The sequence below is a fragment of the Hyaena hyaena genome, unplaced genomic scaffold, assembly GCF_003009895.1.
Source record: "Hyaena hyaena isolate Hyena2069 unplaced genomic scaffold, ASM300989v1 scaffold_30, whole genome shotgun sequence".
In the NCBI taxonomy this organism is placed as follows: Eukaryota; Metazoa; Chordata; class Mammalia; order Carnivora; family Hyaenidae; genus Hyaena; species Hyaena hyaena.
The window spans coordinates 2,722,633-2,794,056 of NW_024080662.1; the positions used below are offsets into that span (position 1 = coordinate 2,722,633).

The 71,424-nt window shown below is 44.5% G+C and overlaps 2 protein-coding genes across 3 annotated transcripts in view; both read left to right on the plus strand.

Moving 5' to 3' along the window:
• The first annotated feature begins 39,792 nt into the window (after positions 1-39,792).
• ELP6 (elongator acetyltransferase complex subunit 6) lies at positions 39,793-53,980 on the plus strand. Of its 2 annotated transcripts, XM_039228023.1 has the most exons (7): positions 39,793-39,905; positions 41,900-41,978; positions 42,949-43,019; positions 46,776-46,894; positions 48,326-48,527; positions 50,316-50,462; positions 52,274-53,980. In XM_039228023.1, the coding sequence occupies exons 1-7, from the start codon at positions 39,852-39,854 to the stop codon at positions 52,400-52,402; spliced, it is 801 nt and encodes a 266-aa protein (XP_039083954.1). In that variant the 5' UTR covers positions 39,793-39,851; the 3' UTR covers positions 52,403-53,980. The 2 variants fall into 2 exon arrangements, with proteins under 2 accessions (XP_039083954.1, XP_039083955.1); XM_039228024.1 differs by lacking the exons at positions 39,793-39,905; positions 41,900-41,978 and having other exon boundaries at positions 42,995-43,065.
• A 9,390-nt stretch (positions 53,981-63,370) lies between these two features.
• Positions 63,371-71,424, plus strand: part of LOC120229312 (SREBF chaperone) — a 70,395-nt gene continuing 62,341 nt past the window's right edge. Inside the window, exon 1 of the mRNA XM_039228239.1 lies at positions 63,371-63,420. The gene's annotated coding sequence lies outside the window, so the exon portion shown is untranslated. The remainder of the gene's footprint in view (positions 63,421-71,424) is intronic.

Sequence of the window (71,424 nt, forward strand, 5' to 3'; positions counted from 1 at the left end):
AACTCTAGCTCCTTTCACGAGGAGGCCCAATCAAGAGGGATTGTATGAGAAAGTACTTTGTAAGTTCTAAATCACATCCAGACATGAGGGTTTGTTAGTATCCTGTTTTGTTTTTTCCACAAGAGTATTACGGGATGCAGATCCTTGCCCTTGGCTCTGTCCCACTTCACAGTATACACAGGAGGGTTAGGAAAACCCAGATCGGAAAGGGAGCAGGAGACAAAGCAGGCCTAATGAATAGAGTTACCAGATGTCACTAAGAGTCTTTGACCCTATGAAGAGGCTGCCATGTTGCAATAGGATATACTGATGTCTATCTGTGCTGGCCCTCTTTCCTGCCAGGGTGTTTGTGCCTCTGAATGATTGTGCTCCAGGAGGCCAGCCAGCATCCTCTCTGGGGACCTCAGCCCTGCTGTCGGCTCCCTCATGCGGCCCTCTGAGATTATCTAGTGCTTGAGACATCCCAGTTGGGCACCCTCGGGCTGTCATGTGATGTTCCCTAGATCCCTCCTATCTGTTTCTTCAGCCCCATTCCATAGCCTGTTTTGTGTCCTCCTGTGTAAAGAAAGGACAAACCGAAAATGTGGGAAACTTAGACATCAGGGAAGAACGTTCATTTGTCTGGGTGCCTTTCAGCACTGATGGATCACTTCACTTGGGAGGAGTGCGCACGCAGCGCTGGGCCATCTGTCTCTACCAGGCGCATCCTCCCCACATACACCGCGCCTGTGTCTGCCTCCTGGGGCTGCCATAACAAATGAGGACAAACGGAACAGCTATCACAATAGAAATGTATCCTCTCTCAGTGAAGCCCAGAGTTCTAAGATCAACGTGTTAGTGGGGCCGTGCTCCCTCTGACTGCTGCAGAGAAGAATCCTTCCTCATCCCTTCCTAGCTTCTGGTGATTGGCCAATAAATCCCAGCATTCTTTGGCTTGTAATCACATCACTCCAGTTTCTGCCTCTGTCTTCACATGGCCATCTTCCCTTTGCATTTAACTGTGTCTCTGTGTCTTTACTAGGCCTTTTTGTAAGGACACCAGTCATTGGATTTAAGGTCCCCCCTAATCCATTATAACCTCCTCTCAACTTGATTACAGCTGCAAAGACCTTATTTCCAAATAAGATCATACTCACAGGTAATGGGAGTTAAGGCTTCAATATATCTTTTTGGCGAGATACAGTTCAACCCCCAAGCACACCTTACTATTTAAAAAAAAATTTTTTTTAATGTTTATTTAGTTTTGAGAGAGAGAGAGAGGCAAAGTGCGAGCAGGGCAGAAGCAGAAAGAGAAGGAGACACGGAATCCAAAGCAGACTCCAGGCTCTGAGCTGTCAGCAAAAAGTCTGACATGGGGGCTTGAACTCATGAGCCATGAGATCATGACCTGAGCCAAAGTCAGATGCTTAACCAACTGAGCCCCCCAGGCACCCCTCACCTTACTATTTACAATACACTTCATACCCATGATCTTCTCACATCCTCACTGGAGCCTAGAGTTGGGATCTTAGGACCGGAAAGCATCGGTGACAATATTAGAACCCAGGCTTTAAGCTTCTATTTCTATGTCCTTTCTTCTGTGTGACATCACACCACAGACACAGTTCTTTTTCCTTTCTCATATAATTTATAGAAATGAAAGGTTAGCTTGTGCTACAAAAAACAGCACTAACACCAGATTCAGAGCTAGAAGGCTCCTAGGTGGAGTCAGATGACCTCTCTGAACCTAATGTTCTTCATCTGTAAAGTCTTCACCTCTTCACAGGACTACCTAGACATCGGGGATTACAGCAAAGAACAAAATGGATCAAAAGCCCTGCCCGATGGAGCTGACTTCCCAAGGTCATGATGTTCATACAAGGTAAGGTATATGAATGGATTCTGAGAAGTAAAGGGGGCTGTCCAAACCCACCCTCCAAGCCCAAGAGAAAGAGGCATAAAGGCATCTTTATTGGTCAGGCAAGCAGGGAGGTGTGTGGGCACCACCATCACTGAGAATGGTAGCAAAGGCTCCTCCGTCAGCCCTGGAGTTCCTCACAGGTAAATGAGAAGCTTCAGGGAAGGGAAGGTCTCCACTCAAGCAAACATGGAAGTGGTGTCTCCTGGGCATGTAACCGTGAGATTATACAAAGTGACAAGTGAGAGTGAGAGTGACGAAGAAATGCACAGTTACCCTGGGGGATCTGGTGGCCAGCCAGACCAAGCAGTACCCTGGCCAGAGGTTCATCAAAGCCAAAAGAAGAACGTGTCGATCACAAGGGTTGGCTTCAGGGTGTGCTCTGCATGCAATTCTGAGGTATATGTGTAGGAGGAGAACAGCTAGGACCGACCTTTACCTTGACGAGAACATGTGAAAAGTGGCTGTATCTATAAGCAGCCCCCACCGGCAGTGGGTAAGAGTTTCCTTTGGTGCACACCCTCCTCAGCACTTGGCATTCTCACCTTTTTAAATTTTAGCCATTCTTTAGGCATGTCATGGCGTGATTTTAATTTGCATTCTGTAATTATCAATGTATTGCATCCCTCTCCATACATTTAGTAGTCATCTATATTTCTGCTTTCTTTTATTTTTTTAAATATTTATTTATTGAGAGAGAGAGGGACAAAGCATGAGCAGAGAGGGGCAGAGAGAGAGGGGGAGACGCAGAATCTGAAGCAGGCTCCAGACTCTGAGCTGTCAGCACAGAGCCCGATATAGGGCTCGAACCCATGAACCATGAAATCATGACCTGAGCCAAAGTAGGACACTTAACCGACTGAGCCACCCAGGTGCCCCATTATTTTTTTTCTTTATACTGTTTATTTATTTTTTTGAGAGAGAGAGTGTGTGTGAGAGAATGAGCATGAGAGGGGCAGAGAGGAACGGGGACAGGCCCAGAGGATCTGTTTGCTGACAGCAGAAAGCCTCATGTGGGGCTCGAAATCACGAACAATGTGATCATGACCTGAGTTGACGTTGAACACTTAACCGACTGAGTCACACAGGCACCCCCATTTCTGCTTTTGTGAAGTATCTGCTTAATACTTTAGCCCATTTTTCTCTTAGACTATCTTATATCCCATTTATAAGCTGTTTTATTGGTCAATATGTATTACAAATATCTTCTCCCACTCTGTGGCTTGCAATTTCATACTCCTAATGTTTAATTAATATTAAACTTGATTTTTATGTAGTCGGACTTACCGATTTTCCTTTGCAGTTCCAAAGTCATTCCTGGAAACTTGCTTCCACCTAGGGTGTTCACGGGAGGACATCCCTCGCACCCTGACAGCAAGAGAAACGTCAGTCACAACTTCCTGGGCTCTTCAAAGAGCTCAGGTCACAAGGCAGCCAGATAAATTGAATTCCAGAGGGTGACGAGCCCCTTCAAAGAGAGACGAAACACATGGGTTTTGTCCCTGGCGGAACCCGGGAGGAAGGGGCAGCACCCTAAGAATGGGAAGGGAGACAGCCATGTGGTCATGAATTCATAATGGCAGAGTTCAGCTCGCCTGACAGTTCAGAACCTCTGGAGGCTCCGGACGCAATGCTGTCTACAGCCATTCACGCGCTCTTTGCCCTAAGCCTCAGTTGGGTGCTCACGAGACAAACCTGTGGCGGGGCGGGGTAGAGAAGCACAAGCCCTGAGAGCAACCAGTTAGTGGTGTGCAGGAACAAGACAACACCCACGTTCCAGACGCTTCTGTCAATCAAGGCAAAAGCCTTCCTTCCTGTTTCCACAACCAGAAAAAACGAACTGTCTCTGAAGGTAAGCACACAGCCACCTGTCTCTACAGGCCGGGCCGGAAGCCCCTCTCCCCACTACAAGCCTCATTTCCAATAACTGTGAGCGAAGACCAGAATCCTTCTGCCCTCGGTTCCAAGCAAAGGTATGATTTAGGGGTAAATGCAAACACACTGCCCCTGGGGAGTGGGGGAGGGAGGCCCAGACCCTGCACTGGTACAAAGGCGTGCAGTCTTTCGAAGGTAGGGGGAATCTAAAGACTGGCTCCCACCCTGCACTCCCCTCACATACAAGTCCCAGAGTTTGGCTGGCAGGGAAGGCAAGGGCAAGAACGGGAAGAAAGGTCTAGCCTAAGACTCAAGTGCGCAAGGTCTACCTAAGTATGAAGCTGAAACAGGAAAAATGACAAAAGCTGCCCCCATCATGGGTCTTGCCCTGGTTAACAAGCAACAACGGTTTACATCTAAGGGAAGGGGGAAAGCATGAAGAGACCCTCCTCTGAGATTCAGGCACATGGGCCTGCTGACGGTGGAATGCGGAAACACTGAGAAAAACACTGTAGCGTCTCAGGCCTCACATGAATCAAAAGGCGGCGGCGGCTTTACCTTGGAGAAGAAGTTCTAGCAACAGCAAAACCCAAATTCATCTCTACCATTGACTGGACTGACTCCATCCCTGTACCGAACAACCTAACAGAAAAGAGACATGCCCATCTTTGGGCGTCAAAACTATTTACCTAACGCTCTACCCTTCTTTTACACACAACATCTAGCATTTATTCCACACCCAGAAGTGAAAGAGAAAAGAAAAGCCACAGTCAAATGATAAACGAGTCAAAACAACCAGACCCAAGGATGATCCAGGCAACAGAACTATCAGGGACTAATCTGTTAAAGGAACCAGGGGGAGAGATGAACAACATTTACAAACAGATGGAGAATTTGAGCAGAAACACGGAAACTACAAAAAAGGAGTCACGAAAATGGTACAAATAAACAGCAAAAAGATCACCACAAAACCAGAAGTAAAGAATCCCTTCAACTATATTAACAACATGGAAAATAAAATTCAGATCAAGGAATTTTACAAGCATAAAGAGGGGCATTACATAATGAGACAGATAGTTTATCAGGAAGACAGGACAGGGGCACCTGGGTGGCTCAATTGGTTAAGCGTCCGACCTCAGCTCAGGTCATGATCTCACATTTCATGGGTTCGAGCTCCATGTTGGGCTCTGTGCTGACAGCTCAGAGCCTGGAGCCTGTTTCAGATTCTGTGTCTCCCTCTCTCCCTGCCCCTCCCCCACTGATGCTCTGTCTCTGTCTCTTAAAAATGAATAAACATTTAAAAATTTTAAAAAAGGGGGGATGGGCATGGAGGAGGACACTTGTGGGGATGAGCACTGAGTGTTATGTGGAAACTAATTTGACAATAAACTATTTGTAAAAAAAATAAATAAATAAAAAATTTTAAAAAAAAAGAACAGGACGGGGTGCCTGGGTGGCTTAGTCGGTTAAGCGTCCGACTTTCGCTTAGGTCATGATCTCGCGGTTCGTGGGTTCGGGCCCCGTGTCGGGCTCTGTGCTGGCTGCCAGCTCAGAGCCTGGAGCCTGTTTCAGTCTGTGACTCCCTCTCTCTCTGACCCTCCCCTGCTCACGCTGTCTCTCTCTCTCTCTCCTAGAAATAATAAAAAAAAAAATAAAGAAAAAAAAGAACAGGACAATTCTAAAAGTGTATAAACCTAATGACAGCTTCAAAGTATACAAAGCAAAACCTGATTGAAATCAAAGAAGAAATAGCTAAACTACACTTATAGTTGGAGTTTTCTCTCTTCTTTTTAAATATTTATTTACTAATTTTGGGAAAGAGAGCTTGTCAGTGGGGAAAGGGACAGAGAGAGAGGGAGACAGAGAACCCTCAGCAGGATCCATGCTGTCAACATCCCGGGCTCAATCACATGACCATGAGATCATGAACTGAGCCGAAATCAAGTGTCTGATGCTTAACTGACTGAGCCACCCAGGGTTCCCTATAGTTGGAATTTTTGATACTCCTTCCTCAGTATATGGAAACCAAAAAATCATTAAAGATACAAAACACATGAATAATGCTATCAACCAACTTGATCTAATTGGCCTTTCTAGAATACTCCTCCCTACACAGCAGAATACACAATATTTTCAAGTGTAATTGAACACATAGAACATTAGCCAAGATAGATGATATTCTGGGCCATTAGGGCACCTGGCTGGCTCACTCAGTAGAGCATATGATTATTGATCTTGGGATTGTAAGTTAGAGTCCTATATTGGGTATAGAGATTACTTAAAAAATTTAAAAATATTTTAAAAAAGTAAAAGCTTTTAAGATGATAGTCTGGACCATAAAATAAATCTCAAAATGTAAATATATTGAAATCATACAAAGTGTGTCCTGACTAAAATAGAATTAAACTAGTAATCAATAAGAAAGATATCTGGAAACTCCCACCTCCAAATATTTGGAAATTAAACCACACATGTCAACCCACAGTTCAAAGACTAAATCACAAGAGAAATAAAGTATTTTTTATTGAGTGAAAATGAAAACACAGCAGGCCAAAATTCGGAGAACAAAGCTAAAGCAGTTAAAGGGAGATTTAGCATTAAATGCTCTTATTTAAAAAGATTTCAGGGGATACTTGTGTGGCTCAGTTGGTTGATCATCTGGCTCTTGATCCTATCTCAGGTCATGATCCCACAACCCTGTATTGGGCTCCACTCTGAAAGGAAGCCTATTTAAGACTCTTTCTCTCTTCCTCTGCCCCCTCCCCTGCTCTCTGTCTCTAAAAAAAAAAAAAAAAAAAAAAAAAATGAGAGACTGGGTCACGCAGCATTATAAGTCCTACAGACATTGAAATAATAATGAAGAATTTTATGAATGATTTGATACCAATAATTTTGTTAGTCTTAATGAAAGGGACAAATTCCTTCAAAGACAACTAGTATTAAAGCTCAATCAGGAAGAAATAGCTAATTGTAAGAGCCCTATATTTATTAAAGTAATTGAGTTCATAGTTGTATTGATAAAATGTTTTATTTTGAAAAAATTGAGAATTTCTTTGAAAAACACTGTTGAGAACAGGAATAGATAAGACAGAGGGAGGAGAAAATATTTGTGAAACACATATCTGATCAAGTACTTGTATTCAGAATAAAGAACTATTACAATTCAATATATGAAGACAACCCAATATTTTATTTTTTAATGTTTTAATTTATTTTTGAGAGAGAAAGACAGAGCACGAGCAGGGGAGGGACAGAGAGAGGGAGACACAGAATCTGAAGCAGGCTCCAGGCTCTGAGCTGTCAGCACAGAGTCTCACAAACCGTGAGGTCATGACGTGAGCTGAGCTGGACACTTAACCAACTGAGTCACCCAGGCGCCCCAAGAGTGCTCAACTCTTGATCTTGAGGTCGTGAGTTCAGCCCCACATTGGGTATAGAAATTACTTAAAATATTTATTTCTGAGAGAGAGAGACAGTATGAGCCAGGGAGATGTAGAGAGAGAGAGAGAGAGACAAGGAGATACAGAATCTGAAGCAGGCTCCAGGCTCTGAGCTGTCAGCACAGAGCTTGACGTGGGGCTTGAATCCACAGACCACAAGATCATGACCTGAGCTGAAGTCAGATGCTCAACTGACTGAGCCACACAGGCACCTCTAGAAATTACTTTTTTAAAAAAAAAAAAAAGATATTTGGTAGCAACTAAGCATATGAGACAATACTCAACATCATTAGCATTCAAGGAAACGCAAATTAGAACTACAGTAAAGTAGCATTAGACAGCTGGCAGAATTGTTAAAATTAAAAAGACAGACAATACCAAGTGCTGGTGAGGATGCGGAGCCACTGGAACTCTCATCAAACATTGCTTCTGGAAAAGCACTCTGGAAAACAGTTTGGCTGTTTCTTATAAAGGTAAACACACACACACACACACACACACACACACACACACACACACCATTAATTGCATTCTAGATACTCAACAGAAGTAAAACATATGTCCATAAAAAGACCTATGTATGTGTGTGTATACAGCAGTTTTATTCATAATCACCCAAACAGAGAACAACCCGAATTTGCAACTGTGAACATATAAACTGTGGTACAGCCATACAATGAAAAACTATTTAGCAACAGAAAGAAATGGACCACTTATATGCACATGAACATGGATGAATCTCAAAAATAATAGGTTGAGTTAAAGGAGCCAGAACCAAGGGGCATTATACTGAGGTGTCTGGCTGGCTCAGTCAGTAGAGCATGTAACTCTTGATCTTGGGGTTATGAGTTCAAGCCCCACACTGGGTGTAGGGTTTACTTTAAAAAAAAAAAAAGGTTACATACTATACGATTTGTTTATTTTACATTTTGGAAAAGGCAACACTATAGAGACAGAAAATACATCAGTGGCTGCCAAGGGCTGAGAAAGAATTGCACAGATGCATAAGGAAAGTCTCACAAACGCATAAGAAAATGTTCTATAACTTCCTTGTGCTGGTAGCTACACGAGCCCATCAAACTGTATATTTTAAAAAGATAAATTCTGCACCTTGTGCCAGAAGTCCCCAAGATCATTCCCAAGTATAACAGTTCACCAGCAGGATTTATAAGAGTCAGCACATAGTCCTACTCACAGCTAAGATTTATTACAGTGAGAGCAATACAAAGCAAAATCAGCAAGGAGAAAAGGCACGAAGAAGCAAGTCCGGAGAGAACAAGGAGCAAGCTTCCAAGAATTCTCTCCCCCTGGAGTCAACACAGGACACACTTAATTCCTCTAGCAATGAATTATGCAAACAGATTTGAAATGTGGTCTATTGGGGAAGCTCAATGAGATTCAGTGCCCAGAGTTGTTAATGAGAGCTGGTTATATAGCCCTCCCAGCCACCGCTCAACAGGTACCAAAATTCTGGGGTCCCAGAAGGCAAGCAGGTGTTCAGTGTAAATAAAACACATTGTTTGGAGAAACAGTTAGGCACCGTGAGCCACTGGAAAGAGGGAATGCAAGAACCCTTCTGGTACCTGAGTTCGCAGACACCAGCCATGGACCAGCTTTGTAAGCAGTCCCTTCCCCAGGTCAGCTATGTTAACTCTTTTCTACACATATCTCAATGAACCTAACCCAAAAAAGAAAGAAAAAAAGTTCCCTATCTTGAGATGATGAAAGCACTTTCCTGGGGGTGCCTGTATGGCTCAGTTGGTAGAGGATGAGACTTTGGATCTCAGGGTTTGAGTTTGAGCCCTACCTTGAGTGTAGAGATAACTTAAATCTTAAAAAACAACTTTTAAAAATTGTACAATAATTCCATATTTTTTTGGTAAAAACTATGTTTTGCCTTTCGTATTCAGATGTACAATCAGGGTGAGCTAGAGCTGGCTTGTACTGGCTCAGAAGAAAGTTTGTTAAATTTTCATGCATTCTGTGAGCCATTTGTTAAAAACAGCAATCATTAAAAATTAACCTGTATAGGGGTGCCTGGGTCACTCAGTCACTTAAGCGTCCAACTTCGGCTCAGGTCATGATCTCACAGTTCGTGGGTTCGAGCCCTGCGTCAGGCTCTGTGCTGACTGCCAGCTCAGAGCCTGGAGCCTGTTTCAGATTCTATATCTCCCTCTCTCTCTCTGACCTTCCTCTGCTCACACTGTCTCTCTCTCTCTCTCTCTCAGAAATAAATAAAAAACATTAAAAAAATTAACCTGTATAAACTTACAATAGATTACATAAAGACAAAAGTAATTTTAAAAATAGCCCAAATTAATCACTTCCTACTCCTTTTACTATTTTCTCTGTTCTTGACATTATTTACGTCAGTTGAATCTATATGAAAATACCATCTATATACTGTTACCACGCATTTTTTTCTCCTACTTTTCCTTCAGTGACCTTACATTGGTTGCTAAGAATCAGCCACACTAGGAGTATTTACACCACAGAGCTCACTAAACATTAAAAGTCAGGGAGTGTTCCCCTTGGGGAGCAGCAGGCTGTTGAATATTCATTAGTACACTTCTGGGATTGATTTTTATAAATGACATTAGATAGGGATCCAGTTTAATTTGGAGAAATATCCAGTAGGCCCAACATCATTTACTGAAAAGGCTACGATTTCTCATTTTCCCATTGCTCTATCACTATTGCATTATTCAAAGGTATATGTATGAATGGGTCTGTCTCTGAGATCTTCACTGTTCCTTTGGTCTATTTGTCTGCCTCTGCGCCACTATCACGCTGTATTCCTAGATTCATAGTAAACCTTGATATCCAGTAGACCAAGCCCTCTTCCTTGGTTTCCCAAAAGTATCCTAGCAATTCTGAGTTCTTTATTTCCACATACACTTTAGTACCAGCTTGTTGGATTCCACCAAAAGAAAAGCATAAAAAAATCCTTGAGATTTTGATTGGAACTGGGTAGAATCTTAGTTCAATCTGGAGAGAATTATCTTTACAATATTGAGTTGTCCAATCAATGAACATAATATATCTCTCCATTTACTTGCATCTTCTAGAATTTCTCTAAATAATGTTCTATAGTTTTCTAAATGAAGTGTATTTGTTAGATTTCTTAACAGATATTTGATTTGTTTATAGTATTATAAGTGATATCTTCAGAGATTTTAGTTTTCTATTTTCTGTTGTATTTTCACAGAAACAATTATTTTTAACATTGATTTGATATTCAGCAACCTTGATAAGCATGCTTATAATAATTTACATGTAGATTGTTTTGGATTTTCTATGTATACAATTATATAATCTGTAAATAATGATAATTTTGTTTCTTCTTTAATAATCCTTTTTCATTTTTTAAAATTTAACCCTCTTTTTTAAAAAAATGTTTATGTATTTTGAGAGAGATGAGCAGGGGAGGGTCATAGAGAGAGGGAGAGAGAATTCCAAGCAGGCTCGGGACTATCAGTACAGAGCCTGATGTAGGGCTCAATCCCACGAACTGTGAGATCATGACCTGAGCTAAAATCAAGAGTCAGATGCTCAACAAGATGAGTCACTTGGGTGCCCCATATAATCCTTATACATTTTAATTCTCTTTCTTGGCTTATTGCATTATCCAGGACCTTTCAGTATGTTGTGAATAGATGTGGTAAGAGTAGACATCTGTGTCATTGCCAATCTCAGAGGGAAAGCCTACAACCTTTCACCATTAAAAATAATGTTTTCTGTAGGCTTTTTGCAGACATTGTTTATAAAATTAAAGACATTTCCTTCTATTCATAGTTTGCTAAGAGTTTTTACTTTGAACGATGTTAAATTTTATCAAAAGCTTTTCTGTATCTATTGAGATAGTCATGTAATTTTCATCTTTATCCTTTTAATACATAAAATTAGGTTGATTTTTCAAAGGCCAAACTAATTTTGCAATTTTGGAGTAACTATAACTTGGTTGGATGTATTAACCTTTCAATTTGTTGCTAGGCTATATGTTCTAACATATTTTTAGAAATTTCACATACACGTTCCTGAGTTAGATTGGCTTGTAACTTTCCTTTCCTGTACTGTCTTTGTTAGGTGTTTGGTATCGAGGTTATTTCAACCTTGTAAACTGTATTGGGTAGCCTTTTGGGGTTCCCAGACCCAACTCTAATGCAGGGATGTAGGGGGCCTCATGTAGAACATCAAGCAATTCTCAGACACCAGCAGGATGTCTGAGAATTCAACTCAATTCTGACAGTATCTACCCGAGAATAGCATCAGATCCAACAGGGTAAGGGTTTAGTCCTACAAGGCTGCCCCCGACCGTTCACTTCAGATGCCAGTCACAAGCCTCACGCTGTTACCTGTGCTTCAGGTGACTGACTATAGGTTGGAGGTTCCAATGACCTTCTTAGGTTTGTCTGGTTTGCTAGAGGGCTCACAGAACTCAGGCAAACACTTACATTTACCAGTTTATGAAAGGCTATGATAAGGGACATGAATCAATAGCTAGATGAGATACATTGGGCAAAGTCCCGCCCAAAGGAGTTTCTGTTCCCAAAGAGCTTGGAGCCCAGCTTGGTGGTATGTGGAAGTGTCCTTGTTCCCCAAGCCTGGAAGCTCTCCAAAAAAGTACCAAAAAGCAGTTCTCTTGGGTTTTTATGGAGACTTTATTACAAAGGCCTGATTGACTTAAGTCATTGACTATCGGCTGATTCAACCTCCAGCTCTTCTCCCCTGCTGCTGCTATAAACAAGTTTGTGCAGGGTTTTATGTGGACATAAGTTTTCAACTCCTTAGGGTAAATCTCCAGGAGTATTATTGCTGGATCATATGGGAAGAGTATGTTTAGTTTTGTGAGAAACTGTCATAAATTAAGAGAGAGAGAGAGAGAAGGAAACTGCCAAGCTGTCTTCAAAGTGACTATACCATTTTGCATTCTCATCAGCAACATGTAAAGATTTCCTGTTTTTACGTATCCTTGTCAATATTTGGTATTGTCACTGCTTTGGCTTTTGGCCATTCTAATAGGTGTGTACTGGTATCTCATTGTTTTAATTCACATTTCTCTGCTGGCACATGATAAAGACCATGTGCTTATTTGCCATCTGTACATCTTTAGTGAGGTGTCTTTTAAGGTTTTTGGTCCATTTAAAAATTTTTTTTTTTTTTTTTTTTTTTTACAAATAGTTTATTGTCAAATTAGTTTCCACATAACACTCAGTGCTCATCCCCACAAGTGCCCTCCTCCATGCCCATCCCCCCTCCCCCCTCCATTTTTTAAAATTTAACATTTTTTTAATTTATTTTCGAGAGACAGACAGAGCATGAGTGGACAGGGAGAAAAAGAATCTGAAGCAGGCTCCAGGCTCTGAGCTGTCAGCACAGAGCCAGACATGGGGCTTGAACCCACAAACCCTGAGATCATGACCTGAGCCGAAGTCAGAGGCCCAACTGACTGAGCCACCCCGGTGCCCCTTGGCCCATTTCTTAATCAGATTTTTAAAAAAATTTTTAATGATTTAATTTATTTTTATTATTATTATTTTTTAAATTTACATCCCATTTGGTTAGCATATAGTGCAATAATGATTTCAGGAGTAGAATCCAATGATTCCTCCCCTACATGTGACACCCAGTGTTCATCCCAGCAAGTGTCCTCTCTACTACCCTTCACCCATTTGGCCCATGCCCTCCCCAGAACCCCTCCAGCAACCCTCTGTCTTCTATATTTGAGTCCCTTATGTTTTGTCCCCCTCCCTGTTCTTATATTATTTTTGTTTCCCTTCCCTTATGTTCATCTGTTTTGTATCTTAAATTCCACATATGAGTGAAGTCATATGATATTTGTCTTTCTCTGAGTGACTAATTTCATGTAACAATACCCTCTACTTCCATCCACATTGTTGCAAATGGCAAGATTTCATTCTTTTTGATTGCCGAGTAATACTCCATTGTATATATATACACCATGTCTTCCTTATAAAGGATTTGTTTTTAAGTGGTCTCTACTCCCAAGGTGGGACTTAAACTCCAACCCTGAGATCAAGAGTCACACACTCCACTGACCACGCCAGCCAGGTGCCCAATTTAATCAGGTTTTTAAAAATTGTTGCTGAGTTGTTTTATTTTTAATTCCCCCAGCTCCCAACCCCTATTTTTGAGTTTTAAGAGTTCTTTATATATTGTGAGCAACAGCCTTTTATCTTACATGTATTTTTTAATGTTTATTTTTTGAGAGAGACAGAGAGAGAGCACAAGCAGGGGAGAGGCAGAGAGAGAGGGAGACACAGAATCTGAAGCAGGCTCCAGGCTCTGAGCTGTCAGCACAGAACCTGATGCGGGGCTCAAACCCACAAACTGTGAGATCATGACCTGAGCCAAAGTTGGACAGTTAACCAACTAAGCCACCCAGACACCCCTATCATATGTGTCTTTTGCAAATAATTTTTCCCAGTCTGTGGTTTGTCTTCTAATTCTCTTGAGCTTGTCTGTTGCAGACCACAGGTTTTTCATTTTAGTGAAGTTCAGCTTATCATTTATTTCTTTTAGAGATCATGTCTTTAGTGTGGGATCTAAAAAGGCATCACCATACAAGGTAATCAAGGTTTTCACTTGTTTTGTCTTCTTGGAGTTTTATAGTTTTGTTTTACATTTTAGTTTATGACTCATTTTGAGTTAATTTTTATGAAGCATATAAGATCTATGTCTGGATTCCTTATTTTTTCTGCATGTGGATGTCCAGTTTTTCCAGAACCATTTGTTGAAGAGATTATCTTTTCTCTCTTGCATTTGCTCCTTTGTCAAAGATCAGTTGATTATGTTTGTATAGGTCTGTTTCTGGGTTCTCTTTTCTGTTCCATTGGTCTATTTATCTATTATTTTGGCAATACCTCACTGTCTTATTACTGTAGCTTTACAGTAATTCTTGAAGTTGAGTAGTATCTATTCTTCAATTTTGTAACTCTCCAGCAAGATAGTGTCAACTATTCTGGGACTTTTGCCTATCCATATGAACTTTGTAATTATGAATGTTGATCCATAAAGTAACTTTATGGGATTACATTGATCTATAAGTCAAGTTGGGAAAAACTGACATCTTGACAATATTGAGTCTTACTATCCATGAGCATGGACTATCTCTACATTTATTTAGTTTTTCTTTGATTTTATTCATTAGAGTTTTATAGTTTTTCTTATATAGATATTGTATGTATTTTGTTAGATTTATATGCTTAAGTATTTCATTCTGGGGAGAGCTAATATAAATAGTATTATGGTTTTTCAGGGGTTTTTTGTTTTTTGTTTTTAATTTTCACTTACTTATTTTTGAGAGAGAATGCGTGTGAGTCAGGGAGAGGCAGAGAGAAAGAGGGAGAGAGAGAATCCCAAGCAGCCTCCACACCATCAGCACAGGGCCCAGTGCAGGGCTCAGTCTCCCAAACCATGAGATCATGACCTGAGCCAAAATCAAGTGGGACGCTTAGCCAACTGACAGCCCAGCCACCCTAATAGTATTATGTTTTTAATTTCAAATTCCACTTGTTCATTGTTAGTATATAGGAAAGCAATGGACTTTTGTACATTAACCTTTTATTCTGCAACTTTGCTAAAATAGTTTATTAGTTTAAAAAATTTTTGTTGATTCTTTCAGATTTTCTACATAGACAATCACATCACTTGCAAACAAAGCCAACTTTATATCTTCTTTCCCAATCTGTATACCTTTTGTTAACTTTTCTTGCCTTATTGCATTAGCAAGGACTTCCAGTATGATGTTGAAAAGGAGTGGTGAGAGGGAATGATAGCCTTGCCTTGTTCCTGATCTTAGTGGAAAAACTTCAGATGTCTAGATTTAAGTAAAAAGTTCACTGTAGGATTTTTGTAAATAACCTTTATCCAGTTGAAAATGTTCTCTGAGAAACTTTTATCCAGTTGAGAAAGTACTGAGAGTTTTTATCAAGAGTAGTAATTGGAGGGGTGCCTGGATGGCTCAGGCAGTTAAGCATCTGACTCTTGTTTTTGGCTCAGGTCATGATCTCACGTTTGTAAGATATAGCCTGGCGTTGGGCTCCGCACTGAGCGTTGAACCTGCTTGGGATTATCTCTCTCCCTTTCTCTCTGCCACTCTCCCTCTTGTGCTTTGCTATAAACAAACAAACAAACATTAAGTTAAAAATAAATAAATAAATAAGTTAAAAAACAGTCCTTGGAAAATAAGTCAGTCAGAGAAAGATAAACACCATTTGATTTCCCTCATGTGGAATTTAAGAAACAAGACAGATGAACATAGGAGAAAATTTTTAAAAATTAAAAAGAGAGAGAGAGAGGGGAGCAAACCGTATAAAGACTCTTAAATATAGAGAACAAACTGAGGATTGCCAGAGGAGAGGTGGACAGCGGAGTGGGTTAAATGGGTGATGGATATTAAGGAGGGCACTTGTGATGAGTACTGGGCATTATATGTAAGTGATGAGTCACTAAATTCTACTCCTAAAACTAGTATCACACTATATGTTAACTAACTGGAATTTAAATAAAGACTTGAAACAAACAAAAAAAATTGATACAAAGAGGCAAACTAGGCAGTAAGAAAGGGTGGTACAGGGATGCCTGGGCAGCTCAGTCAGTTAAGTGACTGAGTTGATTTCAGCTTAGGTCATGATCTCATGGTTCATGAGATTGAGCCTGGCATCTGGCTCTGCACTTACAGTGCAAAGCCTGCTTGGGATTCTCTCTCTCTCTGCCTCTACTCTGTGTACTCTCTCTCTCTCAAAATAAACTTTAAAAAAAAAAAGAGTGGTGCCTGGGTGACTCAGTTGTTTGAGTGTCTGACTTCTGTTCCAATCATGACCTCACAGTTCGTGGGTTCGAGCCCTATAAACAGGCTCTCTGCTGTCAGCTTAGAGCCCACTTCAGATCCTCATCTCCCTCTGTCTCTCTGCCCCTCCTCTGCTCATGCATGTGTGCTCTCTCTCAAAAATAAATATTTGGAAAAAAGAAAGAAAGCATGGTACAGAGAATTTTAGTTTTCTTTTATGAAGTCATAAAATGTTCAACTATATTTCTAAAATGTCAATGAAATAAAAAAAAGGAATAGTTGAAAATAGGAATAGTTATTGAATTTTGTCAAATACTTTTTCTATATCTATTGATATGATCATATGATTTTTCTTTCTGTTGATATGATGGATTACATTAACTGATTTTCAAATGTAGAACCAGCCTTGCATACCTGGAATAAATCCTACTTTGTCATGGTGCATATAATTTTTTTATACACTGTTGGATTTGACTTGCAAATTTTTGTTAAAGATATTTGCATCTATATTCTTGAGAGACCTTGGTCTGTAGTTTTCTTTTCTTATAATATCTGTATCTGGGGTTGGTATTGGGACAATGCTGGCCTCATTGAATGAGTTAAGGAAGTATTCTTTCTGTTTCTATCCTCTGAAAGAAATTGTGGAGAAGGGCGCCTGGGTGGCTTAGTTGGTTAAGCATCAGGTCATGATCTAGTGGTACATGGGATTGAGCCCCACATCAGGCTCTGCTCCAACAGGATAGAGAGAGCAGATTCTTTCTCCTCCCCCCCCCGCCCCATCCATCCTCTGCTCATGCTCTCAATCTCTAGAAATAAATAAAATTTAAAAAACTGTAAAGAGTTGGTATCATTTCTTTCTTAAATATTTGATAGTATTCATCAGTGATTGCATCTGGGCCTGGTGCTTTCTGTTTTGGAAGGTTATTAATTATTCACTCAATTTGTTTAATAGATATTGGCCAATTCAGGTCATCTGTTTCTTCTTGTGTGAGTTTTGGCAGATTGTGTCTTTCAAGGAATTGGTCCTTTTCATCTAGATTATCAGGTTTGTGAGCATAGAGTTTTGTTCATAGTAGTTCTTTATTATTCTTTTAATTTCCATGGCATCTACAGTGACGTCTTCTCTTTCATTTCTGATATCAGTAATCTGTGTCTTTTTTTTTTTTTCTTAGTTAATCTCACTAGAGGCTTGTGAATTTTAATGATATTCTAAAAGATCCAGCTTTGGGTTTAATTGATTTTTTTCTGTTGTTTTCCTGTTTTCCATTTCATTGATTTCTGCTCTAATTCTTATTTCTTTTCCTCTGTTTACTTTGAATTTAATTTGCTCTTCTTTTTTTAGTTTCCTAAGGTAGATATTTAGATGATTGATTTTAGATTTTTCTTCTCCTCTAATATATATGCATTTAATGGTATAAATTTCCCTGTAAGCATTACTTTCACTACATCTGTAAATTTTAATGTTATGTTTTAATTTTCATTTAGTTTAAAATATGTTTAAATTTGTGTTGAGATTTCTTCTTCAACCAATGTGTTATTTAGAAGTGTATTGTTTAGGGACGCCTGGTGGCTCAGTCACTTAAGTGTCCAACTCCTGATGTCAGCTCAGGTCATGATTTCATGGTCATGAGATTGAGCTCCATGTGGGGCTCTGCACTGGGCATGGAGCCTGCATTCTCTCCCCTGCTTGTGTGCATGTGCTCTCTCTCTCAAAAATAAAAAGATAAAGTAGATTTCTTATAGACAACCTACACTTGAGTCTTGTTTATTGGACCCATTCTGATTTTCTATTTTAATCGGTGTATTTTGGGCGTTGTCATTCAAAGTGACTACTGATAGACTTGGATTAATATTTACCACCTCGTTATTGTTTTATATTAGTTGTCTTTGTTTTTTGTTCCTATTTTTCTCTTCCCGCCTTTTCTTGCCTTTTGTTGAATTAAACATTTTATATTATTCCACTTCCGTCCCTTTCCTCCATTTTTTTGGTAACAGTTCACTGAGATATAATTCCTATGACGTACAACTTACTCATCCAGAGTGTACAAAGCAATGGTGTTTATTGTATTCAGAGTTGTGAATATCACCTCACTTGTAGAACATATCTCTTACCCCAAAAGACACACCATACCTATTTCCCTTTCTACAGCACCCCCCATCCCTAGTAACCATTCATTCATTTTCTGTCTATATGGATTTCTAGATATTTCATATCAATGGAATCATACAGTAACTGACTTCTTTCATTTAGCATAATGTTTCCAAGCTCCACCCACCTTGTATCATGTTTCAGTATTGCATTCTTTTTAGAACTACATAATATTCCATTGTATGGATATATCACATTTTATTTATCCATTAACCAGTTGACAGGCATTTGAGTTTTTTTCCACTTTTGGTCTATTATGAATGTGTAACTATGAACATTTGTGTCCAAGTATTTGTGTGGACATATCTTTTCACATCTCTTAAGTAAATACCAAGGAGTAAAATTGTTGAGTCATATGGTAACTCCCTCCTTAACCTTTTGAGGAACTGCCAGACTGTTTTCCAAAGTGGCTGCACCATTTTACATCCCATTAGCAGTTTTTATGGGTTCCAATTTCTTCACATGCTAAACAACACTTGCTATTATCTGTCTTGTGGAATATAGTCATTTTAGTAAATGTGAGATAGTATCCCATTGTTGCTCCACTAGTTTTGATATGTAGTATTTTTGTTACCCAGTTTCTTCCATTGACCCTTTCCTTATTAGAATTAAGTTCCCTTCTTTCTAAACCTCTAAGAATTGTGATTTTGTAGTTGTTACTGAGCTCTAACAAAACTGTGTTGTCATTAAAGAACATATTCTATATAATTTAAATCCTTTAAAATTTGCTGATATGTGGGGCGCCTGGGTGGCTCAGTCGGTTAAGCATCTGACTTTGGGGGCGCCTGGGTGGCTTAGTCGGTTAAGCGTCCGACTTTCGCTTAGGTCATGATCTCGCGGTTCGTGGGTTCGAGCCCCGCGTCGGGCTCTGTGCTGACTGCCAGCTCAGAGCCTGGAGCCTGTTTCAGTCTGTGACTCCCTCTCTCTCTGACCCTCCCCTGTTCACGCTGTCTCTCTCTCTCTCCTAGAAATAAATAAAAATATTAAAAAAAAAAAAAAGCATCTGACTTTGGCTCAGGTCATGATCTCACAGTTCGTGGGTTCGAGCCCCACGTCGGGCTCTGTGCTGACAGCTAGCTCAGAGCCTGGAGCCTGCTTCAGATTCTATGTCTCCCTCTCTCTCTGACCCTCCCCTGCTCATGCTGTCTCTCTCTCTCTCAGAAATAAATAAAACATTAAAAAAAATTTTAAATTAAAAAAATTTGCTGATATGTGCTTTATTGATCATATATGGTCATATTTTGTCATTCTCTGTATGCATGAAGAGTATTTGCAGTGTGGAGTTAAGTGTTGTAGGTATGACAATTAGGCTATAGTAATGTTACTTATATTTTCTATATCATAATGGTTTTTTGTCTGATTTTTCTATTGATTATGAGAAATGGGTTAAAAATTTCCTATCATGATCAAGGATTTATCTATTTCTCCTTATAGTTACATCAATGTTTGTTTTACAAAATACAGGACTGTGTTACAGAATGCACACCGATTTAAAATGATTATAGCCTGGTGAATTGATCCTTTATAGCATTATGGGGTGACCATCTGTATCTGTTGTAATGACGTTGGCCATTTTGTCTGATGGTTCCATAGTTACATCAATTTTCCTTTGGTCGGTGCTTACAAAGTATATATTTGCTTTTTTTTTTTTTTTTACTTTCAACATCCCTGTATGCTTTTCTAACTTTAAAAAAAAAACTATTTATTTACTTTGAGGGTGGGGAAGAGAGAGAGGGAGAGGAAGGAGAGGTAGAAAGATGGGGGGGGGCGGTTTGCAGAGAGAGAGAGAATCCCAAGCAGGCTCCACACTGTCAGTGAGGAGCCCAGTGTGGGTCTTGAAATCACAAACCATGGGATCATGACCTGACCAGAAGTCTGACAATTACCTGACTAAGCCACCCAGGTACTCCAATATCTTTCTGTTTTAGATATTTATCTTATAAACAACATATGGATGGTTTTACCAGTCTGAATTTTTTTTAACTGAAGAGTTTAGTCCATTTATATTACAATTACTAATAAACTTAGATTTAAGTCTCCCACCTTACTATGAACTTTATCTTTATTCTCTGTTCCTCTTGTCCTTTTTTTCATCTTTTAGATTTTCTTAATTTTTAATTCTTTGCATCAAAACACTCTACACTTTTATCTAATACTTGACAAAATATTTTTCTTTCTTTCTTTTTTAAATAAATTCTATGCCCAACAAGGGGCTCAAACTCACAACCTTGAGGTCGGGAGTCACACATGCCTCTGACTAAGCCAGACAAGTGCCCCTAGCAAGATCCTTTTAAACAATCGACTTTGAAAATGTATGTGTTGTGTTGGAGCTTCAACCTTTTCTTTATTACCATTTGCCTAGTTTACAGAATGAAATGATACTTTTTATCATTGCGTGTTTTGCCACTATCAGTTTGAAAGTTACTCTTTATCTTTTTAAATGTTTATTTATTTTTGAGAGACAGAGAGCACGCATGAGCTGGGAAGGGGCAGAGAGAAAGGGATCGGAAGCAGGCTCTGCACTGACAGCAGAGAGACCTATAATAGGCTTGAACTCACAAACTGTGAAATTGTGATCTGAGCCGAAGTTGGACACTTAACCATCTGAGCCACCCAGGCACCTCTATTAACTCTTTTTCTGTTTATTTAGTCATTTCTCGATAACAGTTTTGACCAATTTGCCATCCTGTGATAACTGGGAATGTTCTATATTTATGCTATCTAATGTAGTAGCCACTACTAGCTACTGGTGACTATTGAACATTTGAAATGTGGCTAATAAAACTGAGGAACTTAATTTGAAATTGTCTTTTAGTTTTACCTAATTTAATTTTAAACACCATACGTGGCTTGAGGCTACCATATTGGATAGCACAGTTCTCAAAATTGCAGCACATTACATTCTTTTCAAAGTCTGATACTGGTATTGTTATTACTCTTCTCCCACACAATGCAAAAACCTTAGAACGCTTACTCACTTGTTCCTCCCCCGTCATATATGCTACAGTCAATATTTTAAAATTCTCTCCATATATTTTTCATTTTCTAAAGACACTATTGTTATGATGTTACACTGTGTCCCTTTGTTCAGTCCATTCCTGAGTCACTCTGGTCTTTCTTTCCCTGAATTGTAAGCTCATTTTCACCTCAGAGTCTTTGTACTTGCTGTTCCATCTGCCTAGGCTACCTTCCCCTTACATAGATGTAAGGTTGGCTCTTCCTCATTATTCAGATCCCCACGCAGGTGGATATTCTTATTCTTTTTTCTTTTTAAAGTAGGCTTCACGCCCAGCATAGAGCCCAATGCAGGGCTTGAACTCATGACCCTGAGAACAAGACCTGAGCCGAAACCAAGAGTCAGATGGTCAACAACCGGGCCAACTGGTGCCCCTTGGGTGGATATTCTTAATGAGGCCTTGCCTACACTCTATTGTATAATTTGTTGACTGTCTATCCATATGGTATCACATTCCTAACAGCCTTCATCATTATGCTTCTTCTGAGAGACCCCATATTTCAGCGTAGGTCCTGACTGACAAGCCAATTAGGGTGATCTCTGTCACCTTGCCAATGACTGGTTTAAAGCTTGAGCCTGAGATGTTGCTCTGGTAAATGAGGGAAGTTTTCTGGAGGAATTCTGGGAAAAATTTCCTACTGCCAGGAAGCGATGACCTCTTTAGTGAATGTCATGCCTGCCTGTAATGCCTGGCACTGCAGCAGCCACCTTGAAACTGTGAGGGGCACCAGCCTGAGGACAAGGCTAAGGATAGCCAAACAGAGAGATGGAAAGTGCCTGGTTCTTCAGATATATCACTGAGCATAAGAACCGGCCAGTTCTGGAGCTGTCAAGTCTCCAGGTTTCTGGAAGCCAAAAGCATTTCAACTTTCCCCTTTTCTAATGTGACTCCTCTCTACCACACACACACTCTTCCTATTAGGGTCCTCATAATATTTATCATTATTGGGCACTATTTTTTTTAAATGTTTTATTTATTTCTAGGAGAGAGAGAGACTGTGTGAGCAGGGGAGGGTCAGAGAAAGAGGGAGTCACAGACTGAAACAGGCTCCAGGCTCTGAGCTGGCAGTCAGCACAGAGCCCGACGCGGGGCTCGAACCCACGAACCGCGAGATCATGACCTAAGCAAAAGTCAGACGCTTAACTGACTAAGCCATCCAGGCGCCCCATCTATTTTTATTTTTTAACAAATATTTGTACAGTATTTACTATATGCCATTCACAGTTGGAAGTCCTTTACAAATATTAACTCTTTTAATCCTTGTAACCATGCCATACAATAGATGCTTTTATTATCCCCACTTTCCAGAGAAGAAAGCTGAGGCACGGAAGTTTTAAATAGCTTCCTCTTGGTCAGAAGGTAGAGCTAGAACTGGGATTTGAACCTAGGATTTCTGACTCCAGAGTTAGTGCTCATACCCTCTGTTGCCTCTCTGGGTTTTCTTTATTGGGTACTTGTTTTCTGTGTGAGTTACATGGAACAGTAGTAGTTTCTTGAGAGCAGAGATCCTATCTTGTTCACAACTGTGGTTCCAGGGCACTGCAGGTAAGCAGAAGTCTATTGAATGGATGAGTGAATGATTGAATGGATGCATGAATGATTGAATGGATGAATGAATAGATGAGTGAATGGGTGAGTGAATGAATGAATTGTAGACTCCAGTTCCGTGAGAACAGGGCAGTTTCTTATTTACATCCACAGCCCTGGGCCTGGAATAGGACTGAGCCTTCCTCAGCGTGTATTGATTGGGGCCTGTAGAGTGAACCCATCCCTGAATCCCTGATGACCCCCTATCTTTGGGGGGTTGTGCAGAGAAGCCACAAAAGCACAGCCCTTTGTGTGGCATTGCCTTATTGTTGCTGGGTGCTCCTGAGCTGGCTCCTTCTCATCCCTTCCCTGCAGAGCGAATGGGGCTGGCCTGCTTCTCCCTTGGCACTACATGGCTCATTTGAAGTTCCTGAGGCCAGGCCCAGTGGGCGGCCCACACTGCCATCATTAATCACACAGCCTGAGGCTGCCTGCCCACGCGGCCGGCTTTGAGGGTTGGCCAGAGACTCTGGTGGGAACTGCTCACTGCCCTAATTGGGCCTCTCTTGGGAGGCAGCAGGTCCCACTTCTCACTTGTCTTTACCCTGGCTGCCACTTCAGCCTCTCAAGGAGGACAGCATGCTTCCTGGTCTGGCCGGCTCTGCAGCCAGCCAGGGCAGAAGTTCATCCTTGTTCTACAAATGGAGAAATGGAAACCCTGGGGTAGACTGGGTCCCTGCCCAAGGCCATGACAAGGCCAAGCAAGGTTGCCAGGAGTAACCACCAGAAAGCCAAGTGACTCAGTGCTGTTCCTCACTCTACTGGCAACTGGAATGAGTTCCCACAAGAAAAAAGACCTCCCCTCGGCTCCTGTGGCCACCCAGGCCCTGCCAAGCAGCAGGCATAGGACTCTGTTCTGGCATCCATGCCAGATGTGTTTATGTGAGAATTGCCACTCCCCCCCACCCCCCCAGAGACCCTGCCGAGCCCACAAAAACCAGATGAGATCATGGCCAACAGAAGTAGAGGGCAGGTCCCCTCTGAAGCGTGGTGGGCCAAGCTGGCCTGCTAGGTACTGCTGTGACTTCTCTGCTCTGTGCCTCAAAATGTATCCTTCCTGGAACATAGAAAGAGTTTTCATATGCTTGATGGCAGGACCAGGGGAGGCCTTGTCTGTGAGTGACTTGCAAGGTGCCTTTCATCAGTGAGACTCAGACAGGTCAGGGAAGAGCTTAATTATCGGCTGGTCCTGGTCACCTCTCTGTAGCCTAAATCACCTCTAGAAAAATCCTCCAAGATCAGCAAGAAGGCTCTCACGACATCCCTTCACAGTCCATTTTTCCTCTTCTGCCACCTTCCATGCCTTCTTGCTACATGGGTCATCTCTCTTTTTTTTTTTTAAGTAGGCTCCATGCCCAACATGGGGCTTGAACTCACAACCTTGAGATCAAGAGCTGGATGCTCTACTGGCTGAGCCAGCCAGGCACCCTATTTTCTATTTTCTATTGAGCCTTCTGGCCCCTCTGGCCGTGTCACCTCCTGGTCTTCCTTCTACTCTCTATTCACTTAGAATGAATCAGGAAGCCTCTTTTTGCTCTGATGGTCTTTTCAGGACTCAAGGACAGCCAGAATGCTGTTCCTGAACCTTCTCTTCTCCCAGCTGAATCCCTTCAGACATCTCTCAAATGGAGGATCTCCTGGCCCCCTGGTTTCCCAGGTGCTCTTCTCAGGACATCCTGGGTGGGCCCAAGGGTCTCTGTACTCTAGGTGTGAACCCAGAGGGGACACGTGTCCAGGTTCAACCCAGCACTCACAGGGCCAAGGCTGAAGTACAAATGCAGACCCATGTCTGAAAGTTTACAAGTTATGATTCACGCTAACCATTCAATAAGCTCTACTAGATCTTCGTACCCTCCTAATGTCTTGGAAGGCTAAGCTTGCGTGTAGGTTTCTTAAACTTGGAGTTCTGCCGCAGAGTGTGGCAGAGCCAGGACAGCAGTCCTGTAGCCTGGTCTCCTTCCTTCCTAGGCCTGCCTCCACCTCCAGTGCAAGATATACTAGGAACACGCATGGGGAAACCTGAATCCACATGATCCAGCTTTGTCTATACCCCTCAGCCTCTCCAACCTCATCCCTTAGGGAGAGGCCTGGGGAAGCAGGCTTGGGGCCATTTGGGCAGGAGATTCTGGGGTTCTGGGTATCGAGTGTGGCCCAGAAAAGGAGAGTATGGATCCTGAGCAGGCATGCCCCTTGGCCCTGGGACTCTTCTTGCCTGGGTCTGAGGCCCTCGATGACGTGACTTGTATCCACGCTCCACACCATGCATCACTCTGTTGAGTCATCCTGAACTGATACCCATGCAGTCCCTGAGGCCATTTTCCTGCGGGATGTGACTGCTCTATCTGTTCAGTTGGGTTTGGGGACCTGTGAGCTGGACTTGACCTTTTGTCAAAACTGAGTTTTGTATTTTTAACCTAGTAAGCTTATTCTGAGCACTACAGGTGTGTCCTCCAGAAATACTTAAGCTCTAACCGCTCATATCTTCACCACCCTGTGTTTGCTGAACGTGCCACCAGCACCCCCAACCAAGCCCTTCGTAAGTCATCATGCAGCCTGGGGCCTGGCTTTTCCCCTGGTATCAACTCCTCTCTGGCTTCATCGGTCCCAGGGTGTAGGGTGAGTGGAGCTGAAAGCTAGCTAATGATGGCAGTGGTGATGGCTAACGGGGAGTGTGAACGGAGCTTTGTAAACCGTGATGCTCCCACACGAGCTCTGCTTCCTGGCGGACTTTGCAAGCCTGGCAGCAGGGCTGTAGGCGGCGGGTTACCCAGTGCCGAGCTTCAGGATGTGACAGGGCTCACAGCCTCCGACTCCCAGAGCTCCAGCTGACGCAGGGTCCGCCCGCGGGCCAAGCTTCTAGGCCAGCTTCCCCGTTTCTGTCGTCTCAGCCCTCCCTCCACATAACCTTGTCCTGATGGCCCTTACAGTGCCTCCAGCCCTGTGCCCACCCGCGTCCTGTGTCTGAGCACCACCACCCAGACACTCCCCCAGGAAGAAGCCTGGTCAGCTGCTCAAGGTCACCCCCTTCCCATGGTGCCCCGCCCCACATTCCAACAACTGATCCAAATGGGGGCAAAAACCCTGGCCACCTGGGCCCAATGCCAGACAAATCCTGATGACCCATTTTAGCTCCAGGCCTCCCTGTGGTGGGGTCAGCGGAGGCTGCCATTGGACCTGCATCACATCTAGGCTCCCCTGGCACGGTACAGACAGGATCATGTAGGTGACAGCAGGCTTGATGGGGGAAAATTTGGAAGGTTTCTGCTCAACCCTTGAATAGACATGATATTCCTTCACCATAACCTCGATTCCTTAGGCTACATTGTGATTAGCACACTTACTAAGAGCTGCCCTCGAGCTGGGTACCAGACAGGGTGCTCAGGAGCAGTACTTCATCTGGTTTTCACGACAGTCCTCAGACCTGTGCCAACGTCCCTTTCTCTGTCCTTCAAAAGGAGGAACGTGAGGCTCGGAGAAGTGCATTGAGGATGGGGACACACAGCCATGAGAGAGACATCACACCAGACTGATCTTTCTCCCCCGCCCCCCTCACTTCTTTTAATGTTTATTAGGTTTACCAAATGGGCTTTAGCTTTCTTTCAACTGTGCATTTTCTTCTTAAGAAATCTCAGCTGGGGTGCCTGGCTGGTTTAGTCAGTAGAGCATGCAACTCTTGATATCAGGGTTGTGAGTTTGAGCCCCATGTTGGGCCCAGAGCCTACTTAAAAAAAGAACAAAAAAGAAAAAGAAAACCTTAACTAAGTCACATTATTCTCAAGTACACAATTACAATAATGTCACTCATCTCAACATGATTTTTTAATGTATTTTACTTTTTTTTTTTTTTTTTACCAAGTATACAGAGAGAGGGACATAGAAAATTTAGTAGTATATTTCTACAAGATTTTTTTTTGGACCAGCATCTTTTAATCCCTTAAACTTCTTATAAATTCATTTAAATATCTTTATGCTCTTATTAATCCTTTAGGGAAAGCTATTTTGAAATTTGCATTAAAAAAATCTATCCTATGGGCACAGTACTTATTTTCTGGTTTCTCGGTGAAACAGCTGTCTTCCTCCTTGTGTTTCCCAAGGGGCCCAGGAGAGCTGAGTCCTTGGGGGTTAAAGGAGTCATGAAAGAATTACTGAATGGACCAGCAGGGGTGACAAGTGTATGACTAGTGTCAAGCACAGTGAGAAATCTTTGGAGAGCTATCCGAAACTATCTGAAACTTTCGGCTCTCAGTCGCAGATTTGGGGACCACATTAAGATCCTTTGCAAGATGGGGGCCAAGTGGTTGGGGGTCCCAGCAGGAGATCAGGGCTGTGAGATGCGGGAGAAAGGAAGGGGCTGTTCTTTTGTCCACACCCCACAGAGAGACTTCAGCACTGGCAGCAATTGTTCTAAAACCAGAAATCTAAGCCACGTGGGCTCAGAGCCCCGGGGAAAGAGGAGAAGCTGCAAAGGAAATTGAGGAGCAGTGGAGGGAGTAGCTGGACACACAGGCGAATAAGCCGAAGAACCCGTGTCAGGGCGTGACAGGCTGTGTGAAGGGCTGCTGATGCTCCGTAAGGTGGTGAGCAGTGAGACCTGGCTGTGGGCGAGCCACGTAGGCATCCCTGATGACCGTGACTCGAGCAGGTCTGGGGAGTGGTGCGGATGGAAGCATATTTAGAATGGAGGAGAGGGAGGGGCACCCGAGTGGCTCAGTTGGTTGGGTGTCTGACTTCAGCTAAGGTCATGATCTCACAGTTTGTGGGTTCGAACCCCAAGTCAGGCTCTGTGCTGACAGCTCAGAGCCTGGAGACTGCTTTGGATTCTGCGTCTTCCTCTCAATCTGCTTCTCCCCTGCTCATACTCTCTCTTTCAAAAATGAATAAACATTAAAGACAGACAGACAGACAGACAGAAAGAAAGAAAGAAAGAAAGAATGGAGAAGAGGCAGCTCACAGTGTGCTAGGGGCCCCGTTGCCTGGAGCTTTTCCTGTGGAGGCTGGGGGCACCTGGATTGTTGGGCCCATGCCTGGCTCCCAAGTGCCAGAGAACCCCACCTCTGGCATGCATCACCTCTGGGATAGGCCAAGGCTGACCCTGGCACCCTAGCCAGGAGGGGCCCCACTGCAGCCCTGTCCCGGGCTGCCCCCCTCTATCTGCCACAGAAGAACATCAGGACAGCAGCAGGGTGGGGTCTGCAACCTGCACCTCTGCACATCGCGGTGTGTGACCTCACCTGCCCCCTACTTCCACTCTGGCTTCTAACCTAGGACATCATCGTTCCTGTCTCAGCCCTTCTCCTGGGTTGCTTCTTCTCCCTGACTTGGACTCTGTTCCCAGTTCTTCCCACCCACAAGCCTGAAGTACGTTGAGGGGCCTTTCTTCCAACCAGGTTCCCGGGGCACACAGCATCTGATCCTACCCTTACCAGGGCACGTTAAAATACCTGCCTGTGGCCATGCATCTCTCTCAGCTGCACCTGGTGGGTGGGAGTGTTAGCCTGATGGACTTGGTGGGCAAGATGGTCTGTCCAAGCATAGACCTGAATCATGTCCCACCCTCCTCAGGGCCCTGGGTCTGCTCACAGAGTCTGAAGTGTCTCCACAAACACACTTTCTTTTTTTTTAAGTCTCTTCATTTCATCTTTAAAATTCACATGAAATTTGTGTTTGACTTCATGGCTCTGTTTATTTTAATTTTAAGAGATCGACTATTGTATTGCTTATATGTTAAATTCTTAACTTCTCAGGACGCCTGGTGGCTCAGTCAGTTAAATGTCCAACTTTGGCTCGGGTCATGATCTTGCAGTCTGCAAGTTCAATCCCCGCATCAGGCTCTATGCTGATAGCTCAGGGCCTGGAGCCTGCTTCGGATTCTGTGTCTCCCCCTCTCTCTGACCCCTCCCCACCTGTGCTCTGTCTTTGTCTCTCTCTCTCTCAAAAATAAATAAACATTAAAAAATTAAAAACATTTTTTAAACTTCTCCTCAAACTAAATATTCAAGTAAAACCAATGCCCTGGTTGTGTGACTTCCTGAAGTCCTGCCTCCCTGGAGCACATGTGGCCCATTGCAGGGGCCCAGGCCTCCAGCACAGGTTACATCTTACAGAGTCTTGCGTGGCCATCGCCAGCCGCCCTCCCCACAACCTCAGAATGGGCCCATCCCCTCTTCCCAGCCTGATCCCGGTGACCTGCCCGTCCCCCTTCACTCTTTGAAGTCTGCACAACCTTGCCCAGCCTCCCCGGGGTTGGGCAGGTTGGATGCGCCTGCCTGTGGCCCCACTGCTGCTGTGACACTTCTTGGCTGGTTGGAGGTGTCTGTCCCTCCACTCCTGTGACAGGGACTCCGATTGTGCTTTCTGAAGGGATGGGTGAGCTCAGAGAGACCCTGTGACTATCCAATCAAACCCCCTCCCCCCCCCCCGACCTTACTGCTTGAGGAACAGTCTGGGCCGCAAGGGGAGGGAGGCAGACCCTCGGGTCAGGCCACACTGGGCGAAGTTGGGGCTCTGTAGATCATGGGGCCGGTGGACACTCAGACTCTCCTGGGCTGGCCAGCCCTGACCAGAGCTCACAGTCTGATGGCTCCATCATCAGAGAGCTGAGTGGCGATTACATTCAGCCGTGTAGCTCCTTGGCCTGGGATGCCAGACTGTGCACTGGGACGGGGCTGGCACCAGAGTGTGGGACGAGGGACGGCTGGCAGGGAAATCAGAGCGGTCCTTCTGCCACCGGCTCCGGCTTTCCGTTGCTGACATGTAAGAGGATTAGGGCTCAGAACTCTGGACAAGGGGCTTTTATTCTCAGGGCTGCATTTTCATTGGCTTGCAAAGCCCCAGAGACAGGAACAAAAGCTGAGGGGGCATTGCTGGATCTCTCACCCTCCAAGCTCCATGCTTTGCGGGGGTGCAGGGAGCCCCAGCCCCATTCGAGGTCAGTGCCTGGCATTCAGCCCCATCCAGGTCTGCCTGAGGCTGGAGCTCTAGATCCCAAGAGAGATCTCCTCACCCTGCTTGGGAGGCCTGAGCCACCTGCAGGCTGGCCCAAGGGATTTCCCAAGGGGGCCATGGCTTGCAAGGGAGTCACAGAATCCTGGAATGTCAGGATGGGAGGAAGCATTAGACACCTATTCCAGCCTCTGCTGAAATGCACATGGGGGAAACTGAGTCCCAGAGAGAGGCCATGACTTGCTCAGGGTCGCTCGGTGAAGGAAGGCCCAAGCTGGGACTAGAAGAAAGAATGTGAGACACAGAGGCTGCCTGGTCTTGTCTAAAAGTCAGGCCTTGCCCTTCAGAAAGGCACTGAGGCCTATGTCTTCCCAGCACTGGTCAGTCTTGCCTGCTTTAGAATTGCTTGTAAATGGAATCATCCAGTATGTGCTCTGCTGAATAGGACTTCTTTCTCTCAGCATAATGGTTTTGGGTGTTGACTGTATCAGTATTTTGTTCTTCTTATTGCTGGGAATGCTGCACAGTTTATTCTCCACCTGATGGGCATTTGGTCTGTCCTCATTTATAAAACTTTTTTAAATTTACTGTTTATTTTTGACACAGAGAGAGACAGAGTATGAGCAGGGGAGGGGCAGAGAGAGAGGGAGACATGGAATCTGACACAGGTTCCAGACTCTGAGCTTTCAGCACAGAGCCTGACGCAGGGCTCGAACTCACGAACCGTGAGATCATGATCTGAGTGAAGTTGGATGCTTAAACGACTGATCCACCCAGGAGCCCGGATCTGTCCCAAGTTCTGTCACAAAAGAAGCTGTTATGAACATTCATGTACAAGTCTTATTTTTATAAAAAATGTTTTGTCATGGAAAGGATAGAAAATAATGTGGCAAACTCACTTTTTAATCAAGTGTAAATATCTTGCCATATTTGTTTCTTTGTTTTCTTTCGAGAAGAAAAGACACATATGGTGAAGGGCCCTGATATTTACTTCCCTGGAGATAACCACCATCTAGACTAGCACCAGGATTCCTGTGTACATTGTTGGTCATTTTACTAGGTATAGTCATTCATTCCACTCAACAAATATTGACCACCCACTATGTACAAAGCCCTGATCGGGGCACTAGTGGTACAGCAATGAGCCTGACAGGCGAAAATCCCTGCCCTTGGGAGACACTAAATAATTAAAATATATGATATGTCAGGTAGTGGTAAGTGCTGGGGAGAAAAATCAAAGTTTCTATGTAAGAAATCAGCCCAAACAAGTGGCTTACGCACAAGAATCATTTACCATCTCTCTTGGGTTCTGTGGGTCAGGAATTTGGGAGCCGGGTAGTTCTGAGTCAGGGTGTCTCGTGAGATTGCAGTCAGGGGGTGGATGAGCTGGAGCCATCACCCTGAGGGCTCCTTCACTCACATGTCTGGTGCCTGGTCTGGGTGAGACCCAGAAGCCGCTTCTTTCTCTGTCTCGCCGTGCTATCTCCACTTGCTCTCTCCAGCAGAGCATCTCATGTAGCAGTCAGGGCTCTAGAAGCATGTGAGTGGGAGAGATTTCCAGCTTTGGAAATCAGGATCATTTTTGCCATCACCTTGGCCCAGGCAATTACAGAACTCTGGGTTCAAGGGAAGGGAATACAGACATCATCCACCCCAGCCCCAAAGGAGTGTCGTCATGTTGTAAGAAGATCATGTGGAATGGGATATATCCTGATATGTGAGAGATATCATCTGCCCCAGAAGATAGCATTTGTATGGAGGCCTGAAGGAGGTGAGAGGCAACCAAGTGCAGATCATATAACTGAGGGAAGAGCATTCCAGGCAAAGGGAACCAACAACAGTTGGAACTAACTAACTAACTACCTGGAGTGTTCAAGAACCAGCAAGAAGTCCATTGGGGCGCAGAGGAGTGAGTGATGGGGAGGCTGGTAGAAGAGGTGAGGTCAGAAATGTAACCGAGGCAGTTAGGTCACTGCAAGGGCCCCAGCTTTTCTCAGAATGTGATGGGATCCACAGAGGGATTTATAGCAGAGGGGTGCTGCGGTCTAACTTAGTTTCAAAAGGGTCACTGGGCTGAGGCTGAGGCTGAGGCAGGGCAGGAGGACTGATTAGAGCCTACTGCACTGATCCGAGCACGTGATTCGGGAAGCTCAGAGTGGGCTGGTGGTTGTAGAGCTGGACATATTTTGAAGGTCGAGGCACCAGGTGTTGTTGGTAGATCCAGTGTGCGGTTGAGAGAAAGTGAGGAGTGGAAGAAAACTGGACTTCAACACCAGAAGGTCAGAACTGGGGGAGAAGCAGGTTTGAGGAGATGATTGTGAGTTGGTAGGAGATATCTGTCAGGTGCCCAAGTAGAAATGTCAGTGACACGGCTCGAGAGAGGTGTGGGCTGGAAATGTGAGTCTCTGTTCCCTTGTACTGGAAGTTCTAGCCAGGGTAACTGACAAGAGAATAATATAAAAAGTATCCAGATTGGAAAAGGAAGAAGTAAAATTACATTTAGAGATGACTTGAACTTGTATATGGAAAATCCTAAGGAACGTAGACATACACACAACTATTAGAGCTAATGAATGAGTTTAGCAAGGTTGAAAGATACAATACAAAACCAATATGCAAAAATCAGCTGTATTTCAGTAGCAACGAACTGTCCAACAATGAAATTTAAAATAATGCCATCAATTCTCATCCATTGTTGGTGGGAACGCAAAATGGTATAGGCACTTTGGAAGACAGTTTCGCAGTTTCTGACAAAGCTAACCATCCTCTTACTATATAGCCCAGCCATCTCCCTCCCTGGTATTTACTCAGAGGAATTGAAAACATGTTCACACAAAAACCTGCGTGGGATGTTTATAGCAGCTTTATTTATAACTGCCAAAACTTGAAAGCAACCAAGATGTCCTTCAGTAGGTAAATGGATGTGGTACATTGGGTAATGGAATATTATTCAGTGTTGTGAAAAAGTAAGCCACCTGGGGCACCTGGCTGGCTCTGTTGGTGGAGACTGCAACTCTTTAATCTCAGGGCTGTCAATTTGAGCCCCATGTTGAGTGCAGAGTTTACCTTTAAAAAAAGCCCACACAATTTCATACGTCACCCAGTGCTCATCACAAGTATACTCCTTAATCCCCATCACCTGTTTCACACACACACACCCCCACCCCAACGTTTTCAACAGCTGCCTAGGACCATAAATTGATCCACAGACTGATCTAGGTAAGATGGGGCTCCTTTGAAAGAATCTTTCTCTCTCTTTTATAAAATGTTTATTTTTGAGAGAGAGACAGAGTGTGAGTGTGGAAGGGGCAGAGAGAGAAGGAGACACAGAATCTGAAGCAGGCTTCAGGCTCTGAACTGTCAGTACAGAGTCCAATGCAGGGCTCGAACTCACAAACTGTGAGGTGAGATCATGACCTGAACCGAAGTTGGTCACCTACTGAGCACCCAGGTGGCCCGATTCTTTTTTTTTTTTTTAAGTGTATTTATTTAGAGAGAGAGTGAGTGAGCACAGGAGGGTCAGAGTGAGGGGGAAAGAGAGAGAATCCCAAGCAGGCTTTGCACTCCCAGCACAGAACCCAACAATGCTGGGCTCAAACTCACAAACCATGAGATCATGACCTGAGCTGAAACCAAGAGTCGGATACTCAGCTGACTGAGCCACCCAGGTGCCCCTGAAGGAACATCTCTTAAGAGCTACGTTTGAGATTTGTTCTGACCCAGGGATAGCTCTTCTTGGCGATATCTTTCCCCGGTTCTGTCTGGTAAACGAGCCAACCTACCATTACTGAATCTCCGTAATTGCTTTTCAGCACAACCTGCCTGGTTTCGAGAGCGCTCTTAGGCTGGAACTTCTCCACACTCCGCAGCAAATGAAGTCAATTCCTTTGAGAAGAAATTTGGAGCTCCCTTTGCCTTCTCCTCGCCCCAGGCAAAATCTCTGAGCCCCAGCTCAGGACAACCTTAGGGACAGGGCCCCTCTCTCTCTGAGTGACCCCCTGCTCCAGGAACTGGAAGGAAGAGGCTTCAATTCTTCCTGGCTGGTCTCCACTTTATGAGCCTGGGTGAGGACACTAGGGCCCCAGTGTTCTCAGTGGCACCGAACCCATCTGCAGCCTCTCCTATGCGCGGGACGTGGGCAGACTGAGGGAGTCACTGCCTCAGCCGCACCCACCCAGAACTTAGCACACAGCACCTCACAGACCTTCCTCCATGTCAGCTTTGACTCCCTCTGTGTGCTCAGCCCCTTATCCCAGGCAAAGTCTGCCCAAGGTTCCAGGGTGCAGTGTGTGCTCTCCTAGGCTGACCCTCCACCAGTGAGGATGGAAACTAATAGAAAAGGGTTCCAGTCACCTGTCATGCAGGTGCCCTCTGCATGCTTTTCCCAGCAGACTCCTGCACCTTGACAACACAGCCCTGCCCCAGATCCCTCACTTCTCTCTCTCCCTGCTCTGGGGTTCCCATCCCTGTAAGTGATGTCAGCTCAGCTCAGCTTTTAGGGAGGCCAGGCTAAGAATGCTCCTCCTCCATCTTTTACAGCCTTTCTCTAAAGCACATCGTCCAGCTATGCATACAAACCACAGGTCCTGTCCCATTCATTCATTCATCACATTTATTTAGCATGTACTGTAGGCAGGCACTCTTCTAGGTGCTTCATGAATAAAGAGACAAAAATCCCTGCCCCCACCCAGCCTAGTGAGGAGGGCCCCTGGGTAAGCCAATGAAAGGATGGGGGAGAGCTTGACTGGTACAAAGGCAACAAAGCCTCGGTGGAGAGTTCTGGAGCAAGTTTGGTCTGTCAGGGTGTCCCATCTAGGCTGGAAGGGCCAAGCTGCCTTAGCTTCTGCCTCACTGGGTCACCAGGAAGTCTGTGGCTTCAGGGGAGGCTCTGTGCAGCCCAGCTGGACCCTAAAGGATCTGAGAGCTGGAGGTCTTTTGCTGACGGCTCTTCCTGAAGATCTTTCTGGAGAAGGGGTCTGGCTAGTGCAAGCTCTGTGTCTACCACATGGGCCGAGCTCAGGAAAGGCCTTGTGGAGCAAAGACTTGAAGGAGATCAGGGAGGCAGAGGCTGAGATATGTAGAGGAAGAGTCCTTCCTACAAACAGGGAACAGAGAAGCACACATCCCAGATGTGCTTGCCACTGAGGCCACTGAAGCAGCGTGAGGCTGAAGTGAGTGAGCAGCAGGAGAGGAGGTCAGAGCAGTAGCGGGCCAGCTCCAAGGCCATGTGAAGATTCCCACCTTTACCCTGAACAAGAAGGGCACCGTGGGTAGGCAGAGGGGTAAGGGCAGTGAGGACATTACTCAGGAAGGGTGATCCTGGAGCAGGAGAGCCCGTGAAGAGTCCACTGCCGAGCTTCCAGGGAGGGGAGCTAAAGACCATCAGCACCAGCATCCTAGAAATATTCCTGAATACAGTGGTTTCAGGATTGCCTAGGGCTTGTTTACCCTGCATCTTTAGGCAGTGTCTGCTGCCCTCTGGTGGATGTGCTAGAGATGACCCAAACCCACTTCCAGCTTTGCTTGGCTTTTGCCAGCAGTCTGTGGGGCCTGTGGGTTCACCTTTAACTTGTAGCTATAAAAACTCTCTTGTCACAGATCTGATGGATATGACTGTGGAGGTGTCAGGAAGCACTTTGTGGAAACATTTCATCAGCTTAGACAAAGGAAGGCTAAGGGAAACTGTGGTGTGGATGCTACAGTATTTGGAGTGGGGCTGGGGCAGGGCCAGGGATGTTTCCTACCAGTGATGATCAGAAGCAGGGAGGTGGGGCTGAAAGAGGCATCTAGGGCTGGAGACTGTAGAGCAGGCACTTGTTCCCAGGAGGAGAACAAGGTGAAAACACTGAGGGTGCTTGCCAGAGGCTCTGAGTTCCAGGGCAGTCATGGGATCATGTTGGGAAGGGAAGGGAATGGGGCTGGGAAGTCCCAACTCACAGAAGGGAAGTGGACACTTGAAGGCCTGTAGATCAAAACAGAGCTGGAGATCTGATGGAGAGAGAGTGAGAAAACTACAGACAAAGGGGGAGCAATGGAAGCCATGGATCCACTGGAAGGAAGCATTGCTGTGGGCTTGGCTGCTGCTGGAATGCAGGCACCTGCACTCCCACTGCTCCTGACACTCCCCACCACTGATACAGCCCACAGTCACCCACACTGAGGGTGCCACAAGGAGGGTGGGAGGGAGGAAGGAAGGAAGCAGGAAAGAAGAAAGAAAGAAAAAGAAAAGATGACATATATAAATACATGCAACAACAACTTGAAAGACATTGGACATCAGGCAACAAAGGACAGTGATCCTGGAGAAATGGACATAGAACCAGGTGAGCCATGTGATTGTCCAAGCTGGCTGTCTTGTTTCCAGACAGGGAGGAGGAACTACAGTGTAATACTCCCTGAGTTGAAAAGTTGGAGCTAAGAGCCTGGGGAGACCCAGGCTGCCTGAGTTCATAGATAGGACAGAGTGCCAGCAAGAGAGAGTTGCACAGAGAAAGATCCTTGAGACCTGCAGAGAGTCATCCTCAAGTATTCAGCATGTGACGGAACGCCCGTGGCTGGGGAAAGAAGCATCACAAAGAATAAGAAGACTAACTGCACTAGAAATAGAAGGGAATTTCCTCAACCTGATACAGGGCATCCATGAAAAACCCACAGTTAACACCATACTCAGAAGTGAAAGATTGGATGTTTTCCCACTAACAGCAGGAATAAAACAAGGATGTCTGCCTTCACCTCCCCTATTCCACAGCTTACTGGAGGTTCTGATTAGGGAATTTAGGCAAGAAAATTAAATAAGAGGGATCCAGATTGGAAAGGAAGAAGTAAACATCTCTGTTTGTAGATGACAAGATCTTATACATAGAAAATCCTAAAGAACCCACTAAAAAAAACCTAGAATAAACAATTTCAGCAAGGTTGCAGGATACCAGCTAAATATACATAATCAATTGTATTTTTACACATTTCCAATGAACGACATGAAAAATGAAGAAAAATTTCATTCACAATAGCATACCAAAGAAAAGATGGCAGTAAATTTAACAAAAATACAAAATTTATATTTGGAAAGCTACAAAACATCATTGAAGAAAATTAAAGATCTAAGTAGATATAAAAATTTCCAATGTTCATGAATTAGAAAACCTAACATTGTTAAGATGGCAATACTCTTCAAAGTCATCTATAGATTCAATAAGTTCATATCACAATTCCAGCTAAAGGGATCCTTACCTTACACCATGTACAAAAATGAACTCAAAACAGATCAATGATGTAAGTGTAAGAGCTAAACCTAAAAAATTCTTAGAAGACAACACAAGGGTAAACTTTCATGACCTTGATTTTGCAATGGATTCTTCAATGACACCAAAAGCCCACGTGAACATAGGGGGAAAAAAAGAAGATAAATCAGATATTATCAAAGCTGAAATCCTTTTTGCTTCAAAGGATACTATCAAGAAAGTGAAAAGACAGCCCACTGTTACAGAGAAATATATACACTCATTCCTTCAAAATGTGCACTTACCATATGCCTGGCAATCTTTTAGGCACTGAGGAAATGAGAGTGAAAACAAGAGACAAAAATCCCAGCCCTTCTGCCGTCTGGTGTGAAGATTCAGATAAGGACATTAACCTGTCCAGCTGCTCATCCTTAGCACAGATAAAACCAGCTGTGACCAGAAACAGTATTTCTCTCAAGAAATACCGCAGCTATAGCTATGGTCTGACTGTATCCCATTTCTCTGAGTGACTCCTGCTTTCTTACTGAGAAACTGTTTTCTAAAGTTGAAACTTGCCTGTTTGAAATCATGTCAATTCCTTCCAGGCAACAACCATCAGAAATGTATCTATTGTTGAAAAGTTGGGTTTGCTATTCATTGCTGTGACAGAGAACGCATATCATGGGAAACCATGGGGGGTTATGACTAAGAGTATTAGAACATAATTATAGGATTTGGGCTTGTTAGGTGATTGGGAGGAAGGTTTGGGATTGGATGCTATCAGAAAGTGGGGATAATTCTATGACTGAGCACCTTAAAAGATGTCATCTACAGGGAGGCCAACTAGAGTGAGGCTAAAGCTGGGACTGGTAAAGAAACCATTGTCCTCAGGTCAGGGAGAGGATGTCTAGTAGCCTGTGACTTCGACAATGTTCATGTTTTGTGTTCAACGTAACTACGAGTGGAAGTGAACTAGTTTTTCTTGACCCATCACAATCAGTCTGACGATGTTTTGTGAAATTGTTTATGCTCAACAGGACAACATCAAGAACCAGCTGGTAGCTAGGAGCTGCTTTTCTCTTTCTTATATATCAGTAAGTATAGAACATTCTGTTCTTGTGGAAGATCTAAGTAATTTTGACACAGAGAAGCAGCCTTGATTTCCAGCCCAGGTGGGGAGTTTCAGATAAGTGACTATATACATCTATTTTTTTATTATTATTTTTTAATTTTTTAAAATGTTTTATTTATTTCTAGGAGAGAGAGACAGCGTGAGCAGGGGAGGGTCAGAGAGAGAGGGAGTCACAGACTCTGAAACAGGCTCCAGCCTCTGAGCTGGCAGTCAGCACAGAGCCCGACGCGGGGCTCGAACCCACGAACCGCGAGATCATGACCTAAGCGAAAGTCGGACGCTTTACCGACTAAACCACCCAGGCGCCCCCCTTTTTTTTTTAAGTTTATTTTGAGAGAGAGAGGCAGAGAGAGAGAGAGGAAGAGAGAGAATCCTAAGCAGGCTTCAGGCTGTTAGAGTAGACCCCGATGTGGGGCTTGATTTCATGAACTGTGAGATTACCTGAGCAGAAATCAAGAGTTGAACACTTAACTGAGCCACCCAGGCACCCCCATACACCTATCTTAAAAAAAAAAACCCACACCTTTTAAAAATTGAAGTATATACAATGTTATAATCGTTTTATTATTATTTATACTATTTTTATATAAAAAGTTTATTATATGATGATTCAACAATTTAATACATTTCTCACTGCTCATCAAGGTAAGTGTATTCTTAATTCCCTTTATCTATTTCACCCATCCCCCCACCCCATTCTATAGAATGGTATGCACTGGAAATCTTGGTCTACTTTACAGTCCAGGCCAGATAGTGACCCCTTTACACACAGCTGTGCTCTGCTTCCAGCTTATCAACAAAACACTAATTCATTTAAACCTTATCTGAATTACATCCTTCCCCAAATCCTAAAATAACTCCTTTTCCTTTGCTTGGTGACAGGCCCCAGGATTCCACTGGTATGCTACCTCCCTCATTGCAGTGAGTCAGTACACTGGATTTTGTCGAATTACAGGCCTGTCCCTGGTGATCTGAGGCTGGCTGGGCTACAACAGAACTATACTTAGCAAACTCGATATAAATGCTATGAAAAAAATAAGAGCAGGGGGAAAGGGTAAGAAGTATTGGGGAAAGGGCAGTTTGCAATTTTAACAAGATGGTCAGAGAAGGCCTCGAAGATAGTGACATCTGAGCAAAAGAAATAAGTGGAGGATTTTTTTAATCGTCTCAACATCTGGGGAAACAGCAATCCAGGAAAGAGGAACAGTTGGTGCAAAAGTCCCGGGCAAGAGCATGGGTGTGTTCCAATCATATTTTCATAGTGAGCCCATCCTACAACCTCTTTAATTATAAAAGCTACCCCTACCCTACCGGTACTCCCTCATTCTGCTTTTGCTTTTTTCCAAGAACTTTCCAATATACAAGTCTGCGTTCATTGCCTTTGTTTTCTGCTTTGCGAGCAAGGGGAGGCGTCCTCACTCATCTATATAGCCCTAGTGTCGAGCGGTGGGGGACACACAGCAGGTATTCGACAGACATGTGTGGAGCAAAGCCCAGTGTTGGGGAGAGAGCGAGGCCAAGGAAAGGAGCAAAGCACCCCTCAGACCCTTATGACCAACGTCGCAACACGCGTACACTCCACCACCCCGGCAGGATGCCCGCCCTCGCGCATGCGCCGGCCGCGGCCCAGGTCCAGGCGCCCGCCTGATTGGCTGCGGCGGTGCCTCGGAGCGGCGTTGCGCGTGCGCGCTTTCTTCGCGCGGACTCGAGTGGTGTGTAGCTCTCCGTACAGGAGCAGTCCAGCTCCCTGTCCGGGAAGGCTCGTCCCCCGTAGCTCGGAATGTTCCCGGAACTCAATAACCTTCTCAACACCACTCCTGACAGGGCGGAGCAGGTAAGACGTCGCGCAGTGGGAAGGTGGCGGGTCCCGGAACGTGGCGGAAGACCTCATCCCCGGGTGAACCGCACGCAGACTTGTGGGCACCGGGGCGCTTGGGAGTTGTAGTCCAGGGGTGGCCGACTCGGAGACTGGGCTGCCCGCTGGGGCCTGCGGAAGCTGGGGGTCTTTTCAAAGGCCGTGTGTACTTTGGAAAACGCCCAGGAAGCTTGGCCGACTGTGCGTCGGCTTGCGTTCACAGACGTGTGCCGGGGGGCCCTGTGCGTTCTCACTGGGGTGGGGGACCCGGTGTCAGAGGAGGTTGCCTGAGAATCGTGAGTTCGATTCTCCTCCCTTCACTTGAGAACAGCTTCTTAACGCCCTCAGCCTCTCTCTGGCCCCTCAGTGCTCCGCAGTGAACGCTGCCCCTCCTTTACCTTTTACCCTTCTTGGTCTTTAATAATGCTATCCCAAGCCGCTCTCAGCCTACTTGGGCTTGTATCAAGTCTGCCTGAGGCATAGCAGCCTCGCCACTCTTCTCTCCCCCTTCTTCCCGCACTTTGGGGCATCTCGAAACTTTTGACATTTTGACCCTGGGGTTACTTCTTTCAGGAACGTACCTGGTTTATTTTATAACCTTTGTCTTCCTAAAGAAATGGTAAACTCCAGACAGCCAAGACACCATGTATCAGACTTGCTTGCTTATTTATATTTATGAAAAAATGTAAATGTTTATTTATTTTAGAGAAAGAGCTAGAGTGTGAGTGGGGGGATGGGCGGGGCGGGGGGGGGGCGGTGAGGGGAGGGACCGAAGAATCCTAAGCAGGCTCCAGGCTCTGAGCTATCAAAACAGAGAAGATGCGGGGCTCAAACTCACAGACGGGTAGATGGTGACCTGAGCTGACATTGGATGCTTAACCCACTGAGCCACCCAGGCGGCCCTCAATCAGGCCTTTTTATGACCCCACAGTGTCAGGCAAATTATAGTTTTCAGTAGACCCTTGTGGGTTTCAGTTGCTCAAGCCTGAAGATATCACTGGGGGCCTTGTTAATTACTAGTGGGACCACCAAAATGCTTAGCCCAAGGCCAGAGTGAAGGAATGGATGGTCAAAGTGGGCACCAGGAAATTACAGCGCTGAAGGTAACCCTCAAGGTCTGATAGTGCAGTCTTTCATATTTTATAAGTGAAAAAAGTCACAACAGCACAGAAGTGTTGTGTCTGATACCGCTTGATTGCGACCTTCCCTATCACTGACAAGGAACTAGAGGTGGCTAGAGCAAGATAGCCAGCCACTGTGGAGACCACCTTTAGAGGTCTTTCCAGAACCCTCCATGATCAAAGCTCTTTCAGAAGCAGTGTCCAGTGCCATTGGGATGAGAATTTTGTTACTGGAGTTCTCTGTCAACAACTACTCTTCCCTCTCTTCCACTCTATTGGACAGATTTGGTATCAGAATTAAAAATAGGGAGGCACGTGGGTGGCTCATTTGGTTAAGCCTGCCACTCTTGATTTTGGCTCAGGTCACAATCTCACCAATAGTGAGTTCAAGCCCCTCATTGAGCTCAGTGCTGATAGCTCCAAAGCCTGCTTGGGATTCCTTCTCTCTTCCTCTCTCTGCCCCTCCACTGCTCGTGCTTGCTTTTTCTCTCTCAAAAAGAAATAAACTTTAAAAAAAAAATAGGAAGGACATTGGTCTTAGCAGGCTGTGATTTTTGTTGTATTCTAACGGTAAAAGCTTCTTTTGTTCAGGATCTAGATCTCCTCCAGACTGGTCCCTGAGTTACCAAGGCGAATGAGACAGAGGAGGGATTTTATTCTCTCTTTGCCTTGGTAAAGTGGAAGCTGAGATATGCTGGTCCATGAGTGACTTTATTAACAATCACTTTAATTGTCGGTTTTGCCACAGTTTTGACTTTTTTTCTTTCTGGTTGTGTGTGTGTGTGTGTGTGTGGATACTGACCTCTTTCTAGGGAGTCTAATTCACCTTTTTGTGTTCCTCTTAACTTGTAGGGGAAACTGACTCTGCTCTGTGATGCCAACACAGATGGCAGCTTCCTTGTGCATCACTTTCTCTCCTTCTACCTCAAAGGTATTGGACTCGATGCAATAGAAAAAGAAACCTAAGGCTAAAAGCAATGGGAATAGTATTAACTAACTAGGTCTTTGGTATTTGGGTAGCCAAATGGCTGTTTATTAGGTAACAGGTTACTTGACTGTCTTGTTCCCTGCTCATCCCTGCCCAAGGGTGGTTGGTATATGCTCTCTATCCATGTCCTATCTTCTCCACCCAGTGTGCAGGCACGATCTCACTGAGATCCTCGTGTGGATTCTGATTTAGTTGCTCCTCAGTCCTTGTGTATCTTGAGGTCTTTGAGCCCGGGACTCATTGACATGTTGCCCTGGCAGTAGATGCTTCCTGAAGAACATAGGAAAACTGCAGGGCCACTGCAATTTACATATGAAAATAGATTAGAAGAAGAAAATAGCCAAATGAAAAAAAAGTCTCATTTATCAATCTCCTTGACCCCTACTGAGCCAGGCCAGGATAGAGGGTAGACCTTTGGCACTCTTAGTCATAATCATTTACAGCTTTGAGAGTTTTTTCTTTTCCAGATGATGTTATTGTCAGCATTGAAAGAACGAGAGAATCTAGAGATAAAAACTTATGTTCAGTAAGGTAGCTAGAGCTTCTTTGTGTTCCCCTTATAACTTCTTGGATACAATACCAGTTTAAAAAAAAATCAGTTGTTAAAAAAAGTTGTATTTCTGTACAAACAGAAAAATGTTATTTTTTTAAAACCACAGTTTATTTACAATAGAACAAAACTAAGTACCTAGTAGTACACATAACTGAAGAAGTACATCTCAGGATCAATGAAATAGATAAAATTATTGTATATGAAAAAAAGCACATCTTAGAATCAAATTGGGGATGTCAGGTTGCAAGACCTCTTGGGTCTGTAGACCTGCCTCACAGCTTTATTTTCCAGAGGTAGGAAGTATATGAGACTGATTATAAGTAGAGACTTTATTAAAAATCTATTTATTTTGTTTTCTAGCTAATTGTAAAGTCTGCTTTGTGGCACTGATCCAGTCCTTCAGTCACTACAATATCGTGGGACAGAAGTTGGTAAATATTGTAGAGCTCCATGGTGCGGAGTATGTGGGTCATGCAGGTGTGAGTGGAGCCGGGGCTGGGCTCCCCTATTGGGGCTGTAGAGAACTCAGCAAGGGAGGGACTGAGTCAATCATGGAGTCCTGAAACCCTTATGTGAAAGGCTAAGGCAGGGGCGCCTGGGTGGCTCAGTCGGTTGAGCATCCGACTTCAGCTCAGGTCATGATCTTGCCGTTCGTGGGTTCGAGCCCTACCTCGGGCTCTGTGCTGACAGCTAGCTCAGAGCCTGGAGGCTGCTTCAGATTCTGTGTCTCCCTCTCTCTCTGACCCTCCTCTGCTCATGCTATCTCTCAGAAATAAATAAAACATTGAAAAAAAAATGAAAGGCTAAGGCAGCATCTCAACCTGTTTTACTCATTTAGAGCTTATAGAACCAAATTAGTTGTTAATTAGTCAAACCTAGCTCTGCTGACACTGGACCAGTTAAGATTTTCTCCTTACTGTGAGCTTTAATCATAGTCCTGCTGAGTTGGAGACCACAGCTTGGTCTGCCATCAAATTGAGTGCCTCCTACTGTCTCTCCCTAAGTCTACGGCTTAGGACCCAAAGGTGGAGAGAAGTGTTTTTGTGACCTGCTCCTTACCTCATCTCAGCCTGCCCTTCATTTTATCAGATGTAGGCAGGCAAGAGTAAGATGGCCAAGAGTCTGGTGAACCTTCTGGCCTAGCTTAGGCCATCACCTATGACCTGTGATGAGGTGAGCTTACTGGTTTTTGTTTGTTTGTTTTGTTTTTATTTATTATTATTTAAACAAAAATTTTTAAAGTTTTTATTTATTTATTTTTGAGAAAGAGACGGAGAGAACAGGGGAGGGGCAGAGAGACAAAGGCAGAGAGAGAGAACCCCGAGCAGGCTCCGCACTGTCGGCGCAGAGCCTGATGTGGGACTCGAACTTACGAACCATGAGATCATGACCTCAGCCGAAACCAGGAGTCAGACGCTTAACCAACTGAGCCACCCAGGCACCTCTTGTTTTGTTTTTAATTTTTCTTAATTTATTTATTTCTGAGAGAGAGACTGCATGAGCAGGGGAGGGTCAGAGAGAGAGGGAGATACAAAATCCGAAGCAGGCACCAGGCTCTGAGGTTAGCTGTCAGCACAGAGCCCGACACAGGGCTCAAACCCACCAACCGTGAGATCATGACCTGAGCCGAAGTCGGATGCTTAACCGACTGAGCCACTCAGGTGCCCCTCTTGTTTTGATTTTAATAGGCCGGCCTCAGAGACGGAAAGAACCAGGCCACCCATTAGCAGTGACCATTGAAATACTAGTCTTCCTATTGGGCCATGACACTGCCTGATGTCACTGATGGGGAGAAACAATTGAGAGAATGGGAAGAGGGTAGACTCTTTCCCATCCTTTGCAGAGAAGGAGGAGTTCCTGCCAGAGCATGAGCTCAGGGAGAGCAGTCATGCCAAGAACACACGTTGCATTCCAGGTCTATGAACCATGTCCCTGTGGCCCTAGCATCAGTGTCTCTGGATGAGAAAGCTGTATACTCATGTTCGGATTGGCTCCTTTTTCTGTTACCTTTGAATCATCATCAGCACAGCAGGAATGGCACACATGGTACTGGGCACATGAAGTCCCTGAGCGTGAGCCTCCCTACTCTTGGTGTATTGTTGAACTGCCATTGGTAGAATGGTCATGAGCAAGAGCAAAGGTGAACAGGAGTCTTTCTGCCAGGAGTGGCTGTGGAGCTACTGGTGCTGCATAGTGGAGGACACTGGGGTATAAATGAGCAATTGAGTCTAGGGGCATGAGGAGTCTAAAGAGTTCCATGTGACCTATTCTGCACAGAGAGCAGTGAGTTGCAGATTTAGATTGTGTCTCTACTTGGGTGTTTGTTGAAATGCAGATTCTTGGGCCTTGTCTGCAGAGCTTCTGGTTCTGGAGGTTTGGAGCGGCGCTCAAGGATCTGCATTTTAACTGGGTGTCTCACAAGAGTCTTAATTGGGTAGTTGATGAAGAGCCATATTGAGAAGTTCTGGCCTAGAGGCGCCTAGTGGCACAGTTGGTTAAGTGTCAGACTCTTGGTTTCAGCCCAGGTCATGATCTCACAATTTGTGAGATTGAGCCCCGCATCAGGCTCTGTGCTGACGGTGTGCAGCCCGCTTGGGATTCTCTCTCTCACCCTCTCTCTGTGCCCCTCCCCTGTTCATGCATTCTCTCAAAATAAATAAACTTTAAAGATTTTCTAGAAAATAAATAAATAAACATAATATAAAAGCTCTAGTCTAGAGCAGGGCTAGACAGACCGCAGCCACTGCCATTTGTTTATGAATCCTCTGTGGCTGCTCTCACTCCACAGAGGAGAGTATTGCAGCATAGATTGTATGATCTGCAAAACCTGTCTTGCTCTTTGCAGAAAACGTTTGCTGAGCTCTGAACTAGTGTATCAAGAGCTCATATTATCCTAACTCATGGGAGTGCTTCCTCAGAGGAAGAGGGAAGAGAAGGAGAACTTGCTGGTAATGAGGTCTTCCTGTGTTCTAGGCAGCCTGGCAGCTAGAATCTGTGTTGGGTTATGTGAAAGCCCCAGAGCAACTCTGAGGTCCCGGGCCACTGATGTGTAAACAAGAGGGTTTGTGAAATTCAAAGCCAAAATCTGGCCCTCTTTCCTCTACCAGCATTTTTCAGACCTTGGTCATTTTCCCACCATCTTATTGTCATTATTATTGTTTGTAAATGTGCTTAATTTTATAAATGTGTGTGTTTATAATACTACTGCAGATTAAAACCAAGTATTGAGTAATTCTAAAAATGAACATATAAGCAAAAATGTCAGTTTTTTATTTTTTTATTTTTTTATTTTTTTTTTTTTTTTTTTACAAATAGTTTATTGTCAAATTAGTTTCTACATAACACTCAGTGCTCATCCCCAAAGTGCCCTCCTTCATGCCCATCCCCCCCCCCCCCCCACATCCATCAGTCCTCAGTTTTTGTCAGCATTCAAGAGTCTCTCATGGTTTGCCTCTCTCCCTTTCCCCCACCATTTCCGCCCTTCTTCTCCCCCTTGGTCCTCCGTCAAGTTCCTCCTAATCCTCCTATACGTGCAAACATATGGTATTTGTCCTTCTCTGCCTGACTTATTTCGCTCAGCATAACACCCTCAAGGTCCATCCATGTTGCTACACATGGCCAGATTTCATTGTTTCTCATTGCCATGTAGTATTCCATGGTATAGATAAACCACATCTTCTTGATCCATTCATCTGTTGATGGACACTTAGGCTCTTTCCATGTTTTAGCTATTGTGGAGAGTGCTGCTATGAACATTGGGGTCCATGTGCTCCTATGCCTCAGCATTTCTGTATCCCTTGGGTAAATTCCTAGCAGTGCTATTGCTGGGTCATAAGGGAGTTCTATTGTTAGTTTCCTGAGGAACCTCCACACTGTTTTCCAGAGGGGCTGTACCAGTTTACATTCCCACCAACAGTGCAGGAGGGTGCCTAGATGCTGGCGAGGATGTGGAAAAATGTCAGTTTTTTAAAAAGTGATGAATGTAGAGGTTCACCTCAAAACCATGAGGATTGTGGGTTGGGAACACGCAGTGGAAAGAAGGCATGGGCCCCATACAAGGTGGACAGGTACACATTCTAAGCAGGGCTTAGAATGTGTCCTGTACACTTTAGTGAGCTGGAGTCTAGCCTCTGTGAGGGGTTCCCCTGCAGGGCACCATAATTCACTCTCCTCTGTGTTGTGTTTAGGGTGTCAGCCTGACTGCGGCACGGGAGTGCGGGCAGCTTGTGTTCCTAGAAGGTCTTAAGTCTTCAGTGGATGTTTTCTTTCGGACTCAGGCCGAGCCACACCCCTTGCAGTTCCTCAGGTCAGTTAGCCTGCAGCCTGGCCCAGAAGTGCATGCCTGGCAGGTGGGCCCAGACCAGGTTTGCTGGGTGATTCCTCCGGTGTGTGGGTGGGAGGACAGAGCTGGCTTTAGGAGGTGGCCACTTCCCTGGTGTTGCAGCATTATCGGAAAGCCCTTGCTTTTACCACTTTTACCACGGGCCAGAGGATATATGGCTGACGCAGAAGCCACAGAAAGTGTTATCTGCTGGGAGTATGGCAGAATAGTATGTTTTTCTAGCCCTCGCTCAGAGCCCTAGCACACACCTTTATTCTGGTTTTGGGTCGATACAAGGGTTGGCACACTATGGGCCATGGGCCAGCTACCTGTTTTTTTAAATAAAGTTTTATTGGAATAGCTGCATTCATTTGTTCACATGTCGTCCCTGTCTGTTCTGCGCTCCCACAGCACAGTTGAGTAGTTGAGACAGAGACCATATGACCCACAAGCCTAGGATATTACTATTGGCCTTTTAAGAAAAAGTTTGTTGATCCTGGTTTGCTATTTTGAGATTGGCTTTCCTGTTTCTTGTCCCTTATGAGTCTTAGCTACAAATATAGCTCTGTGCAGACTCTCCACCTGGCTGCTGTTCTTCCTTCACCACAGAGGAGTCCGTATGGGAACGCTCCCTGCTGCCCCCTCTCAGATGCCACTTTTTGCAGTGGCTGAAAGGCATTGTGGAGTCAGAAGGCCCTGTGCCCCGACCCTGTGTGTGTGATCTCACACACACAGCTTTTAGGATCTCTGAACCTGGGTGCCTTCGTCTGAATGATGGGCCTGCTGACACCTGAACCCGGTTGTGGGAAGTTGTTGTCTTTGCTGTTCGAGGGGCACAGACCAGGAGTGCAGGCAGGTGCCTGGGCCCTGTACTCTGTACGTTTTGAGCCTCTGTTGCTGGGAGGTGACTGCCAAGGGTAGTCATTGGGGAGGTGGAGGTAGCTGGGCCAGCTTCTTCAGAAATAGGTGTAATCTGTTAGGTACCCAAACAGGCCTTAGACCTTGGCCCCTCACCGCCAGGTCACCTAAATTGCTATTCAGCTGTTTGTACCCATTATGACCTCTTGGGAAGACCTCTCCTGCTGCCTAATCCAAATTAATCTTCCAATACCTTAAGCTTTTGGGTTGAGGGGCTGCACGATGTCTTTTAAGGGCCCAAGAGGCTGTTTATTTTTGTGTACCCAGTTTCTAGCACAGTGCTTTGTACCTACTAGGCTTCAAAGAATATTTGAAGTACAGCTTGCTTGTGTATGCACGCATGCCTTTTCTTCCCAACCAGATCAGGAACCCCTTAGTGCCGAGAACTGTGACCTAGTTCTCTGCCTCCCCCCAGCCCTTTCCTGTGGTGCTACTTGGTTCCAGGTAAACATTTGTCGACAGAGTAAACTCTCGGGTGACTCTTGCTTGATGTTCCAGGGAGGCCAATGCTGAGAACCTGCAGCCACTGTATGAGTTTGTGAGGGAGGCTCTGAAGCCTGCAGATGATGGAGAGGCTGCGTGGAGGTGCCCGGTGCTGCTGGTGGACGACCTCAGTGTGCTGCTGAGCCTGGGCATGGGGGCAGTGGCTGTGTTGGACTTCATCCATTACTGCAGGGCCACCGTGTGCTGGGAATGGAAGGTACCTGTCCACAGGCTCTCCGTGTTCCTGCCTGTGACCTCCATGGGCCCAGACAGGCCCACCTCTTCCTTGCTTGCAGTGATCTTTTTTGTTTATTTGCTTAGGGGTTTGGCTTTTTCCTGGTAGGCCCAGAAATCTTTAGGTCTGCCATCCTTCCCTCCCCTACTTGCCACTGCTAAAAAAAATAAAGCCCTCAAATTAAAAAGTTGACCAGTACTGTATGGAACAGGGCCAGTCGTGTGTGGTACTGCAGCAGCCCTAACTCTGCCATCCATTCCCTTGTGTCCTGGGACAAGTCATTATCACTCTGGGTGTGTTTTGAAGATCAGTTGACATTTAAACTGCATTAAAAATTGTGAAATGCAGTACAAGTATAGGATGTAACTTTTACTGTCAAATTATGAGGCAAAAATGGGGATTTTACCATAATAGTTAAACAATGATGGTAGACTCGCCTTGCAGGCACCCAGCTGCAAGACTTAAGTGACATGAAGCTTGCAACACTCCCACACAGCGTCTGGTTCACAGTGCCCGCTCTTCAACGTGCAGTGGCGCCGCTGGGAGGGACCTGCGGCCCTCAGCACAGTGTGGTCAGACCAAGGGTGCTAGGCGGCGGTTGGGGTGAGCCAGTGGAGTCGGCTGGGGAGCATATAGCCAGCACCCCATGCTGAGTACCTCCCATGTGCAAGAGCCTCCTTGGCAGCTGTGTTTAGGAGAGCTCCTGGGGCTGTGTGGCTACACTCACAGGGCTGGGAACCAGGTGATGGGGAGAGAATGGGAGGAGGAGGGAGTGGAAAGGGTGTGGAGGGCATGGCTCAGCAACAGTGAATTGGCCACAGTTCCTACAGCTTAGCCTGCTTTGTGGCCCACTACCACCCTCATTTGGTAAAAATATCTTTACTAGCTGAAAAAGCAAAATGGGAATAGTTCAAAAAAGAAAAAATAAGTAGCATAAAGAATACTTTAGTGAAAAGTAATGATTTCTTTCCTAATATGTATATTCTGCCGTGTGCATTCAATTATGAACATGTTTTATGTGTATGTGTCTCTCTGCATTTTTCTTCACGTTACTGGTAGCCTGCCTTGCACACTGTGTGGCACTGTTTTCTCATTTCATAATGCACGGTGTATTTTGGTGTCCATTGCCCAAAACCAGAACAGACAGATCTGCTTCATTGTTTTTAACAATTGGACAGTATTCCTTTGAAAGGACTTATTCAAGGTGTCTCCTTCAGTGGGTTGGCCTTCCCCTCCAGTTCTGGTTGGCTAACTCCTATTTGCCCTTCTGACTCAGCTCAGGCGTGTACACCTCCTCACCCTCTCCTCCGGGCCAGACATGATGCCTCTTCCCTGAGCTACCCTAGCCACCCGTGCTCCCCTTTCTCCTGGCTTTGTATCCTGTGTTGTGAGTATCTTTCTGTCTCCAGGGCCCACACCACTCTCTTATCCTCACTGTGGGGTGTGACACATGCTCTGCACTCAGAAACTGTTGACTAGATGAATGGGTGCCCAGCAGAAAGGTGGTGCTTCTTGCTAACGTTGAGGACCACAGGCTGAGCAGAGCTTGGTTTAAGAGGGATTGAGCTGGCAGTATGGGTTGGATGTGCTGGTGAGACTGTCCAGCAGGTGGTTGGAATTAGGGTCCCAGAGCACAGCAAGGGATGGTTGCAGCAGCGGCCAGAGGCTGCACTGGGTGAAGACATGCAGGGGAGTGGAGGCCCAGAAAGCCCATTGCTCCCTGGTGGCCCTGCCTGGAGGAAAGGTTTTCATCTTCGATCTCTGTTGCAGGGAAACATAGTGGCCCTGGTGCACGACAGTGGAGACACCGAGGACGAGGAGAACAACATCCTTTTGAACAGCCTTAGTCACCAGAGCCACCTGATCCTGCGGGCCGAGGGGCTGGCCACAGGCTTCTGCAGGGACGTGCATGGGCAGGTGCGCAGGGGCTCCCAGGGCAATGGCTGCCTGCCTCTGTGCCTGAGCCTGGACTGTGTGTGGGATAGTTTCGGGCCCTGGGGGTTGTCTGGTTGGGGCATTCCTCTGGTGGAAGGAAAACCTCAGAAGTTGTGAGAATGCAAGTCAGAGTCTGTTCCAGATGGTGCTGGCCTCATGCACCTATGCAGGTGTTCCATGGTGGTCCCGTTTGTGACTAAAGTGGAGCTCCTAAAAAGGAGACCATCTTCTGGAACAGAATGCAGGGGCCCTGCTATGAATGCCTCTGCAGGACCACAGCAGGCTTTGTATACTCAGGTCAATGCTGTTCCTTTTATTTTTTATTTCACTTTTATTTATTTGTTTGATGTTTATTTATTTTGAGAGAGAGAGAGAGTAGGTATTTGGGTGAGGGCAGAGAGAGGAAGAGAAGAGCAAATCCCAGGTAGGCACCTCCTTATCAGCATGGAGCCCAATGTGGGGCTTGAACTCATGAACCTCAAGATCATGACCTGAGCTGAATTCAGACACTTAACCAACTGAGCCACCCAGGTGCCCCAATGCTGCTCCTTTTAAAATACAAACGTGGGGGCACCTGGGTGGCTCAGTTGGTTAAGCGTCCAACTTTGGCTCAGGTCATGATCTCAGAGTTTGTGAATTCAGGCCCCAGTAGCCTGCTTCAGATTCTGTGTCTCCCTCTCTCTCTGTGCCTCCCCTGCTTACACTCTGTTTCTCTCTCTAAAAAATAAATAAAGTAAACATGTGGGGGTACTGTACGCATGGCTGGGGTTGTTGCTGCCTCCACTGTTGACTCTGACCAGAATATCTGAGAACTCAGGCAGAAGCCGAGATTCCTGCCTTAGAGGAAGTTCAGGTTCTACCCATCCCAAGGGGCTACCACGCTTCTGTGCCTTCTGAAACTTGTTTTTTTTTTTTTTAATGTATAATTTATTTTGAGAGAGAGAAAATGGGAGCAGGGGAGGGACAGAGACAGTGGAAGAGAGAGAATCTCAAGCAGGCTCTGTGCTATCAGCACAGACCCCAATGTGAGGCTTGATCCCATGAACTGTGAGATCATGACCTGAGCCAAAATCCAGAGTCGGACGCTTAACTGACTGAGTCACCCAGGGGCCCCTGGAACTTCTCTTTTGGAATCATCCTCCCAACTCCCATGGCTTCCAGGTTAACTTGATATTGACCACTCTTGGCCCATTAGGGGTGGGTGGGAGTTTCGCCCCAAAGTCATTCAGGGGTAGGTGTAGAAAAGAAAACAAAGGCACAAGCTCAGAAATGCTGTGTTGGTGGTGTCCGTGTGCACAGCCTGAGGGGAGGGTCCTGCCAGGCAGCCTGTGGCCTGGCTCTGAGGCCAGCTCCCCAAGCAGTCTAGCACGTCTGGCAGTGAGATATCCTCAGAATAAACGTCTAGCCTTCCTGAGCCTCTGAATTGAATGTACTGATTTTAATGAGTTGATTTTCCCAGTTATTATAGCCAACAGATACAAAACCATGCATAGAAGAGAGCAAAAGGGAACACAAAAATACTTAAATGCTTTTTCTCTGGGTGGCTTTTTTTTCTTTTTCTTTTTCTTTCACACTTTTTGTGATGAGCAAATATCACTACTGTAATGAAGAGGAACCTTCAGTTCTAGTTAGCTGGTAATAAGCTTCGTTTTGGAAGCCACCCAGGCTGCGTGGCACATGCCTGTGACCTCACTTAGGGGCCTCGGTGGCAGGTTAACAGAGGAGGCCGGTAGGGTTCACAGTGGACCAGATACTTAGGAGCTGCTTCTCTCTCATTCTTGCCGTCACTGTAGCTAAGGATCCTCTGGAGGACACCATCACAGCCCACAGCCCAGCGAGATCGGAGCCTCACTTACCAGTACAAGATCCAGGACAAGAGCGTGTCCTTTTTTGCCAAAGGAATGTCTCCTGCTGTTCTATGACCTGATTGAGGGGCAAATGTAGCTACCTTGGACTGCTTTCAGATGTGAAAGATAAAGCAACGAGTAGGAGTGGATCTGCACGCCTTTGAAGTGGTGTTTCGGCCTGGATTGGGAGCTCCACTGTGACCTGGTGCAGTGGAATGGCGCTGTGATGGTACGCCTTTGTTCTCCTGGGCCCTGCACATAAGAAATCACAACCCAGCCTCTGCTGAGAGAGATGCCACATATTGAAACCGGGTGACAGTCATCCCGGGAGCCTTTCATTAAATACACTTTAGCCTCAACTGCCCGTTTTTGGCTGTCATGCCTTTCAGGGCCAGAGCAGGTATGAATGTGTCAGCCAGGGCACAGTCCTGGATGGCAGGCATTCAGGTGACAACTTGGATAATTACGGCTGTAGTAGGGAGTCCTACATCATGGCTTCCTCATGATGGATTGTCTCATTTTTCACCTTCATCCAGCAAAGGTGTTTTCCCTTTAGTTCAGTAAGAAAACCAGCCTAAAGAGGTTTGGAAGGATGCTCATAGTTATAGAGAAGGCTGTAGATAGCGGAGCCTGACTCTGAAGTCCGCACTTGCTGACTGACCCCATGGAACCCAGGGGCAGGCTCCCCATCCAGTTCACAGCCTCACTTCCTCCTGGGTGTGTGGTCCCTGGCCCAGGTGCTCATGAAACCACAGCCTTGGTCACGTGAGGCTTCATGGCTTTGGTGAGAGGTAAGGAGTGTTCTTGCCACCGGGCGGGATGGGGCATTGGCAAGTTGCTGCCTCCCTCACCTGTGAAGACTGAAGAGGTGAGCTCTTGCCCCTGCGTCCCACAGATGCCAGCTTGTCACCCTCAGCCCATCTGTCAGGATCACCTCAGGAGGCACTGAGGGTATTCCCTCAAACTGGGTACATTGTGTTGTTGTACCACAATGAATTTGCTTTTAAAACCAAATAAAATGAAAAAAGAAAATAACACTGCAGGGACTAAAGAAATTTCATACCTGTTGTTTAATTGTAACTTTTTCACATTTTGTAGTCTTCATAAGAGGAAACAACTTCTCACTCCTCCCCTCAGATTATACTATTGTGTTGGTTACCCCACTGATAACCAGTAATAGTAGCTGCTTTTCTTCCCAAAATATTGCAGGCCAGGTAGAATATTTGAAAATTGTGAATGTAACTAACCTAAGGGAAAGTGGTTACTGAAGAATCTAATGATTTTTTTTATTAGTACTTCAATATTTATGTCAGCTTCACATGAGCTACAGTTCTGAATGGGCAAGACACCACGAAACATCTCTTAGGGTATGAATGTTGTGTTATGTTTCTCCACTTAATTTATAATTGAGTTTACTAAATTCTTAATGTTGAATGCCTCCTGAACATTTTATGGTGTCATTTTGATTTGCTTAGCTATTCTCTGAGTGTGTAGGCTCTAGGTTTTGTAATTATAAATCATGTTGTTATGAACTTTACATATTATACCTGTTTTGAGGTGGGGGCAAATACTTGTGTCCTTAGAACATTCATTCATTCACTCAACAAATACTGAGCACCTTAAAAAATTTTTTTTCTAAAGTTTATTTTTGAAAGAGAGAGAGCATGTGGGGAAGGGGCAGAGAGAGAAGGAGGCACAGAATCCAAAGCAGGCTTTAGGCTCTGAACTGAGACAGGGCTCAAACTCACCAATGGTAAGATCATGACCTGAGCCGAAGTCGATTGCTTAATCGACTAAGCCACCCAGGTGGGTGACAAATCGACTTTTTAATGTTTTAAAAAAACTAAAAAAAAATTTTTTTTTAATGTTTATTTATTTTGAGGGAGAGCTGGAGCAGGGGAGGGGCAGAGAGAGAATCCCAAGCAGGCTTTGCACCATCAGTGCAGAGCCTTACAGGGGGCTCAGTCTCACAAATCATGAGATCATGACCTGAGCTGAAATCAAGAGTTGGACACTTAACCAACTGAGCGACCCAGGTGTCCCCGGAGCACCTTTTATATGGTAGGCAGCTATGACCATGACAAAGCAGGTCCTTGCCTACACCAAATTGAGATGTAATCTATGTAGAGTTAGATGGTGGTAAGTGCTAAAAATAAAGCAGGGCACCTGACTGGCTCGTTTGGAAGAGCATGTGACTCTTGATCTGAGGGCTGTGAGTTCAAGCCCCACATTGGATGCAGAGACAAAACAAAAAACAAACAAACAAAAAAACACCAAAAAACCCCAACTTGAAACAATAAGAAAATAGGGGCCCCTGGGTGGCTCAGTCAAGCATCTGACTTCAGCTCAGTCATGATCTCATGGTTCAGGAGTTCAAGCCCTGCATCAGGCTCCTTGCTGACAGTGCAGTGCCTGCTTGGGATTCTATTCTCTCTCTCTTTCCCTCTTTGTCTTTTCCTTCCCCACTTGCACTTTCTCTCTCTCTCTCTCTGTCTTTCAATATAAATAAACTTAAAAAAAAAAAAAAAAAAAGCAAGGAAAGGGCCTAGGAAAGTGAGGAATAAGGAAATTTTAGTTTTTTCCCTGCAGTGGAATTTCTGAATTAAAGCCTGGATCGCCCTCACATGGTATCAGATTGTTCTTCAGAATGATGGAGCCAGTTAACAGTGATCTCTAAGTTTCCTCCACCAATGTTGGATTTAATTTATTTTTTACTAACTTAATAGTTGTGCAAAGTTTGTAAAAATGGATTTTTCTTTAATAACTAGGATATAATTTTTTCTCTGTATTTTCCCGTGTATCGCAAATATATTCCTCATCCTTTATCACTTATCAATTAGAATGTGGTGTCAACTTTGTTTTCTCAGTACTTTGTAATATTTTGGAAAGGATTTTATCATTGTCTTTGTTCATGTATATTTTTTCTACACTTGGGTTTTTAGAAATACTTTATCTTGGGGCACCTAGTTGGCTCAGTCAGTTTGTGAGTTCTAGCCCTGCATCAGGCTCTGTGCTGACAGCTCAGAGCCTGGAGCCTGCTTCAGATTCTGTGTCTCCCTCTCTCAACCCCTCCCTCATTCATTCTCTCTCTCTCTCTCTCTCTCTCCCTCCCTCCCTCTCCCCTCTCAAAAATAAACATTAAAAAAATTGTTTTCTATGCAGATATGCATTAGTTCAAGTTTTTGTGGAGTTCCTGTTTTATATAAGGGACCCTTAAGATGAAGACAGTCCTAAAGTCACCTGCTGTACTGTGAGAGGCGCTGGGGAACAGGCACTTAAATAACATGCAGCGACAGAGAAGGTGATGAGGGCCACAGAAACAACTCAAGTAGTAGGTGGAGACAGGTTGGTGGTCACAGGAAGGAGTAATTATTTCCCCATCACGTTTTTGTTTTTGTTGTTTTGTTTTTGTTTTGTTGTTGAAGGGAGCAAAGAACTGGGGAAGAATTTATTGAGGCAATACTATTTGAACAAGAACTTGGAATGTTCCTATTTTGTCACTGATAGTACCTGTGTCCTTCAGGATTCAGGAAGGACATTCCTGAATGGAATGAAGGTCCTGTTCTTTGTTGTTGTTTCTAGTTTAAAATAATTTTTAAAAATTCTTTAGAATTTGCTACAGTATATTAATTTGTCTCCCTGCTGATAACTAAATAGCCCAACAGTATTTACAGTATTTACTGAAAAGTAGTGATCCTTTCTCCTTATGTAGTTTGGCTTTATTTATATGTGAAGTTCTTAAAGCTGAGCTTTTCTGAAATTTATCTTTTTTTTTTTAATGTTTATTTTTGAGAGAGCACGCACATACATGTGAGTGGGTGAGGGGCAAAGAGGATGTGAAGTGGGCTCTGGGGCTCAAACTCACAAACTGTGAGATCATAACCTGAGCCAAAGTCAGACCTCAGCTTAACCAACTGAGCCACCAAGGTGCCCCTAAAATTTGTCTTTAATTGATACTGAAAGGTTATCATGTCTGCTCTTGAGAGTCTTTAATAAAAGGATATCATGCCCTCTTGTTTATCCAGATGAATTTCACCAGCACTTTATCAAGCTCTAGGCAGTATTATATAAGGACTTTTTCTCTTGTCTTTAAAATTGTAGTTGTATAACATCATTTAAAAAAACTAGTGAAGAAATTAATACCCTCATATTAAATGTTTTTTTTTATTGTTGACAAAAAAAGATCTAATTTTTGTGGGTTTTTCTGTAGTGTCTTTGACATAGGGATGTAGTTGACTTCTTAAAATTTATAGCTTATCCTACAATCTTTCTAAACTATTCTAATAATTTTCTGATTGAGATTCCTGAATTTTTAGGTATTTTTTCCTGTTTTCCTTTTTTCAGATATTAACATCTGCAAATAATGCCACCCTTGCTTATTTTTCTTTTAAATAGGGAACTTTTTTTTTTAATTGAAGTTGACATACAATATTAGTTTCAGGTGTACAACATAGTGATTCGACAGTTACATACATTCTGAAATATTCACCAGATACAAGTATTGGTAATTAGCATCTGTCACCATACAAAGTTATTACAATATTATTAACTGTATTTCCTATGCCATACTTTGTATCCCTGTGACTTATGTATTTCATAACTGGAAGTTTGTACATCTTAATCTCCATCTATTTTGCCTATCCTCCTACCCCCATCCCCTCTGACAATTATCAGTTCTGTGTAGGGGCGCCTGGGTGGCTTAGTCGGTTGAGCGTCCGACTTTCGCTTAGGTCATGATCTCGCGGTTCGTGGGTTCGAGCCCCGCATCGGGCTCTGTGCTGACTGCCGGCTCAGAGCCTGGAGCCTGTTTCAGTCTTTGACTCCCTCTCTCTCTGACCCTCCCCTGCTCACGCTGTCTCTCTCTCTCTCTCTCTCTCTCCTAGAAATAAATAAAACATTAAAAAAAAAATTTTTTTTTAAATTATCAGTTCTGTGTATTTATGAATCTTTTTTGTTGTTGTTTTTAAGTTCCACATATAAGTAAAGTCATGTGGTATTTGTCTTTCTCTGCCTGACTTATTTCATTTAGCATAATACCCTCTTAGTCTATCGTGTTGTCACCAATGGCAACAGAATCTTTTTTATAACTGAGTAATATTCCATGTGTGTAAGAGAAAGAGAGAGAGTGTAAGACATCTTTATCCATCTATCAATGGACACTTGAGTTGCTTTTATATCTTGGCTCTTGTAAATAATGCTGCTGTAAACATAGGCATGCAGTATCTTTTTGAATTAGTGTTTTTCTTTTCTTTGAGTAAATAACCCACATATAGAATTACAGGGTCATGTAGTATTTCTGTTTTTAATTTTTTGAGGCACCTCCATACTGTTTTCCACAGTGGCTGCATCAATTTATATTCCCGCCTACAGTGTATGGGGTTTCCTTTTTCTCCACATCCTCCCCAGCACTTGTTATTTCTTGTGTTTTTGATTCTAGTCATTCTTACCAATGTGAACTGATAGTTCACTGTAGTTTTGGTTTGCATTTCTTTGATGGTTAATGATGTTGAACAACTTTTCATGTGTCTGCTGGCTTTGTGGATGTCTTCTGAAAAATGCCTATTTGGGTGCCTGGGTGGCTCAGTCAGTTAAGCATCTGCTCTTGACTTTGGCTCAGGTCATGATCTCACAGTTCGTGAGTTCAAGCCTCATGTCAGGCTCTGCACTGAAAGTGTGAAGGCTGTTTGGGATTCTCTCTCTCCCCTTCTCTCTGCCCCTCCCCTGCTCATGTGCTCTATCTCTGTCAAAATAAATAAACTTAAAGAAAAGTGCCTATTTATGTCTTCTGCCCATTTTTTAATTGGATCTTTTTTGGGTGTAGAATTGTATGAATTTTTTATGTATTTGATTTGATTTTTTAATTTTTTAAAAGTTTTTACTTTTGAGAGAGAGAGAGAGAGTGCATACACAAGCAGGGGAGGGGCGGGGGGGGGGAGGGACAAAGGATCTGAAGCGGGCTCTGCGTGCAGAGTAGAGAGCCTGATATGGGGCTCCAACTCGTGAACCATGAGATCATGACCTGAACCGAAAGCGGAGGCCTAACTGACTGAGCCACCCAGGTGCCCCAATTTGATTTTTTTTACGTGGGCGTCACACCCAGCATGGAGCCCAATGTGGGGCTTGAACTCCTGACCCTGAGATTAAGACCTGAGCTGAGATCGAGTGAGACACTTAACTGACTGAGCCACCCAGGTGCCCCCTTTTATGTATTTTAGATATTAATCCCTATCACATATATCATTTGCAAATCTCTTCTCCCATTCAATCAGTTGTCTTTTCATTTTGTTAATGATTTTCTTTGCTGTGCAAAAGTTTTTTAGTTCAACATTGCTCCAGTAGTTGTGAAATTTGTTAAGAGTGATGTGAAGTGGGGCACCTGGGTGGCTCAGTCAGTTAAGTATTTGATTCTTGATCTCAGCTCAGATCACGATCTCATGGTTTGTGAGTTCGAGCCCCTTGTCAGGCTCTGCACTGTTAGTGCAGAGACAGATCTCTGTCTCTGTCCAAATGCTTGGGATTCTGTCTCTCCCTCTCTCTGCCCCTTCCCTACTTGGGCTCACTCAGTCAGTTATGTGTCCAACTCTTGGTTTTGGCTCAAGTCATGATCTCACCATCCTGAGATGAAGCCCTGCATTGGGCTCAGAGGGGAGCTTAGAGTCTGCTTGGGATTTGTCTCCCTCTCTCTCTCCCTTCCCCCATTTGTGCTTACTTGCTCACTCTCTCTCTCTCAAAGTAAATAAACTTATATAGTTTGTCATTATTATTGATGCTATCATGGCCTCTGTAATGACACTACCATATTGCCTATAATGTTCTATGTAAAGGTGTGCACAAAGACAGCTTCTCTAGGGCAGGGAATTAACATCTTCTATACCTGGCTTCTGATAACATGGCAAAAACTTGATAGGTAATAAAGGCATTGAATGAGTATCAACACAACTTGGAGATTTTAAATATTTTTAATGGCTGTATCATGATTATGGATACCATAAATGTATTAGAAGTAGAATGGCTACTGTTTATTAGAGTCTTAGCATTTTATATGGGTTCATGTTGATTTAATGTTTCTGCAAGCCACAGAGGTTGGTATTTTTGGTCACATCTTGGAACCAGACTTGTGAGTCAAAGTTGTGAGGTTAATTTCCCAAGCCACAGGACAGCCACTGCTGTTCCGTGTAAGGACCAAGATTCAAATCAAGAAGTCTGGGGTGCTTGGGTGGCTCAATTGGTTAAGCATCCAGCTTTGGCTCAGGTCATGATCTCGTGGCTCGTTGGTTTGAGCCCTGAGTCGGGCTCTGTGCTGACAGCTCAGAGCCTAGAGCCTGCTTCAGATTCTGTGTCTCTCCCTCCCTCTCTGCCCCTCCGCTGCTCATACTCTTTCTCTCAAAAATAAATAAACATAAAACAAAATAATAAGTAACAAATCCAAGGAATCTGGTCCTGAAACAGCCATGCTTTCCACTTTACCATGCTGCCAGCTGTTATCACTAATGCTTAATTCATGGTGGGCATGGTCATGAGTGCAAATGATTGCAAAGACTGACCTAGGTCATAATAAAACACCATTTTCCGTGTTCATGACAGGTAGAGGTAGCTGGACAGAGGGCTGAGAACCCAGAGTCCTGGGTCTTAGCCTGTGACCACCTGGTCAGTTATCAGAGTGACCTTGGGCAAACTTTCTGTAGAAGTTTTCTTCATTTGTAAAATAGACCAAGCCATAAGTTTTAAGATTGTCATGAAGACTAGCCCAGCATGGAAGCTCAGGTATGGGGGATTGTTTTCACTTCTTGATAATTTCTCTGCTCCATTTAGTTTTTATTTTATTTATTTATTTATTTGTTTATTTATGTTTTATTTATTTCTAGGAGATTGAGAGAGACAGTGTGAGCAGGGAAGGGTCAGAGAGAGAGGGAGTCACAGACTGAAACAGCCTCCAGGCTCTGAGCTGGCAGTCAGCACAGAGCCCGACGCGGGGCTCGAACCCACGAACCGCGAGATCATGACCTAAGTGAAAGTCGGACGCTTAACCGACTAAGCCACCCAGGCGCCCCTCCATTTAGTTTTTAAAGCTTTTGGATTTATCATTCACAGGGGGAACAATCTGAAGTAAAGTTGAGCTTTGGCTAGTTAGGGCTAAATGAAGCTGTTCCACTTGAATGATACTTAAAATTGAAGTCATGAGGTGCCTGGGTGGCTCAGTTGGTTAAGTGTCTGACTTCAGGTCATGATCTCATAGTTCGTGGATTCAAGCCCCACATTAGGGTCTCTGCTGTCAGTGCAGAGCCTGCTTTGGCTCCTCTGTCTCCCTCTCTCCTGCTTTCAAAAATAAATAAACATTAAAAACAAAAAGCTGAAGTTGTATTTGCAACTTCCCTGGAAATGCATAAGAAATTTGATGGATTGCTGGGTGGAAAAAGGAAGAGAAGTTTTTTTGTTGTCTTTTTAGATAGGTATGAGATACTAAGCAAAACATCAACAGCTCTAGGGTATATAGTTGTTAACTGTGTGGTTCTTTCCACTTTTTCTCTGTTTTCATAATAAAATGTTGGAGGAGCCCAAGAATCATGACCACTCCATTCCGCTCCTAAGGAGCCGCTTCACCAGGGGCCCACAAACCTCAGCTCCCGGCCATGAAGGACTCTTGGCAGTGGGTGCTACAAGGCACAGAGGTGCTTAGTTAAGTGCTCATCTGTTTTGGAGGCTCTTGTTTTTGGAGGCAGTGTCCAGACCTTGCCAAGAGTCAGTCCCTTGCAGACGCAGTGTTGGTGGAGTGGTTGGGTGGGGAGGGTTTGGTGAATAGGATGAGGGGGACAGCAGTGCCCAAAAGACAGTCTTAAGTCTCTGGAATGGGGGTTGTGAAAAGGGAGGCTCCTCCCCCTTTCTGAAGTGGACTCTGATCAGTGTACCAAGGGTAGGGCTCAGGAAAAGGGATTTAACTTTAAATACTCCCCAGGTGATTCTGCTGTAAGGCAAGTTTGGAACCACATTCTTTGTAGAAACTTGGCAGTAAAAGGAAAGGATTGGGACTCAGTCATGCAGGGTCATGGTAGCTTCATCCAGAAAACTAAAAACAAAACAAAACAAAACAAAACTGGATAGACTTTATATTTGCCAAAAGGAACGAGGCAGTGGAGAGAGAGAAGGAACTGCTGAAGGATAAATGAGATCCCTCTTGCCCAAAGTTTCTGAGGGGCCAGATGTAGGGAGTGATCTGAGGATGGATGAGGGATATAGGTAAGGCTCTCCATGCTGCTGCCCACTGTTGCCTCTAATTTATTTGTTCTTAAATTGTTCTTTTTAATTATTTATTTTTGAGAGAGAGCATGAGTGGAGAGGGGCAGAGAGAGAGGGGGACAGAAGATCCGAAGCTGGCTCTGTGGTGACAGCAGTGAGCCCATGTGGGGCTTGAACTCACGAACTGTGAGATCATGACCTGAGCCAAAGTCAGGTGCTCAACCAATTGAGCCACCCAGGTGCCCCCCTGTCTCTCTAAAAACGAGACACGTTTCCCTACACCTTTTCCCTTGGTCTGGGGCACTCGTGGAAGCAGGACCAGTAAGGGACCTTCACTTAATAAAAAATAAATAAAAATGTAAACAAAAACAAATTCTTCCTTCATATAATAAAAACTCCCATCTAATGTTTTGATGTTTGTGGTCAGCGTTTTAATATTTGTAATTTGTTGTCATTGCAAGTAAATACGCACTTTTGCTCCTAATTGTAAAAAAAAAAAAAAAAAAAAATCCCATCTAAAACCAGAAGCCAATCCTGAAGACCGGGCAAAATCTTCAACGTCACTTTAGGCCAAGGCCACTCGTCCTCACTATTGTTTAATTTCCCTGTGACAATAGTGTGGTGGGCAGGGAAGGAGGCAAGACTTGTGCGGCCTTAGAGAGGTGGTTCAGAGTCCAGTGGAGATGAATGGGTGTGTGGGAGGGGGTATGACTCTTCGAAGAAGGCTTAGGAGGGGCTGGGGGCTGGAGTCTCACCTTGCATTGTGGCTACATCTGCACCTTATGCCAAACCCAGGGCTTCCGCTCCTGAGGGCTGGTCTGCCCTGGGGTGGGTGCGGCTGAGCGTGCCTAGGGCAGCAGGGTGGGGTGCGGGGCTGATCTCTGGCACTCGAGGGCGAAAGGGGTGTGATCCAGGTCCCCCGGCCCGGGGCCCCTGGCAGTCAGCACACAGCATCCTGGGATGGTCAGCCCTGGGCTGTGTCCCCAGCGCGGGCGAAGCCCCTACTTCAGGGCTTCAGGACGCTCCGATGAACGCTCAGCTCAGCATACCCCACAGAGTAAAAAACTCAGTGGACGCAGCTGTGGGGTTCCAACAAAGACACACAGTCTGTGTAAAAACGGTTAAATGTTCCTTGGCGAATAGAAAAGCCCAACACTCTCAATCCGCCCGCCGCTCAGACATAGCCAACCACCATACATCAACAGCACCCAGGCCCTTCCTTCTCCGTGGATGACTTTTAACAGATCGTCCTGTACAGCTCATTTTGAACCATCTTTCAAGAACAGGTTTCAGCATCAGTAATATTCATAAAACTTATCCTTTTAAAAGGCTGTAGGGAAACCTGTCTTGTAGACAGAAGTTATCCCACCCATATGTATTTGTTGTGTATCTGCATGGTTGTTTTTAAAGTTTCTTTCCCCCAAACGGGGACATAGGCATCTTGTGCACGTTCTTGATAATTCTTTGGAAGGTGCTGTCTGTCAAAAGCCCTGGTGCAGTCCTCAAGGCCCTGCCCCATTTTCACGCCCGGCCCCGCCCCGCCCCGCCGAAGACGGCCTCCTCTCCCTCCCTCCGTGTGTTGTGGCGGGCGTCCGCCAGGGGGCAGGCGGGAGCCGCGGGCGGGGCTCAACTACGCATGTGCGCGCCTCTGGAGCACGTGCGGAGGGCGGTGAGGGCGGGAGGGGAAAGGTAGGAGGTGAGAGGTGAAGGGGCGGAGAGCTGCGCGAGCGCCGGGCGGCCGGGAGAGAGAGGGCGGGCGCCACGCACCGGACCGCGGGCCGGGAGCGCGCACGCCGCGCCCCGCCCCCGCCGCCGCTGCCGCCGCTGCCGCCGCCGCCTGGGAGCTGCTGCGGCCACAGGTACCGCCGCGCGTGTCCCCACGGCCCCTGTCCACGGGCCCGGGCTCGGGCCTCCTGCCGCGCGGTTCCGGGAGGTCGGGGGTGGGGACCGCGGGGGGCACTGGCGCGCGGGCGTGGGCGCTGTCCAGCAGCCGTGCGGGCCGGGAGACCGCAGCCCGGAGAGGGGGCCGGGCCGCCGCGTCCCCACCCCCACCCGGGCCGCGCCCCCGCCTGCACGCCCGTGTCCCCACCCAGCCCGTCGCCCCGCGTGACCACTACCGGGAGAGGGGTCGCGCCGTTGCGACCCCTGGCCCGCGGTCCCCGGGAAGCCGCCGCTTCTAGAACCTGCTTTGGGGCTGTCTGGGTTTTCCAGAGTGCGGGGGAGAGCATGCTGTCCACTCCTGCCTCTTTTTGGCTCTCTGGTTTTGAGGCAACACGTAGCTTCTTTGCTGGGTTTTGCTTGGCTTCTAGTTTTCTGTTTTGCCCAAGCCCAAACTTTGCTCACTCACGTTGCCTCTGTTTACCGTGTTGCCTCGTGTTTATTATTATCTCAGTATATCATACAGGATTATAATGTCACGGTTGAAGGGAGCCTGGACCGTTTGAATCGCAGAAAGTTGTACAGGTGGAAATGCTGTTGGCCGGAGGAGGCGGCGGGTCCAGGGGGGTGGGTTCTGGCAGGGGTTTCTCCTCGGTCAGGCTTCTTGCTGTCCCATCTCCTATAGTGACAGAGCTGCGTGATTAAATTTTCTCTGGGGATTTTGTAATAGTTCTTGTGAAGAAGACCTAGGAAAGGTTTCCTTAATGATGTTAGGTTTGTGTTTCTTTTATCCGCCCAGACCTTTTGTGGAGTTTGGTATACCGTATACGGTGCCTTATTGGTGTGCTGCTGTCTCAGGATATCGTGTTAAAGATTGAAAGCTGGGGTCAAGGATGTCTGGTTAGTGCGGAACACACCCTAGTGTTCTGAATGATGCCTAAATGAGGAACTATTTTTTTTTTAAATATTTTTATTTATTTCTAGGAGAGAGAGACAGCGTGAGCAGGGGAGGGTCAGAGGGAGAGGGAGACACAGACTCCGAAAAAGGCTCCAGGCTCTGAGCTGGCAGTCAGCACAGAGCCCGACGCGGGGCTCGAACCCACGAACCGCGAGATCATGACCTAAGAGAAAGTCGGACGCTTAACCGACTAAGCCACCCAGGCGCCCCAATGAGGAACTATTTCTTTTCCTTTTTTTTTTTTTTTTTGTAGTGCCACATTTTAAAATAATATTTTGGAGTATAGTTGACATACAATGTTACATTATTTTCAGGTGTACAACAGTGATTGAACTTTCTACGTTTTGCTCACAAGAGTAGTTGCCATCTGATCTGTATCTTTTTTTTTTTAAACATTTATTCATTTTTGAGAGAGAGAGAGAGAGAGAGAGAGACACCCAGAGACCAAAGCAGGCCCCAACATGGAGCTTGAACTCACTAACTGGGAGATCATGACCTGAGCTGAAGTCAGATGCTTAACCAGCTGAGCCACCCAGGTGCCCCTGACCTGTATCTTTCTAAGTGAATGTTAATATAGTTTGGTTTTAGGTGTTTTTACACATTTGCAGCATTCCTACTAGGCACATGATGTAAAAAACAAAATATAAATGTATCTTTGTATTCATTCCTTTGGTCATAAATTGAAAGAATTACTTTTCATTTATTATGAGCTAATCAGGTGTTTGAGAGCTCTCTCTTTTCTTTTGCTGTTGTGCAAAAGCAGCATATCCCCTGAGGTCCCCATGTGCTTTATAATCATTGGTTCACCCCCTGCCCTGGCCCCCCGGCCCAATAATCTAGGCTAGTTTATGATTGTGAGGTGGATAAAAAGTCCACTCCTAGTTTATGACTAGAAGATGGAGACAGAGAGATTATGAGTTGCCTGGGGTTATATATGAGCAAGTAAACTGTCCGTTTGAGAAGCAAACCATGCCTCTGGGGATCAGTACTCATGCATTTATTAATGTCTGGCAGCAGACTCTAGGAATGCTTACTCTCTTAATATCTAGCCAAGCACACGGATGTGTCCTAAGGACCCTGGAATGACACTTAGGTTTATGTGCTGTTTGTTTACCCTCACCATCAGTAGCTGTTTGCTGTTGCCGGAGTTAGTTATATTGGCTCTGATGAGTACTTTGTATACAGTTTATATCATCACTTCCACTTGAGCCCATGAGAAGGTTGCCTCTCTTAGAGAAACTGGGTTTCCAGGGTCACCCAGCTTGTAAGTGGTAGACCACTTCAGACCAGGTCTGCCAGACAGTGCTACTTGACCTACTTCCACTGTAACTTGCAACCTTCCTGAGTTGGCTGATGAAACAAAGTGCAGGCAGCTTTTTGCCCCCCTGCCTGAAGTAGTAATTTTGAGTGAAATATTTATTGAACACGTGTACTGTGTAGGTACTGTGCTAGGTGCTCTAATAATAGCTTATCTCACTTAATCATCAGTAACCAGGTGAGATGATACTGTTATCACCCCCTTTAATGATGAGTTTTACAGATGTTATCTGCCTGGCCCCGGGTCACCTGCTGAGTTAGAGGCAGAGCCCAGGTGCAAACCTAGGTTTGCCTGAGAACAGAGGCTGTACTTTTATGCTCTTCTTGTGCCTGCTGGCTTCACAGTCTCCTTTCTTGCCCATTGGCAGGTGAGAGGTAGCAGAAGAAAGTGAGGGAGTGAAGGGTAGAAGCCAGTATCACAGACCCAAGTCTCAGATGTGGAACTCAGCAGGAAGGAGAGACAGCAGTTCGGCCGTGCATTTGACAGCCACTTGAGTGGTCAGGGGCACTGCCGAAGAATGCTTGCACGGTTTCTGGCCTGTATGTGAGCTTTGGAGTGGAGTCCAAGGATGGGGGTATTTGCATCAAAGGTGCACAAGGGTCTTGGGGGGGGGGGGAATCAAAACTGACCTTTGTGTTTATTTTAGCTTTACTTAATTTTTATTATGTTGTTTTATAATGTACATATATATTATAGGAGTACATACGTATGACATACACATATACATATATTGGGATGTTTACTCAAATTCTTGTTAGGGTTTCATAATCAAAAACATTTGGAAACCACTGGTTTGATATTTAGCATTGGAATCAAATATGTAAGGTGTTGTGCTAACCATTTGTTCCTGAGTTGGAAGGTTAGTGAAGTTCACTGTGATTCCACATAAACAGAATCATATTTCATATAAATTATTTTCAAGAATGCAGTCACAATTTTGTGAAAGAGGATCTGTTTATTTTAATTGTCTTTGTCTCAAATATAGCAGCAGTCTTAAGTTTGAAGCTATAGTGACTGAGATAGCCCTTTAGAAATTAAAATTTTGTTGAACCTCTTCTATTTTAAGCCTGTTAATGTCAGAACTGAGAGGCACTAAAATAATCAGTTAACGTGAATGTGGCAGTTGTAATGGCGTAGCTGTTCCGCAACTTCAGAGTATTTGCAAATTTTAGATGATAGATATATTGAAATTCCAGATATGTTGATTCCTTGCAACTTTTTACGAACTAGATTTGATTTTCTTCAGGTCACTCCACTGCAGTGGTTAGTACATTATATTAAAACAAACAACGCCAGAATTCTACCTAATTTAAAAAATATCTTTAAGTTACTTCCATCTTATTTCACAACTGAATAGATAAGTGCTTGTTTAGGAGTTCAGGTTAAAATAGCAAAGGGGAGGGGCGCCTGGGTGGCTTAGTCGGTTAAGCGTCCGACTTTCGCTTGGGTCATGATCTCGCGGTTCGTGGGTTCGAGCCCCGCGTCGGGCTCTGTGCTGACTGCCGGCTCAGAGCCTGGAGCCTGTTTCAGTCTGTGACTCCCTCTCTCTCTGACCCTCTCCTGCTCATGCTGTCTCTCTCTCTCTCCTAGAAATAAATAAAACATTAAAAAAATAAAATAAAATAACAAAGGGGTTTGAGAAAAAGTGTATTTCCTTGGCTAGACAAGCTTCCCCCCCCCCCCCCCCCCCCCCCCCCCCCCCCCCCCCGCCAATCCAGGTGGGACATTATTCATACCATTGGTTCTTAAACTTTAGTGTGAATCAGAGTCACCTAAGGGCTTGTTTTAACCCCACTTCACTACAGTCCCTGACTCTGTAGGTTAGAGCTAGGCCTCGGAATTTGAATTTCAAACAAGTTACCAGGTGCTACAGCTGCTGCTGCTGGTCTAGGGAACTATACTTTGAGAGCCATGGCTCCATACAGTGCACCTAAAACCAGAGCAGGAGGCCAGTACTTACGTGTTTCTCATCATCATTTAATTCATATACTATAGTTTTGCCAAGTACATAACTGGCTTTTTTTCTTAGCCAGTTTTCTCATTGTTTTTAGATGATGTCATTCTCAATTCTCAATTGAAAAAATAAGAATAGCAATATAATTGAGAATTTCATTCCTAGATTTCTAAATTTCTTGAGGGATTAGAGGTGTTTTTTAAAAAATACAAGTCATCTGTGTTGGAGAACAATTAATAGGCAGGTGTGCACGTGCACAGGTTTTTTTTCCTGTAATCCCAGTGGTAGTCTCTAGCAGGCTTCATTCTTGCTCATTGTCTTGTTTTCGCTTTTTATGATGGGATCATACTGTATTGTATCCATTTTTGTTATTGTGTGAACATGTTTTTATGTAAAACTATTCTACAACCTTTAAAGCACGCGCATGTTTGCGTGCGTGTGGGGGGGAGGGGCAGAGAGAGAGGGAGACCCAGAATCTGAAGCAGGCTCCAGACTCCACACTGTCAGCACAGAGCCCGATGTGGGGCTCATACTCACAGACTGCAAGATCATGACCTGAGCTGAAGTCCAAGGCTTAACCAACTGAGTCAGCCAGGTGCTCCCATTTTTGTTTTGTTTTTTTAATTTAAAATCTTACTTATTTTTACGTTTCCCAGTAACTTTCAACTTTGAGCAGCTTGCTGTGTTTGGCTGTGGGCTGGGGTTACACCTTTCAGAAGACCTGCACTGCCGCTCAAAGTCTCCAATCGTGGTCCTCTTCAACAGTCTTCAGTAGCTCCATGCTCTCATGATCTTCCCCAGATTGACCTACTCAACCTTTCTTCCTACCAGCTCATGTTGATACTACCTCATCTCCATAGGGTGATTAGGTCCCGTCATCCCGGCAACAGTGACTGTTGAAAACATCAAGACCTGTCTTTAGCAAGCAACAGAGAATGTTGCATCTCATATTCTTGTCAGGGAAGATAATCTTGAATTTTTCACTTTCCAAATGCCATCCCATGCACAACTGTGAGAAAACATTCATGAGACTATGGTGGAAGGTGTTTCAGTGCACACATTCCAGGCAGTGTTGTCTTTGGGTGAAGCCAGATCATTAGGAGGCAACATAATTCTGGCCCCTCTTCCAGTGGTTTATGTTTCCAGTGACTTTGCACAGTCCCATCAGCTGGCGTTGAGATCTGTGTGAGAAGTCCCTGGGAGAATCTGTGAGGCCAAGTGGAATTTCCTTGAGGTTCATTGCCTGGAATGACTGTGCCTCTTCTAAGCCACTGGTTTGATTTTGTCTAAAGTATAATGTGAACTGTGTCAATAATGTTTCCCTCTTTACGCTGGCTATTAGTGAGCTCAGAGTCCCATTTGCACTCAGAGTTCTATGGTTTGTGTTATCTGTATTAAGCTTACTTTTGGCTTATAATGTTCTTTTTAATGGCTTGTTGTTTTGCTCTTTTAGTTTTACCATAAAATACCTAACAGGTTTCTTCCCTGTTCTGAACATTACTGTAAACTATATTGTAGCCAAATCTGTGTTCCCATCCTCTTTCCTTTCCTTCTAATACACTTGAGTCCCTCCTAGTCCTGTCTTCCCCCACCCCCTCCTCTGTGCTCCTTCTTTTTTGTTGTTTAATTTTTTTTATTGTAAATACACATAACATAAAACTTACCATCTTAATCACTTTAAGTGTACAGTTCAGTGGTATCAAATACTTTCATAATGTGCAACCATCACTATGTCCATCTCCCATTTCTTTTCATTTTGGAAAACCAAGACTCTGTACCCATTAAACAGAGTCCCATTCCCTTCTTAGCATTCCCATATTCGCATTCCCTTCTTCCCCAGGCCCCTGGCAGCCACCATTCTACTTCCGGATTTTGTCTACTCTGAGTACATCAATAAGTGGAATCATATACTATTTATCTTTTTGTGACTGGCCTATTTCATTTAGCATGATGTCCTCATGATTCATTCATGTTGTAGCATGTGTTAAAATGGAGTTTATATATCACATTTTGTTTACCCATATATCCGTTGATGGACATTTGGATTGTTTCTACCTTTTGTGTATTGTGAATAATACTGTTATAGACATGGATATACAAATATTTGTTCAAGTTCCTGTTTTGAGTATATACATAAGTGGAGTTGCTGGATCATATGGCAATTCTTTGATTTTTTTTTTAATTTTTAAAATGTGTTTATTTCTGAGAGAGAGAGAGACAGACAGCATGAGCAAGAGAAGGTCAGAGAGAGAGGGAGACACAGAATATGAAACAGGCTCAAGGCTCTGAGCTAGCTGTCAGCATAGAGCCCAACGCGGGGCTTGAACTCACAAACTGTGAGATCATGACCTGAGCCGAAGTCAGATACTTAACTGACTGAGCCACCCAGACACCCCTGATTAATTTTTTAAGGAACTACCATACAGTTTTCCACAGTGGCTGTACCATTTTACATTATCACTAGCAATGCACAAGGTTTCCAGTTTCTCTGCATTCTTGACAGCACTTGTTATCTTCTGGGTTTTTGTTTTGTTTAAATGGTAGCCGTCCTAGTGGATGTGAGGTGATATCTCATTGTAGTTTTGATTTACATTTCCCTAATGGTTAGTGATGTTGAGCATCTTTTCATGTGCTTATTAAACATTGGTGTATCTTCTTTGGAGAAATGTTTATTCAGGTCCTTTGCCCAGTTTTACATCATATTGCTTGCTTTTTGTTGTTGAGTTTTAGGAGTTCTCTATGTATGTTGGATAGTAATCCCTTATCAGGTACTTGATTTGTAAATATTTTCTCCCATTCTGTGTGCTGCCTTTTTACTCTGTTGATAGTGTATTTTGATGCATACAATGTAAACATTTTTAGGAAGTCCAATCTGTTTTTGTTGTTGTTGTTGCTTGTATCCTTGTATCCAAGAAATCATTGCCAAGTCCAGTGTCATGAAGCTTTTGCCTTGGTGTGTGTGTGTAAGTTATCTTTACACCCATCATGGGGCTTGAACTCATGACTGTGAGATCAACTGAGCCAGCCAGGTGCCCCCTGATGTAGGTTTTCTTGTAAGAATTTTTAAGGATGCCTGGGTGGCTCAGTTGAGTGTCCAACTCTTGATTTCTGCCCAAATCATGATCTCTCGGTTGTGGGATTGTGTGCATGGGATTCTCTCTCTCTGTAAATAAATAAATAAAGTATAAAAAATAATTTTATAGTTTTAGGTCTTAAGCTTAGGTATTTGAACCTTTTTTTTAAGTTTATTTATTTACTTTTTAATAATCTCTTCCCACTGTGGGGCCTGAACTCACAACCCTGAGATCAAGAGTCGCATGCTCTTCCAGCTGAGCTAGCCAGGTGCCCCAAGTCTTTGAACCTTGTGTATTCATTCTTGCTAAATTTTGTAAGGGGGTAAATTCTAAAAACATTTTGTACATTACAGAGGACTTTCTTGTTAATGTTTATTATGGTAAAATTCAAATATATACAAAAGCAGAGAGCAGTGAGCTTTTGTGTGCCTATTAGTTATATCTGTCATTTACTAATTAACTCAGGGCACTTTTGCTTCATCTGTATCTTCCATTCTTCCCCTTTTTATATTTTCATTTTTTTCTTTCTAAATTATTGTTTTATTTTTAACATTTTAATTTTTTTACAATTAAAAAAAAATTTTTTTGAGAGAGAGTGCACATACATGCATGTGAGCAAGGGAGCAAAGAGAATCCCAAGCAGGCTCCACACATAGCATGGAACCCAACATGGGGCTTGAT

Excerpts from the sequence above, each read along its gene's own strand:
- ELP6 (XM_039228023.1), top strand. The coding sequence starts at position 39,852 with ATGTTCCCGGAACTCAATAACCTTCTCAACACCACTCCTGACAGGGCG. Across the intron at positions 41,979-42,948 it reads TCTCTCCTTCTACCTCAAAG|CTAATTGTAAAGTCTGCTTT; the intron begins GTATTGGACTCG and ends TTTGTTTTCTAG. Across the intron at positions 50,463-52,273 it reads GCAGGGACGTGCATGGGCAG|CTAAGGATCCTCTGGAGGAC; the intron begins GTGCGCAGGGGC and ends CCGTCACTGTAG.